The 72,089-nt window shown below is 39.7% G+C and overlaps 4 protein-coding genes and 1 long non-coding RNA gene across 8 annotated transcripts in view; 2 read left to right on the top strand and 3 right to left on the bottom strand.

Annotated features, from left to right (window-relative positions):
- Positions 1 to 51, top strand: part of pkia (cAMP-dependent protein kinase inhibitor alpha) — a 4,371-nt gene extending 4,320 nt beyond the window's left edge. The window contains exon 3 of the mRNA XM_018677588.2: positions 1 to 51. This exon is cut by the window's left edge and continues 689 nt beyond it. The gene's annotated coding sequence lies outside the window, so the exon portion shown is untranslated.
- A 2,676-nt stretch (positions 52 to 2,727) lies between these two features.
- bco1 (beta-carotene oxygenase 1) lies at positions 2,728 to 8,176 on the bottom strand. Its single transcript, XM_018677589.2, has 11 exons — positions 7,874 to 8,176; positions 7,647 to 7,775; positions 7,406 to 7,535; positions 6,808 to 6,955; positions 6,569 to 6,719; positions 5,909 to 6,129; positions 5,459 to 5,716; positions 5,259 to 5,364; positions 5,044 to 5,138; positions 3,535 to 3,646; positions 2,728 to 3,280 (listed from the first exon to the last, which is right to left on the bottom strand). The coding sequence occupies exons 1-11, from the start codon at positions 7,935 to 7,937 to the stop codon at positions 3,132 to 3,134; spliced, it is 1,563 nt and encodes a 520-aa protein (XP_018533105.1). The 5' UTR covers positions 7,938 to 8,176; the 3' UTR covers positions 2,728 to 3,131.
- Positions 8,177 to 12,693: 4,517 nt separating this feature from the next.
- On the bottom strand, positions 12,694 to 29,258 carry LOC108883999 (TLC domain-containing protein 4-B). Its single transcript, XM_018677590.2, has 7 exons — positions 28,867 to 29,258; positions 23,658 to 23,827; positions 21,995 to 22,084; positions 21,731 to 21,789; positions 21,362 to 21,456; positions 16,770 to 16,843; positions 12,694 to 16,433 (listed from the first exon to the last, which is right to left on the bottom strand). Exons 2-7 carry the CDS (start codon positions 23,816 to 23,818, stop codon positions 16,115 to 16,117), a joined length of 798 nt encoding a protein of 265 aa, XP_018533106.1. The 5' UTR covers positions 23,819 to 23,827; positions 28,867 to 29,258; the 3' UTR covers positions 12,694 to 16,114.
- LOC127139264 (uncharacterized) lies at positions 23,705 to 25,481 on the top strand. The gene is made up of 2 exons (XR_007809435.1): positions 23,705 to 23,853; positions 24,736 to 25,481. It is a non-coding gene; the product is annotated as an uncharacterized LOC127139264 (long non-coding RNA).
- Positions 29,259 to 30,919: 1,661 nt separating the features above from the next.
- phldb2b (pleckstrin homology-like domain, family B, member 2b) lies at positions 30,920 to 71,311 on the bottom strand. Of its 4 annotated transcripts, XM_018677591.2 has the most exons (25): positions 70,808 to 71,311; positions 63,227 to 63,283; positions 62,925 to 63,048; positions 60,712 to 60,810; positions 59,983 to 60,066; positions 53,191 to 53,310; positions 50,804 to 50,988; positions 49,245 to 50,456; positions 45,842 to 46,219; positions 44,423 to 44,584; positions 44,079 to 44,216; positions 42,330 to 42,458; positions 40,985 to 41,140; positions 40,570 to 40,680; positions 40,349 to 40,423; positions 39,446 to 39,598; positions 39,092 to 39,292; positions 38,564 to 38,707; positions 38,238 to 38,337; positions 36,984 to 37,134; positions 35,239 to 35,329; positions 34,877 to 35,023; positions 34,116 to 34,335; positions 33,238 to 33,323; positions 30,920 to 33,088 (listed from the first exon to the last, which is right to left on the bottom strand). In XM_018677591.2, the coding sequence occupies exons 1-25, from the start codon at positions 70,838 to 70,840 to the stop codon at positions 32,948 to 32,950; spliced, it is 4,497 nt and encodes a 1,498-aa protein (XP_018533107.1). In that variant the 5' UTR covers positions 70,841 to 71,311; the 3' UTR covers positions 30,920 to 32,947. The 4 variants fall into 4 exon arrangements, with proteins under 4 accessions (XP_018533107.1, XP_018533110.1, XP_018533111.1 ...); XM_018677594.2 differs by lacking the exon at positions 39,092 to 39,292 and having other exon boundaries at positions 70,808 to 71,308; XM_018677595.2 differs by lacking the exons at positions 39,092 to 39,292; positions 39,446 to 39,598 and having other exon boundaries at positions 70,808 to 71,306.
- Between the last annotated feature and the right edge of the window lie 778 nt (positions 71,312 to 72,089).

Here is a 72,089-nt window from a genome sequence, read left to right as displayed (position 1 = left end):
GCATCTGCTATATTTTGGAAGGCTTGTTGGATTTCTCACAACTGCACTCCAGTGTTTCAAGTTAAACTGTCAAGGGAGGCACTATATTATCTCAGACACTACTGACTACTGGGTAAATATTGTTATAGTCTGGTATTTTGTCATTACATTGATTGGTCTGACGGGACCTGTTCTAATCAGGCCATACCACAGGACATAGAGCATTTGTTACTGCGTTAGAAACAATATTGATTTCCTGTTTCAGTCATCAAAGCATAAGTCTTATCAAAAGACTGCAACACTGTTCTGACTGACTTTCCTGTTTCTTACACACTGACCCACAAGGTTTTTTGGCGTCCACTGCAAGATCTCACAAATGTAGCCAGTGTCTGCAATATTTTCCTTTCAGAGTACAGCATTTAAAAATTATATTGTTGCCAAAGCAAGTCACCTATACTATGTCTGGTTTTATATTTAATCCCCCCGTTGCCTTTCGTATTCCGTATACTTTTTTCTTCTTACTGTTATTCAAAAACTAAAGATAACCGCTTCAGAATCATGAATGCCATGCACAACAACAAATCCTGCTACTACTAATACAACACACACAGACACACACACACCCACACACATGAAGGCACATTGTCGGCCACCGGGTCACTTTGACCCAGAGGGCAACATGAGGGTTAAAGGTTTCGTGTAAAGTATAAAGGTTTTGTTTTAGGTCTTTACATATACATGGGAAGTTATTTTCTCACTGAAGATTTACCTATGATTTAAAATGTGAATATTTTGTAACTTTCTATAAGGAAGCCATTAACCTTCCATTCTCAGAGTCATTCAGATGGTTGCTAATAGTTTTGTAATTTATTTTTTCTAATGTTTTGTCATACATCTTATGTAAAACTAAGTCTTGTTTGGTTACTAAGTATGTTAAATTGTATTAATTTTCCCTCTCATTGTCGTCTGTGGCAATGGATGCAGGAGTTTGCCATTCTCCTAAGTATAAACTGTAAAGGTTACATATTCTACATACAAAAAGTAAAGTATATAATTGCTGTGTCCCAATTAATCAACATTAGATAAATACACTGCCAACCATTTAGCCTATCCAAGTGTGTGTCTGTGTGTGTGTCTGTGTTTTTTAAATATGATTTGTTTATAGTGGGTGTTAAGACATATTTGCTGCTGAAGATAAGAGAAATCGCAATACTGACTGCACTGAAGTACACTAGTGTGTAATTTCTAATTATTATTATTTTTATTATGAATCTATATATGTGCACACACGTCATGTTCTGTAGGTTATAGGGTTATAGATTGTAATGTTACAGACTACAGGCTAATTTTTTCAATTCCCATTTTTAACATTCTTTTCATTGTGAAGGAACCACCCCTCCCAATACTATAATGCTAGCTATGGTAGACCTTGTTTTGTTATACCGATCAAATATGTGGATATGCACTCTAAAAATGTCTCTTGAATTCATGCTGTACGACACTGACATGTTTTATGTATATATTTTTTAATCCAGTGACATTATCTGATCATTTAATTTGTTTAATTTGTCTTGTCAATTATAGAAAAATGTTACATCTAAATCTGAAATTAATTGTCAGAGTGGTTAGGAACATTTTACAAGATATTGAGTCAGGTATAGTGTGATTTAATGACCAGCACTGTAGGTGACCATGCGCACCCATGATCACGTTGTAGTTTTAGTATTATTATTATTTTCTGCAGTTCATTCATGAGTCATGCAACTGTGTTGTCATTGACTTACTGTATAATGCCCTCACATTTGACTTTGACAACTTTGTTAGTTTTGATGTGCAATTAAATCTCGCCGGGGAAAAATTCAAGTCTCAAAATAAATTCTCGTGTGTTGTCCCGTTCACAGACGAGAGCGCTGAGTATATGAGGTGTTTGTCTCCCTCTAGTGGCACAAGACCTATCATTACATCACGGAAAAAACTACATCACAGACCAATTGTGTTTTGTAAATGATAGAGTTCTGTGTAAAGTTCTGTGATGTAATGAACAGGATTTTACAAATACACACTGAATAAAATAAAGTACATTACACACAGTAATAGCTTATAGCTAGTAATCAGGGTGGTGGGATCTGTTCTTAATATGCCACATGTTCTTTATGACACTCATTTGTGAGTTGTGATAAAGAGCTGACAACATGAACTCAACCACAAGTGTCATCTTGATATATGATACGTGTTGTGCTCCACCCTCGCCATCATTGCAATGAAAAGATTTCAATAATTTGCATTTAACAGCTTGTAAGTAACTACAGTTTAAATATTAAAACTTCAAGGTTCTTCCTTTATGATCCTACATGTGTGCTGTATATTTTCACTAACATACAGTATATAATCTTTCATCACAAAGCCCATGAAGCTGAAAATACAATAAATCCTTTCATACAAAAAAGCTGTCTTTCACAAATAATTCCTCTGCGCTGTACCTAAAACAACCCAGGGCCACAGACTGAATGGACTTTGTCTGTGAGTTATCTTGGATTACTGGGGTTAGGTATTATTAGGTTAGATAATGGGTAGTACTGGGTGAAGACCACCTTGTTTACACAGAGGGGCTGTGTTAACAAAGGATAGTATCTTACTGTATATACAGACAACATATAACCACAATTGCACACCATGACTGTCCCAGTTTTGGAGTGTTGGTTGGATTTATTCTCATAATTTTGTTAAACTAAAGAATGGAAATACATGTCAGACATATGACATTTTTTTTCTTTTGTCAAAAGTTTAAATTCAAGTAAAATGGTACAATGACAGTCATAGCAGTACAATAGAGTAATGTAGGCTACAAAATAAACACTGATATATATATATACATGCATAAGCAACATTTTGATCCACACAAAATCAGTAAATCTGCACCTTTCTTACTAAATACATCAAACATTTTTGTTTTGATGCAATGTTTTTAAATTTACAGGGATGAGGCAGTCCATGAAACTATGTGGATCCTCATTACAATTTGGTTTAAAAAATGACACTGTTCTGCAGTGTGTTTTTCAATGCTTAAATAGATTCCTGTGCCAAATTATTTGGGAACAGTTTCCCCAAAGGGATATTATTTTATTTTTTTATAAATAAATGACTGACTTATTTTACTGCGGGATAAAAAATCCATGCATATCCTTGTGGAGCTCAGTATTCACATATGCCCGAGCCACCTCCTTGAATGTCTTGCCATCAAGAACCAGGATGAAACAAGACTGGCCTGGGTTGGAGTTGATAACTGATGCTAAAACCACACCTGCAGATGGAGAGGAGAGGGTGTAATTAGGATTCAAAGCAGAAAATCAAAAATCTATGGAATCACATCAGATGATAGCGGGCTTTCAAATTTACTTCAAAATACACTTAATATACAGTCTTGCCAATAGAGACATAATCTTATCTTTTTATACTGGTATTCCTGTTCCTTTGTACTGATACAGTATATGTTAGCATATGTAACATAGAAATGCATGTCAGGCAATGTCCATGCCCACCACACAGTATTCTCACCATCATCTTCTGACTCTCCATTTGGTCTGGGGATGAACACCGGCTCTGATGGCCAGCAGTTGTCCTCACTCCAGTAAACCATTTCCTTGGTTTCTGTGTCAAACTTGCTAATCTTCAGTAAATGAAGAGAGGAAAAAATGATTAAGACCCACTTTTACTTGATTTTTGTATATACTGATCATAGTGTGTAGTGTTATCACAGCTTGTCAGACACAGTGAAGGGCGCTAGTTTTCTCATTTAGGCACACTTTTGCTTAATCTGTACAAAACAACACATTTAGCTCATAATAAAGGATTAAAAACTAGCACTCTTAACTAAATCTGACGTGCAGTGTTAACACTCAGAAGCTGTGTATCTATAGACATGGCAGAAGACAGTGTTGACACTTAATAATTACAAAAAACCTTTCCAAGCAGTTAAAAAACATGTATATGTTATTTATATATGTATATACAATTTCTAATCATTAGTTCATCAAAATAAGTGCCAAATAATTTCCCCTCTCACCCTTTACATATCATTTTATTTTAAATAAACAGAACCTTGTATAAACAGCTTATCTTGCAGACAAGCACCATGCACACACAGTACTTTGCCCCAGCTAAAAAGCCATATACTTGAAAAAGAGCTATAAAGTTGTAAATTAGATCATCTCAGTTTTGTTGGTAGGCCGCACACATTAAGGAACTGGCACCAACTCTTTTCTTAGAATTAGCTGGACTGACTTCGGTCATAGTGACAGGTCAGATTCATTATCATTAGTGGGCCAAGTCAGTAACCATCAGCAAAATGCTAACACTTCCTAGTGCTACAGAGTAGCAAGTTGTAATCCTGGCCATCCTGTAATCCTTCAATGCTTATATGTATATTTAGATTTTGTTGATATACTTTTGTTGATGTTTTTGCCTTTTGTCTTTTTCATTAATTTTACACAGTGTAAAATCCATATCGGCAAAAGTTCTCCTGTGTCACATGTCAAGTGGGAATTAATAAAAATATCTAATTGTCTAAACCAAGATGTTTCCTTCCTCTTTACAAACATAATATCTCTGGACTGTGGATATGCAGTGAGACTCAAGGGAATCTCTTGAATGAGACCACTGTAACAATACTTTGAGGCCTCACTGAATTTATTGCTTCTTTCCATTGTTTCTGGTACCTTGATGCACAAGTATGCCCAATGGATAGGATGTGGGGATTACAGCCAGAGTCACGAAGTGGTCTAGTTTTGGTTGGCGCAACTGGCAATTCACACTTCAACAAAGTGTTTCCTACCTTCTGTTGCGCCAGCTGGTAATTCTCAGTTCTGCAATTTGTTTCCAAACTCTGTAATAACAATGCTTCCAGGAACAATCTGTTTCCCAATAGCCTTGCATCTAAAATCTTTGTACGTCAAGAGTCTGCAAGTTTCAGGTCTCTCTTGGCAAATAACATTTATGAGATGAGACCGGATGTTCTCACAAGTTCTGTTCTGTTGTAGCAAAATTAAAAACAATAGGGAACATTACCTGTTTTGAAAGTGCAGATTCCTCCACACAGTTTCCATAGACAAACCGTTGCCTCTTGCCATTGAAGTCATAATTTATTCTGGGCAATTCGAAACCTGATGGAAATAAAATGATTGTCTTCATATTTGTATGGACTTACTCTTATAGAGACAATGTAAGAAATACAACTTGAATAATAATTACTTTCTTTGCTCTAAGTGAATCACTGGTTTTACCTTCACAGAGCACCTCAGCCTGGCACTTCAGTTTGCCTTCCTTCTCCTTCACAGCACAGGCTGTCGTGTACTTCAGCTTCACCAGGTCTTCTCCAACTGCAATGCCCTGCAAAACCCAGTCAAATGGTGAGACAGAGAAACATCTTCCCTAAACTTCAGGATGAAATCCATTTAAAAAAAAAAAAAAAAGAATATCCCACCTTGTCTGAATGGATGGGGAGTGCAAATCTCCTGTAGCTTGGTTTGGAATAAGCCTCGTCATGGAACCCAGGGTTTTCCTTCAGCTTGCTCAGGTAGAACATATCATAAAGGCTGTTATCTTTGTATGCAATCACATCAAAGATCACATGACCATCATCCTCAAAAGCGTTCACGTGATGGTAGACGATCATTGCTCCAGTGTAGTACTTTGTCTCAACTTCTTTGCCAGTCTTCCTGTCTATCAGGTGGATCAGAGTCTGATGAGGACATAATCATTTGAAAAGACATGACACAGAAACGTTAAAAATTGAAATTTGGAGTAAGTCCCATCCCTTCATAACACTGGTAGACTTGTATCTAGAGCCGCCTCATACTTAGATTAGTTCAGTAGCATGAATAAAAAGAATGACATAACAATAAACAATACACAGGCAGCAACAGTCCCTTACATTTTCCTCGGGGCAGAACTTCAGACAGCTCGCCCAGTTGACTCCCCTCATGTACGCGGTGGCCATCCTGAGGATGTCCAGTTTGAGAGGCTGCTCAATGAAGATGAAGTAGTTCTCCGTCATGCCGAAGCTGTGGTAGTAGCTGGGTGTGAGCATGGAGCGGCAGGGAACCGTGCACACCACCTCCACATTTTTCAATGCAAGGGCATTCTTACCTTTGTCTGGAAGGGTAAAAAGCCATAGAAGAAAAAAAAAAAAGAGACTAATAAATTTAAAAAAGATGCCCAACATGGATGTGTGTATAATTGCATTGTTATAAAGATGCATTTAAATAATGTGCTCCTATGAGACATGTAGGAACTGGACTTTTAGACATACTAATGTTATTCATTCTGAGATTTACATCTAAAAAATAATCTGCCAAAATAGTCATTTTTAAGTAAGAAAGTTTGGATCATGCTGCTTTCATATTTGAAGAAGGGACCAATAGCAGCAGGAACATTTCATCAAGGCTGTTCTTTATCTGGTCCTCTTGCCTATGCATTTGCATAATCTTGCATTTTACCTGAACTTTTCACATCCTCTACAAAGTACAGCTGATAAGAGGAGAGAACACTGAGAAGACGGGACAAAGCAGAGCAGGTTATGGGGTTTATATACCTTTTTCTGAAGCTGCAGGGACTTTGAACAGAGTGTATTTAGTCTTGCCCTTCTCTGCTATTGAAGTTCCGAAGTTGTAGGCGTTGCCATCCTTGTCGTAGTGTGGATGGGACGAGGCCAAATTTACAGGCAGGTACTTCAAGTAGTCCACCTATGTGAAACAGTAACACTTAAGCTCTGGAACGAACTCTTCTCTTCACTGTGTGTTGACAGTAGTCATGATCAGCAGATGGTTTTACCTTGTCCTGAGTTTCCAGCGTCACAGGATCAATCTTGCGGATGTAGTTAGTTTCGGAGGTGGCAAAATAGTCGTTTCCATATTTGATGAAATTGCTTGCACCATTGTCAGTAAAATCAGGCACTGTGTGGTTGAGAAAGGTAATTGCCCTGAAGAGTAGGGGAGGAAATTAGAGAAAGAAGTAGATTATTACCCAACAACAGAGACCTAATTCCCTCATACTGTGGGTCCTGCAGAAATGAGGGGGCTATTTGCATCTCAGTGACAAATCCACAGCAGGAATGGAAACAGCAGGTAGTTTCTCCAACACAAAAGACCAATTATCATCATATTACAGACCCTTTAGAAAACCATTTTCATTCTCTGGATTACCCTAATTTCTCAAAACTGCAACATGCTGTTTCTGTGTTGCAGATGTCAAGGAAGAATTATATCACATTTTCAAGTTGTATAAATTAGTATGATGAAATAAAATAAAATATAAAATATAATATAATAAAATATATTGCAACTATTATATATTTATAACAAAATACAAATGAGACTATTATAATGACCCTATAGGGAAAGAAGAATATTGGTCTGAAGAGTATACTTACTTGACTATGAAGTTCTTGCTTGGGTCTGGATAGGCCATTGTCCCCATTTCAGACACAACTATCCTGTTTGCAGCCATGTTAGCCTTATAGGTATCACCTCGAAGGAATCTGCTTCTGTGGGTCACTTCACCTGTAAGAAAAGAAAACAGATTTGTATTTGTAGTACAAAGAGCCACAACTGTAAGTAAAGCAAACAAGGCTTTGCAGGGTTTCTGATTCAAACAAGAACTGCACGACCAACCATCTTTAAAGGCGAAGCTGTGCATGATGGCCATCCCATCAAACCAGTGGTCGTAGCTGGTCTCCCCCACACTGAAGATACCGGGGCCATTGCGGAGCAGTGTGCCTTGCAGCCAGGTGGGAACGTTCCCTATTCGAAGAATAAATAGAAAACCACAAAACCCCTCAGCGACGTAATATAAGTCAGTGCATCTGTTGATCCTTCAAAAGTGTCAAAACTCGACCTACCTTTGACTTCCGCCCTAGAAGGCTCCGGCCTCTCCACTGCGTTCTTAGAGAAGTCTGTAGTCATGTTTGCTGACAGTGCAGTGAGGAACGCTTGGAGGTGTCTGAATAAATACTCTGGTCCCACAGCTGTGGAGACCACTCCCTTTAAAGATCTTGTCTCGCTAGGGGTGTTGGCAAACGGTGTATTATCTTATCTCTGTGTAGAGACGGCCCGTCCTCCGTGAAGATTTCACCGATGCCTTGCAGCTCAGTTCGGCGAAATGCGCTTCATAGACATCGATCTACCTTGTCAGTCATCTTGAGTCACACACTGATTTTTTATTTTTTTTCTCACCTGCTGGTGGATCCCTACACACACACACACACACACACACACACATATATATATACTATATATATATATATATATATATATATATATATATATATATATATATATATATATATATATGTGTATATATATGTATATATATATATATATATATAGCGATTTTACTTTTCCTTCCACAAGATAGCTTAGTTCCTGTTAAAGTGTTTACCTCTGAACTGCACCTTGGCTTCACTGACCATGTTGTGTAATCTGCAATCCACTTTTATTGGTACTTATATTTTGAGTAAGGTTGCAGAGTTCAATACCGCATTAACTGTTATTTTGTTTGTTTGGTAGTTTTTTGGTCACCCAAACAAACAACAACAACAATCTGACCCCAGCAATTTAAACATCCAGAGAATTATTCTAACTAAAATTGTTAGCCAAGTTTATGTGTCAGGTACTTTGTGTTTGTTAACAACTTAAACAGCCCTTTAAATAACCCACTTGTCCCATACATCCCATATTGCTGCGAGTTTGTCACGCTCTCGTCGGCCTTGCTTGTTTCTCTGTCATCAAAACGTATGACAAGGACTAAGAGAAATGGCTCAGAAGGCTGCTGTGCACGCACAACATAGGGGTGGAGCAAGCATATAAAATGTTATAAAATGTTTGCTCCACCCCATGTTGTGTGAACTATCAATATCTTCGGGGGAACCATATTTTCCAGCCCCCACAGCGTGGGAAATATCAAAGTTCTCGCGATGATGATGATGTGCCCCCCTCTCCCGTCTTGGTTCTCGCACAACTACAAAGTTAGGTTAGGGCTCTAAAGTTTTTTGAAGATTATTTAGAGACGTTAAACATTGAATGGGGTCAAATTGAGCCCAAAGATAATAGGAGGGTTAAGTAACTCATTTTATCTTCCTTGGCAAGCAAGGTTATAATATTGCTTTATGGCCTTACATCACTGGATAACATATCCCTCACTATCACATACTGTGTATTTTTCTTGGAAGGTTGTTTAGCAATGTCAGACAAAGTCAGTAACAGTGAGCTTTGTAAGGGCCCCACAAGTTTAAATGGCTGCTCAAGGATTAAGACTTGGTTTTAGGGTTAGGGTTAGAATTAGGTCTAGGTTAGGAAAGTTATTGTAAGGGTTAGGAATAGGCATTCAGTTGAGGTAGTTAAGTGAAGAGTGATGGGCTTGGGAATGCACTATGTCAACAACGGGATCCCAAAAAGATGGATGTACAGGAGTAAAACTAAACAGTATCAATAGTATTTTGTAATTTGTAGATGACTAGACAAATCTCAAAAAGTGGTAATACCCCACATCTGAAACTTAAAGCTCAAATCCATATCACATTCAAAGGTGAATAACAGCTTTATCTGTTTATGACATTCATATGTTTGTTTCCTAGAATAAGCAGCAGCTGACACAGGTGTATCTGTCCTGGGATGACCAGAGGCAATCTGCAGGTGTTACTTCTTATCTACATTCTACTCTATGCTGTAGATCTTTTTTTCCCCTTCTTTTCTTAAGGGTCATGGAAAATCCACCAAATGTACTTTAAACATTGACATGAACACTAACTACGGTAATTAGGAGAGTTCCACCAACTCAATTACCAAGAAGTACAACAGATGTTCAACTGCAAGTTGTCATGTCACCCTCTGGATTAAAAAAAAAAAAAAAAAAAAAAAAAAAATATATATATATATATATATATATATATATATATATGGCCAGCCCATCCCATGCTCCACAATTAATCTTTTGGCAAGGTTATACGCTGTGTCATGTCTACTGACTTACTATCAAGAAATACTATTATTTTAATTAAAGGTTTAAGAGATTTGGTAATATTCAAATTCTAAAATAACTGTTTAGAATCAGTGGTGGAGGAAGTACTCAGATCTTTTAGTCAAATAAAATATCAATATCACAGTATAAGTTCCACATTTCCCACACAATTTTCATTTACACACAAGTACATAATTATTAGCAGCAGAATACACTCAAAATATCAAGTACTCATTATATGAAAATGGCACCATTTACAGTTTGTTTTATTTATTGTTATATATACATATATATTCAGATTTTTTTTAATTAACAACTTGTACTGTTCGTAGTTAAATCCATAAAACCCATCATGTTTTATAAGATGATCATACCACATGTAAACATATCTGTATACCTGTAAGCATACCTGTAGTTTTACATGTAACCTGTAACCAGTGACTAATAACTAATAAAGCATAACATTTCCCCTGATTGAGTGGGGTAGAAATATAAAGTAGCATGAAATAAAAGTACAAGTACCTCAACTACCTCGTGTACTCAGTTACATTCTGCCACTGCTCTAAATACTCACTCATCAGGTTTGGTTTTGCGAGTGTATGAGTGTATTTGCATGTGTGTGTGTGGAGGATATTGTCCACATGTAAATCAATCAGGAACTCTAGGTTCAATCCCTCCAGCCTACCTTGATAAAGCTCTTGCACTTTGACCACCCTGTGGAGCCAAACAGGTTAAGTCATGAATTCATCTTCAGGGAACTACACTCTTAACTGCCAACTAACCAGACACTGAATCCAAAATCTACATGTGTGCAAGTTGACTTTAAAGTCTCCACTCAGAGAAAGCTCAATTACTGTCAGCATTTATGTGAACGTTAACTTTTATGGTTTGCATGACACACACAAATGAAAATGGAGACAAGCTATTGGCTTAGCTACTTGTAGTTATCTCTGCATTAAGTAGACGTTCACAATGGTGGTCTGTGACTTATGTGAGAAGATTGAATCTTCTTTTGAGTGTTTATTTTTCTTTTTCACATTCAAGTCAAGTCAGGTAGCAGATGTTTTCCTGGCTAGCCTGAGGATCAATTTCATTTCTTTTCCCAGTTCACGTCATGAATTTTCTCCAAAAAATTAACACGAGAACGTCCTTGCAAAATCCTATAGCTTTACGCAAAATACTTTTTAAACTTTTTTTTTCTTTGAAGTTTGGCCCTTTCACATTTTTGCAATTCTTTGCATGTATATTCTAAGCCTCACTAATTGCTTGTTTTCACTGTACTGGGTTGAAAGAACAGACCAGCTGAGAAACCCAAAGAAAACTTTTGCGACATGTTTTCATGCAAATAGTTCAGAAAAGTTTGAAATTGCTAAATAATTTCTGTATTGAGAGCTTGGGAACTAAGATTAATATTTTGCTCAGACACATGGAACAAGTTGACATCATCCAGTATGCAAGAAAACAAAACATTACAAGCTGTAACTTGCAAATTTGCTGCACCCAATGACAAACAGGCACAACAGGTGTCAATCAAACAGCGATAGAAAACCTTGAGAACAACATAGTACAAATGTCTACCTATGAAATAAATATCACTATTAACTATAATATTACTACAGACATATACATCTTTGAAACTTAAATGACCCCAGATAGAAAGATATTGGTGGATTAACTGCCTCAGGGTCCAGCTAAAGTGATTTTAGCCCTATCTGCAATAAGCACAGCTCTCTCATCCTCTTTTAGAGTTTCTAAAGCAGGTCCAACAGTGGAAGCTGGTTTGTTGGTACAACAGTAAGTTGCTATGGCAACCCAACTTGACCAACATCCCCTTCCTAGTTCTTCTTCTGAAAATCTTTATTTCCTAAGAGAATATACTTATATAATCCGCCCTTTTTGTCCCATTTAGCCCAGGAATGTGGGAGGTTTAAGTGAGGAGTTCACACATTGAGGTGACACAGTTGCTGTGCGATAACAAGTAGTGTATGGTCTATTGTAGATCAGACAAACCTGAACCAGCACAGACAGTAATATTTCAGAGTATGGTAAATGCATCAGTGAGTTTACCCTTTTCACTGATGATGACTATCAGTCATAAATCTGCAAACCACGGGGTCATAGTGGCTACAGATTTATCAAGTGCGGCAGAGAGAGAATAGCAATACAGGGCAACACTGTCCTCTAGTGGCTCATGTAAGACATTACCTATAGTTGGTCCTTGCTATGATATTATGCTACTCATTATATGCATGTCACAATAAAAATAAAATAGCTGTTGACTTTAACAGTTAGCATTTGATATTTTGGGGGGCAGGAAATATGAACAGTGTGAATATGAGACGACTACTGACTTGACTGAAGCTCTTACGCAAAAACATTACAAACACATTCAGACTGAAATAAGTTTTTTTTTTTTAAAGTAGCTGATTAAGATTTGTCAAATTTGATTTTTCCTTGCTTTTATCAACAGGGGGCAGAGATGATTTGCGTGCATTGTCACAAAAAGACATTTTCTGGCCAATGCAAAGTTTATTTTTCAAAGCTTTTTGAAAAATAAAGTTTGCAATATAGATTTTAAAATGGATGGCATTAATGGTATTGGAATATTTAGAGGTGCTTTGGTGGTGTCAAGTTTGAAATATGATTCATCAAAATAAGAACCATAATGGTTGCCAGGAAAAAGTCAGTAAGAACATGACAAAATTCACTCTAAATATTTATTGACAGTGAAATGTTTCTATATATTGCTTTCTTCAAAGCAAATGGTATCACGTGAGCAAAAACAAGATGACAATGTCTTGAAATAAAAGTGTCTAAGACTTAATTAGGCTCTTATGTTAACATGTCCCACCCAGTCATGACTTTGATCATTTTCTTGGCAGAATAATAAAATTGACACATTAAGGGCTCATTAATTATGTACTCAAATGTGCCAAGAAAACCTTTTTCATGCCTGATACATCATATCAGTTAATTTGGTATTTATTGTAATGAACAAATGAAAATGCAAATGACATATTTTCTCCATCTCCAACACATTCATAGAATGTCACTAAACACTCCACCTCCTCACGTCTCTCCTCCGTACAACATTCAGAACAGAAACACCAACACCAGCCTAGCTGACAGCAGCACCACGCTCTGCTACCATGACATCTGCTTTATGTTTACTTAATAAATTAAAGACAATGGTAGGCATAGGACGCAAGATGCTCATAGTATTAATGTTTATTTGCACTGCCCAAGTTGTTATAAACTGTGCTGATTAGTATTCAAGTATTCCCTTACTGATTACTTCTGTGCTGGATATTATAGTAAATATCTGCTTCATGATGTTCTCGTCACATCATTATCATCATCTGTGGATTACATAATGTGGCACAGTACAAGAATAACGTTTAATTAAACATTATGTACATGTACTAAGGAAGAGAAAACAAGGAACAAAATTTGTCTCGAAGATGTATATGCTATTTTGCTTACAGTGCAATCCCCATGCAATAGCACATGCAGTTATAGAGGGTGCATGAAGAAGACTGTATTGACCATGCATGACCTTGCATACAGAGTCACCCCTGATTCTACCAGAAGTGGTAGTCTGCTGCTATCCTGAAACCCTAGAATGATTTCCAATTAATTCCAGTGAATTATTGACAGACATCACATCCCGACTACTTTCTAAGATGTGACAGTGATATCCACTTACAATGTAGATGACATATACCCATAATCAGTTGTCAAGTCCATTCTTTTCCAAACACACTGGCTCAATGGCATAACTGAGAGAATGTCTACCATGGTCAAACTAAACTGAGCATCATCATTACTACTGCAACGAGGCACAGCATGCACTGTGAACAGAACTGATCTGAACCATGGAATCATGGTTGCAAGTTGGCATTGTTGTATGAAAATCCTCGTGGAAGAAAAAGAAACCGACATTATCCTATAACAACACCATAAGTTTTCACCATGGAGTAGTTAATGGCTCAAGCACTGGCACATATACATACATCTTATTTTTTTCTTTGAATTTTAAAAACTGTAACAAAAGCAAAAGCACTAAAACAACCAGCCTGAAACTGATCTATTACAAAGGCAAAAACAATCACATTAGACGAGCGTCAGACATGGAAAACACGCAAGTAAATCACAGTGTTGTGAGGAGTTGGGCATAACAAAATCACTGTGCAATCATAAATCATTTGAAAAAGGCAACAAAATCAAATGCTGAACATAGCAAGGCGTACTTTAAAAACTAGCGATCCCTGTTTCTGTTTCACAAACATTTGACAGCTTTTGATGTACAGCTCATAAAAAGATACATTTACAATGAAAATTCAAGTACGTCTCATAAATCATTGATGAATTGCGGCTTTAAATTGAACAAATGATACATTTGTCTTAAATACTTTTGAGCTGAATTGTTCTGTGTTCAGTGTCGTGTAATGGTCAGTAGAATGACAGTTAAGAAAACAATAACATCAATCTTCACGATCTTCACAACTTTTCCATATGCTCATACCCACTGAAGCCAAAACACCATCCTTGTATGTAAATCATATACAACATGAAGCAGAAGCTATTATTATTACAATGCTCTCAAAACAATTACAAAATATTTTTTAACATAAACCTTTACCGTTCAAAACACTGTCTACACACAACTAAAATCTGAGGAAACAAATTACTGGATCCTGAACAGAATTTTCCGGGTTATACTCATCATTTCCTTAATGGAAAACATACATAGCAGCATGCAGCTTGTTGGCAAAATGTTGCCCAGGGGATAAAATTAACAGTTTGTGCCTAAAAGATATCATAAATAGAAAAAGTGAATATTACATAAACTGCAGAACACTTGATCATGGAAAAAGTGTGAGTGTCAGAATCCCGCTAACATCTCCCATCAATCCTCTCAGTATAAATGGAATATATCAAAGAAGTCACTCTCTTGTATTTAATTGTTTTCAGGTTTGTCTATGACACTAATTCCCAATGAGAACTCCAGGTCAATTTCACCACTTTACATGCAAAGCACAATGTGAAATAAATATAACGCAGACTCCCACGAAATAGTGTCAACTACATATTTTTGTTTATGTGATGTGAAATTCTTTTGTTTGCATTCTGTGAAAAGTTGTACACACGTTAAATGATGTGGATTTACAAATCCGATATTAACTGTGGCCTTGGTATTTCTTTCTCTAGAAAAATCACTCTTAATGTCAGAGTAAAAACACAGAATTGACATTCAGTTTCCCTTTTTAGCACGCCTGTATTGATGTACCCTGTACACCACTGTCCTTTATAGCTATTTGTCTTTTTAAAAAAACACATTTGCCTCAATCCCTGCAAGGCCAAAGAAACAGACTACACATTACACAGTGTACTGATAACCCTTCATTATTTAAATGAACCATTCAAATGTAATAGCAACCAAGAATAATGATATTCCAATAAATTTCTTAAAGGCTGGCTTTTTAAACGAAGCTTCTAATTGGCAGACAGCGGATGAAGTGATCAACTGATTTATTCATACTTACTCTTAAGAGTTTCTGTGACCCGACTGCATCTGAATCAAGTCCCTGTAAATTTATTTCAAGAATGAGGGAAAAAAAAAAGATGCTTGACTGTTTTCCCTCACAATGATTTTATGGCACTGACCGTTATTGTGGAATCACTAAATGTTTTTGTGGTTCCCTCAAATCTTTGCTTCATATCTAAGTCTTTTGTTGAGCAATAAGTGTGTAAAGAATGGTAAACTTTTTGACAATTTGTGACTGGGCTAACAGTCCGCTGTCCCAGGACGACCTCTTTTGTGGTAAATTGTTCAAGAGAAAAAAATAATTGACCATGCACACAGAGTATTGCTAAGACGTCATTTCATGGCTTAGGGATGGCCAGTTAAATGGTCCATCAGTACATCTCAGTGACTGTGCCCGCTTCTGAAAAATTTTCCTCATCTTCCTACATTCGGCCCTGAAATGTCACAAGTCCCAGGTGTGCTACTACTGGAGCAGCTTGACATACAAGGGTCCACACCACTGCTCACTGCTGCACTGAGAGTGACGTCATTTTGTCTCTACTGTGTCGCTTCCTCATCGCTGACACCCTGATTCCCTTAATCCGTTTTCCCATTCTCCTGAGGTGTGCTGGCTTTGCTCCGGTGAGCCGAGCGCAACACCTTGTAGCAGCCGCGGGCGATCTTATGCATCCACATAATGTTCATGATGTCCAAACAGATACTGGAGCAGATCCAAGCTACGCGGCCGCCCCACGGCACGAGGTAGAAGGCCTCAGTGCCATAGACTGCATACATACGACCATAGTAGAGCGGCATGACGGCAATGCGGACCATGAAAAAGACTACTGCCATGGCAACGCCATTTGCCATGTTGGGCCGCGAGGACTTGGGATAACCTAGAACCTCAAAGAACCAGCTGAAAAACAACACATAGTTAAGAAGACGGTGACTAGCAGGATAAAGATAGAAATATGAAAAGGACTGACAATCACGAGTAACTTGATATTTTACAAAAAACTGTTGCATGACTGTTAAAGGTATGTTAGGTATGACCACAGCTTTCTCCAGATAAATGGTTTAAAAAGGACTCAAACGACCAGCTGAACAAAAGAACATGCAACCAGCAGTGGATTTCTTACATATAATTAAAATTCCTAACGATTAATGCACCTTCTGACATATAATCCCCAGAAACGTTGTAAACTGAGCTCCAGCCCTGAATTTTAAGACTCATTAGTAAGCATGTACATACCGCTGGTTCACACATGGTGTAGAAAACTCAGCGAGCAGACGGAAGTTAGCAAAATAAGGCAACATTCCTTGGCCCTGGAAGAACAAGGCAAGAACAGGAAGACAACAGAAAAAAATGAAAGAGACAAAAACAAGACACTGAGTGATTTGGATCAGCAGCATGAAGCTGATGTACCATCTGCTCCTCAGGGTTACACAAACATTATTTACATTTCCTTTGACAGCAGAGATCTTGACAGAAAATTGAGGTATATCTAAAATTCCAAAACATTTCAGGACATAATATATATATTTCACATTTTACTTTGCAGTTCCAAAAATTAAGAAATACTTTTACAATATAGGGAATTCAGGTCTTAAATTAGATGATGCCCCCACCAAATTTAGTCCTATTTGGCAGATCTAACAAAAGACTCTTCTGCATCAGGGCACATAATTATTCCTTCAAGTTTTGCAGGCCAAAATTAGACTCTCGTCTCTAATTTCCCTTCATAATGATTCATTGTCTTCATTTACTGTGAGCAGAAACTCATCCCACACTATGAGAGGGGCACAAAGAACTGGTGATGTAAAAAATAATATCAGTCAGGCCAGTAATCATAGGTAAAACTAATGGGTAGACAGACTGATCAACCAACACTGGCCTCGGCTGTGGGGAGCCATTAAAGGGTTCTGTCTCATTTTAGATGTTTAAATATCCACAGAAAATTAGCAAAAAGCTTGTCATCATCATCATCATCGTCATCTACCCTTTAAAGGTACAAAAATGCCCAAATAAAATTAGGCACTACTGCTAATGCTAAGAGCAGAGGAATATCCTGTAAAGAACATACAGCAAGGCAATTTAACATTTCAACATGAAAAAGGTGTTGAGCAACTGTCAACATAGCACAGGCTTTGGTACATATACTGTACAACTATACATACATTCATTCAGCCAGCCACTATTTGAAGGAGCAATCAAAAGCCATGCAGAGTATAAAGTAATGTTTAAATGCCAAACATGTCACTGTTTAGAAGATCAGGGTCTGAATTGTACATTGTTTAGGTATGAAGCCACCTGCAGCAGGTTTTACCCACCTTGTACCTGAGCTCAAAGATTAATTCTAAATGCTAAAGACGAATGTAATGAAATCTGACTCAAACATACATAAACTGTTTATGAACTGGACAGGAAGCTGCTATGAGGCGCTGCTATAAATGATTCTACTATAATATTAACTTATGCGACTTTATTTCCATTCTGTTTTATACAACAGTACAATTTTCAGCTGCTGCTAAGTAGAATGATGAAATGAATGATGATCTTAAAAGCATGATGCTTTCAGGAGACCTGATCTTAAACACTGCTAACCTGGCATACCTTTCTATATCGAATGTAACTTTTGAACATCAAGCACAGGACTATAATGATCACGTTAACATTGTGCCATTAGCCAAATAAGTTTGAATTCTGACTGAAACAGTTCATTAATAAGTTCTGTTATTTGTATCATAATTTGAACTGCAGATAGATTGAGTTTTACTCAGGTGTTCTGAAACTGAATTTTGTGTCTAATTCTAGACCACACAAACAAATCAAACTCTAATTTAGGATAAAAATCACAATATTTAGTTTGAATAAAACACCTGCAAAACATAGAACTCAAGATTACTTGGCTTGTGGTCTGTTTTACAGAGCATGTAAAAGTAGACTTACCGTCAGGGCTGAAACAAGAGCTGGTCATTGAAACATACTTACTATATGATAAAAAAACAGGGTACATCTGCATCTACCATATGTGAACTTTCCACTTAGCATGAGCATGCTAGTACCTCTAGGAACTGGTAAGTCCATACTGTGACTGGGCATCATATCTGCTCAGTGCAACACAACAGCAATAACAGCAGACAAGACAGGAATAAAGAAGTCCCCATCTAGATCAAGACCTGCTCTGGGTTTCTAAATGATACACAACCCTTTTGGTAGTTTTTGCATGAACGGGGATGACACAACCAAACGTTTTGTTGGTAGTTTTTGCATGTAGGGTTTGAAGAGGGGCTATTTATGTTAAATTCAGCGGAGGACACAGAGACAGACAGACAGATACATTAGAAGAAAATAAAAAAACAAAACAAAGAAAGATCCACCACAACTGGAAGCAAATAAGAAGCAACACCTACAACACTGAGAAGAAAGCATGCACCTAATATTTACACAGTATGTTTCCATATATTAAGCTTTACTTAATTGTTAAAACAGACACAAAAGACATATTATACTGCTATTAAAAAAATAATAAAAATCACAAAATGACTTGAACACGGTTTTGACCAAGACATAAGTAGCTGATTAATCAATAATCAATACATAGCAACCAGGTCATGGAATCAATTTGGTTTGTATTTTTTTAATACATGTTTACTAACTCTAAGTAGATTTAATTAGGCCTTAATTTGGCTGTATGCCTCAGGGATTAATATGTATATTGAGTAGGTAGAATTTTTTTTCTGTATTTGACATGTACGCTTCCACATAAAAACACTCAACACATTAACTAATAACACTAAGACAACATATGACAAATTTGACTAAGTGCAAAACTAAATAAAATGAAAATGCCAATGTGACTCGCAATATGTTTTTTTTTTCTTTTCTATCACACTTGAATAATGCGGAGCATTCATTCTGTTATCCCACATGAATTTCAGATCTAGTCTGAGGAAACAGTCATGAGTGTCCAGTAACAGTATGGCCTACTTCATCTCATTTACCTAACTGTTTTAGATACAGGTGCTTGTTCTGTTTCTCCAAATGAAAGGCTGGATTTACAGCCAGCAATAAATCTGCATTTTGTACAGCATGTGACACCGTTTTATTATTACTGTTTAGACACGGAAATGTCTAAGGGTAATGTCATTAACAATGCAATGAAGAGTGACAAAAACAAATATGTGTCACATTAAAGAAGAAATCTGTAAATCCAGCCAATGACTGGAATGTTAAAAGAGGTAACATGAAAATCTGGACTGCAGGGTTTACACTAAACTTACCTAGATTTTATAATAATGTGCCAATGGCAGCGTAAAACCAAAAGCATACTACTATGGGGCAATGTAAAGGCATGTATTTTTTTTCCAAGAGCAGTTGAGGTATAGGGTCTAAGAAGCAGAGCAATGCACACTGTATGTCCTTGTACATTTTTCAATATGGAAAAGAGAGAATTTATTGTAGGGGAACAAACATTCTCTGCAAGTTTGCTCAACTAAAATAAAATTGGAATAAAGGAAAAGACTAACTTAAGAAAGTTAACAACAGTATTTCCATCGGGTACACCTGACAGAATACATTCACCATGGTATTAGAAAAAGGACTTGGCTATTTGGTAATGCACTTTATCATCTGGGGTCATGTGGATGACATTATTTGAGTAGCTTTGTCAGTTTTCCCTCATCAGGGAGTCTCAGAAGGAGTGTAAGGAAGAGAGAGAGGAGGAAGAACTAGGCTCTGGCACAAAAACAGACAGGCTGAAGGTACTGTAGATAGGCAGGTAAGTAATTAAGAGTGTTAAATACTATTTGTTGGCATGCACAGTAAAAAGAAAGGAACCCTGTCTGTGTAGAACGCTTCAGAACTGCCAGCATGCACACAGTGGTTACAGTTCAGCATTCAGCTGAGCTAAGCTCAGAAAAGCTCAGCTTGCGTCAGATTCACACAACATTAAAGGGGGTCAGTAAAACAAACAGAAAGCACAGAAACTGTCAGGGCAAGGTGAGGGGGAAGGAAGGGGGGGGGGGGGGGGTCATCAGCCAGTACCATTATTGAGCATTCCATGCAAAAAATACCATAGTCATTCATTTCTATAATTATACGACAGATCCTGGCGACCTAGAGGGTTTCAGACCGAACCAAGAGTGAACAGCACTGCCCATAAATGCTGAGTACACTTACCAATCTCCATATCTGGATAACAGCCAACTGTATACTAACGGTGCTGGAATAACCAATGAGTCACTAATCAGTACTTCAGACGGATTGTGAAATTATTATCAGACTAATGTCAACACCCATAGTTGATTTCGCTAAAATGTTACAGAATGACACTAATGCAGCTTAACGACCAAACAGCTGATCTGGTGTGTTATAATGGTCAACCATCATGTCCTTTGGTAAGAGGTCTTTTACAATTCGGCTCTAAAAAAAAAAGTCAAACTAACTTGAAATGTACGATTTTTAATGTTGTTATTGCAGTCCTCACAACACCATTTAACCACAAAAAGAAGCAACAAATATCTTAATACTTACGCATCCTAATGTTAAAAGGCAAACAGTGACCCGTGCTGGAACACACTCAGAAGTGGATTTTAATCATTCATACGGTTTCCTTTTCTGAGGTGTTTGCACAGTTTTAGATACATTCTTTGGACAGATTCTGCCTACGTTCCCCTTAACTAACTTATATGAGCAGCATGTCTGTGTTAGGACAGCCAGGGACACTGAATAATGGCTAAATTAGTTAAAACACCCAGCTTAACAGGACACGGCTGTTCACCTTTGGTTGTCTCCTTCCCATCTTGCCTGCACGTTCTGCTATTGGACAATAGGGCACTCACCAGTACATAGTAGTAAGCATACAACGCTGCCAGATGGTGAACTACAAAAAACTTGTCACCTATCGCCTTCCAATAGTAAAATATTAGCAGCAGATCTGGAAAACAGAAGTACAAGGAAAAGAGAGATAACATGTCATTGGTGCAATCAAAACATTTAAATTACATTCAACTGACACAAAATACATACAACAAAATTGTCTATGTCTCTGTAATTTTATTTCTGCTCAGCAGCTGACACACACAGTACAGCCCAAACTCAAAGGAATCATCTAAGCATCAAGTTTATTGCATCTCATTAACAATTACGTGCATGTTCTTTGGGTCTTACTTTTACTGACATTACCTGGATATACAGTACGTTTCTCTTACCAGATATGAGGTAGCCTGTTGTGATGGCAACATTAGTCTTCACCAGTGTAGGATCTCCCCTATTGGAAATACACATTTGGTTTGACTGGGTTTTGAGTGGTTAAATTTTAAAGTCCTCCTCCAACTCTTTGTATACCTACACCCCTATGCACACACTTGAACATGTGGACAGGACAAGACTGACAGAGCTGCCATGCCTACGGTTGTAGTATGAAGCATGGAAAGTAAAGATTGACAACAAGCGATTCACAGCCAAACCCTCACCAGACTGGATCTTCGTTGACAGCATCATCAAAGAGTAGGATGTAAAGACAGAAGATTCCCACCAACAGTGCATGAAATGTTGACACTGTCCTGAAATAAAAAGCAAAACACAAACAGCTGAGGATCTACTCCTTTCTGACACACATCAGAGATTTTCTGTTCAATAAGCCTGTCAAAGGAATTGTACATATTTATCTTTATTCATGTAAAGTGCCTCGGAGCTGCTTTGTGGTTTCGCACTGAATTTTTAGTGCTCACAACGAATCAACTGATTCCCTGTCAGGGCTGCACACAGATTCAGACCAATTAGACTAAGAGATTAAACACTGCTGAAAGGTCAGGCAGAGCGGCACACAGCCCCAGTCAATCATTCAAGCAGTGAGACAGTCCAACGGTTCTCAGCAATCAGTCAGTAAGACAGAATGACATGCATACACACTGTAAGACTGTTTTATCCCCATAGCCTGTATTCACTTATAAGAATCATTCATTTTCATTCAGTCATAAACCATCTGACCATTTCAATTTCACAAGTGCTCTCATGAGAAATAAGCTGAATATGTGAAAAGATGAAAATGAATGATTCATGCAAGTTGGACCAGACTTGTGCCATCCAAGCACTCAACCACCCTGGACATCCACTGTCCTTCAGTCGACAGTAGTACAGTTTTCATTGATCTCATGGTGCTTTAAGATCACAGCAGCCTGTCTGTCTCACCCCAGACACACACACACACACACACACACACACACACACACACACACACACACACACACACACACACACACACACACACTCCATCTCTCCATTCCAAACTAGCTGTTCTAGTCAGCATCTGCAATGTTCCCATAACAAATCAGCAGATAAAACAGCAATGTGATAACAGATGAGATGTGGTTGCACTCCTATTGTTTGTTTATCTTGACTGATGAACTGTGAAGATAAAAGTACTATTGATTAAATGCAACAAGAACGTATGAATCTGACTGTCAAGAGGAAGATTATACTTTATTTTACATCATATGCACTTTCCTTATTAAATTACTGCTCTAGTCTGGGGGATGTGGTAATGCTGCTTAATACAAGCCCACAGTGGAATCCATTAGCACATGAAACATAAGCAGTTAGATCACCAGATGAGCTTGAATTTAAAATGAAATCTGAAACCAATATTGTTTCTTTGAAAGCACAGAAATTTAAAAGAAACAGTTTTGTATGAAGAATTTTAATTGTATAAGATCCTATTCTGTACTTTACAATCTGTAAAAATTGAGCAAGATTTTCTTATGTCACTCAGCAACAGGTAGATAGGTATATAGGCCTATGAAATGTTCAAATGATGATGTTCAATTGTCAAAATGCACAGCAAAAGACCGAAAAGGCTGAAAAGACACTGAAACACCATTCCATTGAGTTTCCACTATGCTGCTAGCACCTTGAAGCAGTGCCATGTAGAGCAAACATTGCAAAACACAATGCATCCTACTAGTGAGTCAGATACTTGTGTCACAGGAAATATGTGGGTTGACTGTCAGTGCTTATCTTTGGACCAGCTGAAACAAATCCCCTCCAGTCAACATCGGAACTGAGCTCACACTCCCCTGCCATACAAAGCATGTGAATAATCAGACTCATCACAATCCTAAGTTCATATCGGGTCACCTTGAGTTCCATTCCACCTTCTGTTTGTCACTGAGGCCAAGGAAGCCGGGACTGATGCGCATGGACATCCAGGGGCTGACTTTGTGGAAGAGCCACTGGAAGGTGAGGAAGCTGGTCACCGAGATGGTGAGGATAAGCTGGCTGAATGGGTCCATGGCCATCCAACCCCTCTGTGGGAGGAGGGACAGAAAAGCAGGTAAAGGTTAGAAAGAAGACATGGAAAGTTAACATTCTGAAAACTTTCCAAAGCTATCCAACAAAAATCATTAGTAGACACATACAGCCAAACCAAAGCTGGTGCATTTGGTGACAACAAGTACAATGTAACAGGAAAAAAAACAAAAAAAAGAGTTCAATTTTTAACTCAGTGCCTGTAGGAGAGCTGCCACTGGTTTTTAACAGAAAAAATAGATCAAACCTCAAAGAAAAAGAGTGTGAAATGACCAGCTACCAAACATAGTTTGACAATAATTAGTCATCAACTCTTCCACATTCCATCAGCTTCTTTAAGCCCTCAGAGCCTCTACCAAACACTGACAAACTGACGGAAAAAATATTACATTGAGAATTTTTGACAATGACCAAGTGAACTGCAACATAAAAATGTGCTTCAGTGTACCCATCCTGGACTTTGCTTTATTTGCTTTGCTTAAAACACACACACAAATGTTAGTCATCTATGTAAATTATATGCTATGGCCTTGGCAGTCATGAGATTTCAATCCAGTTGAGCACCTATGGGAGATTTTGGACCAAAGTGTTAGATCTCTCAACAACCACCACCATCATGGCAGCACATGGTGAACCAACACCTTACTAACCCACTTTATGTTGCTTTTTCCCTATCATCTGTCTGTATATGTATACTGTATATATAGACCATTCTGATAAGTGTAAAGAGTCAATGAATAACTAATATTGCCATAATAATCACAGTTACGATACCATTTTTTGCATTATAACAAATTCCTCTCTACCAGTATCCACAAGACCAGCACTATTTCTGCACTTGTGTCCACTTGAATTCATGAATTAGTTTAAGATTTCATAACAGAATTTTTGTCATTTAATTCTGCAGTAGCTGTGACAAAACCGTAGCAGTGGCTACAGATGACCTGATGTAGTGGAAAGGACTGCGTACTGCACTGAAAAGCCACCAGATACAGCCTGTCAAGACTGCACGCAACACATAACCCAACTGTTCTGAGAGCTACAGTTGGAGCGGCTGTGAATGTCACTGAGTCACTGTCAGCGACTCACATCATGAATAATCACCTCAACACACAGAAAAAGCAGGACATGTCTGGAGGCGAGGGCTCAAGTGTTTGTAGGTTTCAAAAGCAGTTTCAAACACAGTCGATCATGTTCTTTGACCTCTCACTTTGTTATGGTATGTTATGAAATAATATTACACAACTTATCACTGTTGCATGAAAAGGTAAATCAGTTTCACTTTAGTAATGAATCATTGTGCTCTAACCAAGTTCATATAGATATAGATCATCAGAAGCAACAAGCAAAAATCAGATGTAGGACACTTTAATTGTTTTTTCATGCATTGCACAGACAGTCAGTATCACAGTAACTGACTGTGAAGAAGACTGGAGGGTGGTTTTAAAACATGTGGCAGTCGATCTCCTTAAAACTAAGTGTGGAAAAAAAACATCTAATAAAGTGATTTTGTCTACGCTGTAATTAAACGTGACCTCAACGGATTTTTTGGATTCACATAAACTAAAAAATGTACAAGTGTGTTAATATCTCCTCCACAAATACATATCACCAATTCAATATACTTAAAATAAATATATTGTTACAAATGTATTCAAACTCAGATTTACCTATAAAAAGGTTTGCATAACTAATCAATCAGTTAATGATCCAATGCCTGAAACAATAATATTACTTAACTTCTTACTGAAGATGCTGATCATGTGATCTGGCTGTCTGCATTTGGGCTTTTCCTTCTGTCTCCTGTTTTTTTCCCCCCATGTTTGATAATGATCTCAGTGTTGTTATTTTTCTTGGCCGTAAAAAGGCTCAGTGCAAGTCTTGGTGTCGGGGCTAACGTACTCCTACAATGCACTTGTGGATGATTGGTAAATGTGCAGCAGACCTGGTGGTCTTTCAGACACTGTGAGTGAAGTAGCTGGGGTGTTACCATGTTATACAAAATACATAAGTACAGCTGAGGCTGATAGGAATCTCTGATTTGACTGCATTAGGTCATAAACCAACCAGTTAGACGAACTACACGGCTAGACTAGGCCCTAGATGAAAAGAAAAGATCATCAAAGTGATTACAACTCTCCCTAAGGGAGATGTGAATATTTGTCACTAATTTTATTGCAATCTATGCACCAGTTTAAACATTTTACTGAAAACCATAAAAATCAACTTCATGGTGGTGCTATGAGGAGAGTCAGGGGTATTGCCAAAGACAATGGGATACATTATCTGCAAATAATGAATGTCTGTGCAAAATTTTGTGCCAATCCATCTTGAAGATGTTGAGATATTTCAGTCTGGACCAAAGTGGTAGACCAACCAGCAGACAGACAGACAGATACTGCCATCCCAACAGCCATGTCGTGCTTGCATGGCAAAAGACCCAGATAGCCTGCGTTAATCAATGTGCCCCTACCCTTAATTGCATGGAGATAAAGCATAAGTCCATGTCTTCATGTATCCTTATGTAAAAAGACAGGAATAAATGAATATGTATTCTAACTTTGACACAAGAAGCATGTTAGAATACTTTGTATGAGTGAAGATGATGATCCAGCTGCTATTCTGATTAGCATGTTGGCTACTACTTCTAATAAACTTAAGCTACTGATCAGGTTTTGCACTGTTACAGTCTAAGAGATGTTAAAATCAGAACTGTTTTACATCAGCTTCTGTTGTGTAAAAGGGTTGTCCCTTGTCTTGCTGCTTAATGATCCATCTCCAGGTCAAGGTCATGTGTAAAACAGGTCTCTGAAGGCACCACCATGCCACACTAGTCAGCAACTGGCTGACCTTTCCAGCATGCTGACCTGTCACAAGCGCCACTCAAGAAGTGTTCTAGCATTCTCTTGTAATTCAAGTCTCTGTACTTGGTTTAATAATCATTTACTAACCTGTACAGCACATGTTGCAATGTGACCAAATTGACCAACAAAACTTGACATACAAGTATAATCACATCACAATACCGATATTAAATTAATATATCTCCACTAGTAGCTCTACTACAGGCTAATAGTTCAGCTATTTTTTCTATTTTAGGGGCTTCTGTGAGACTGATGTTGTGCCTTTGCTGTAAGAGGCCAGCCTTGTGGTGGAAAATGAGAGTGGGACATGGGTACTGTATAAATGCTGATCAGCACGAGATGGTTCAAGAAAATCCATTTCCTATTTATACATAACTCACTCCGAAATCTAGGCCTTGGATTAAAATGGTCTGCAGTAAAACCATGCACCATGGCCTAAAGCCATTGTTAAACCCCAAAAAATCTATCTATATGTCTATATTGGGATCACAAGTGAGTGTCCTCTATAAGACAACAAAGATCCAAAATTAGCAGCTCGACACACGCTGGCTTGTAGCCAGTAAATGTATGTCAGTGACAGAGGTCCACACCAGCCACTAGTCCAGATCACTGAGCTGTTTTATGAGTGTTGCATTGGGCTATTTGCATATTGGCTAATTTGACTGTTCCAGCCCTTGGTAAGAGGCCAAATCTGTTAACTTTAAAGACATATTTATATCTCCAAAGTAATAGAACAGACTATCTCCTAGCACAGGCACACACACAAAGAAAACAAACATCTCACTCCCTGGAGCTCTGGCCTTGGTGATTTTATACCTGCCTTTGTTCCTGCGTTATGCCAAAGAACCACTTGAGGACTGACTGTGTGCCTCACTAAAACACTGTAACCAAGAAAAAGCCACCAGGGAACTGAAAGGCCAATTCCACAGAGTCCTCTCCTTTTGCCTGCCTGTAATGCATTAGTGGGTAGTGAGTACTGGTACTTTAATGCTGCATGCTGCAAGGCAGAAAGACTTTTTGTTATTATAGGGACACTTTGAATAACCATAAGGTGATTTTCCACTGAGGAGATATCTGGATATCTCACTAAGGCTACCATGTGCCCAACTGTTTTAGGTACACACATGCATACATGTCTCATACAGGAAGCTGTTGACAAGGGCAAATGAGTACAGAGGTCGACTTAAGGATAAGCTACAGAAAGGAAACGCTTTAATGCTTTAAACAAACACATTTGTGGAGTCAAACCCCCACGCAAAAAACTGTTAATTGATAGCTAAACAGGAAACCGTGCTCATGTCACAAGAAATTGCAAAACAAGGGTTTGAGATATAAGAAAGCAACCTGCTCACACACTTCCTGGCACATCTGTAAGCTGCAACAGGGCTGGCTTTTATTGCCTCTAATTCAAGATAGACACACGGTGACAAATAAAAATGTGGCTGAAACTAACCACTGATCAAGAGCCAAGCATTACAAGACAGTCTCCCTTTTGCTCTTATAACATATTGTACTCATAAAGCATACAAGCAGGTGTGCATATGTCAGCCCAAACATGTATCCAGCAATTAACAAGGTGGAATAAATGAATTTAAAAGAATTAAAGCCAGAGTACCTCCATAACTGACTTATATATTACTGTCTCAACCATTAGGACATATTTGGGCCCGCCTTTTAAAGATGGGCCTGGTCTAAATGTTTCTGGGAAGTAATGTATATTTCTACTGAACAGGAAAGGAACAGGTTACTTCCTGGAAGACTGTTTTGCCTGCTTCATATGTCCCCCTATAACGACTGGTACGTACGGTTAAAATGCGCTTGCGTAAGACGGGTGGACCGTTTTCTTTTTTTTTTTTAAACGAGGAAACATAGCATTTGATAGCCTCACGAAAATAACTTAGCTATATGCATCCCCGGTTCGCATTTCAGAGATGATGGCACGGTCAGAATCGATTGCCCAAAGCACACGTTATCAACCAAGGCGTAGGGCTATTCTCGTTCTATTTAAAGCGAGGGATGCCGTATAGAACAGCGTACCCAAGGCCAATTCACGCCGCATTGCTTGGCCAGCTGCTGTAATGTGTTGAGGAATAACAACACTGGCCTGGTGGTGTTTCTGTGTACCAGCCATAGCCGTGAAAACAGAGGAAATAAAAGCTCCCACGCGGACTTACCTGATGACTTTCATTAAGATGATTTGCGCCTCACTCTCTCAACTGCTTGTGGTTTCCAGGGGTCGCTCGCAAAGCCGCGTATGTTGATTCAAAGCCACAGCCATGTCGAGTCATTTTTGATAAACAAGACAGCCCGCCTCCAGCTCCATACACACACACACACACACACACACACACACACGCACGCACGCGCGCTAACAACTTGCGGGGGGTGTGCAGGGGCCGATGCTCCGTGGCCGTGCCACCTTTGCAGTGTTTACCGAGAATCCTGTCCCACACGAAACGTGCATACTTGCAGCGGTGCGGATCGTGAAGCTCGACGCTCGATTACGGGAACGACAGGGGGGTGTTGGTGTTGGTGTGTGAGGTAACCCCCCTTCCGGCCCCCCACCTCCGTAGGGATCAAATTTCAGCTGAATTCTTAAAGATACACACACACACGCACACAAACACACATGCACACTATACCACAGTGGTCTGCCCAAGAACACTCACTGAGTCTATTTATAGCCAAGGCTTGTTGAACTGATCCAGGGTAAATCAAACAAGATCGCCAGTAAAGCAAACTGCAGCCATGGCCTGCTGGTCTTAATATCAGTGAATCCGTTAAGAGTTTAAAATCCATCCCCTAACAAAACCTTTAAAGCCTTTACATTAATCTCATTTTGTGATATCTAATGCTTAGTAGCCTAATGAGTGGCCCACAGGGAAATGTACAAGGGGGACTACTATGTGAGAACTGGTGACAAAACATCAGAGGCTGCAAACATGGTCTGCAAACTCTTGCTGGATTCTAACACATTCACAGCCCACCCACTCAACTAAAAAGAAACAAAAGGAAAGAATAAATCAGGACACAGCCTATACAAGGAGGGGTGCTAGAGAACTGCAGCAGTTTCAACTCCCAATGTCTTATTAAGCCACTGATGTTACATTCCATGTCCTTACCCAGATGTTGGCAATAGTGCAGAGTCCTGCCATAGTCTGTACAAATGACTATGGCAGGACAGATGACAGATTAAATGACCAGTGGGTGCAATATAACATGACATCTCCTACAAACTGAATGAGCAAAGCCAATTAATTTACAGCACAGAGATGTGGTTAGGCCTACGTCATTGTGACCTGATTTGCAGTTGTGCAGACTAATAGTTTAAGGTGTCACTGATACATACATAATATGATTCCATCAGGCCCTTGTTATTGGTCTCTGTCAGACATTATCAGCAGAGAATTCACCAGTGAAAACAGATGTGAAAATTGTCCTTAGCCTCCTTGTCTCCTTGCCTTGTCTGTTGACAGCAAGTGTTTGCATTGGAAATCTGATGGATCTGAAATTGCCTCGTAGCCGGAATCATCCTTTATCCCAGAGAGGCTTTTAGGTTTTCACATTTATCAGCCTATCAGCCAGCCAGAATTCATAGAGCCATAGTTACACTAGCAACTTCTTCAATCTTAACTGATTATAATATTCCTTTGAAATTCCCAGCGCCCTCTAAGCAAATCACTGGATATAAATAGGACCCTGTCGAAATACAAAGTTATTTATAGGTGTTCATAAATATTATCATCCCTGGCGTTCTGAGTGGCTGGCTCGAACAACGCATGTGTGTACTAAGTCCTCTGAGAAAAGCTGCAACGTATATCACTTGCTTGCCAATTTAATGGCCTCTCTGATTTATTTTGCCATCGGAATGCATTATGGGTAAAACATAATCTACTGAGTATGACTAGAAGGGGCTTAAGTAGCTGCTACAAATGACACACATGAATTTCCATATCAGGTCGGTAACACAAGCGGCAGCAGTAGCTTGTTATTTGTTAGTTAATGTATAAAGATGACTGTCATCTGGTGTTGAAGAGATGGTTACACATTTGACCCATTAGTTAAGATGTAACAGCCACCTCACATGGTACCACCTGAGATTTGTATCTGATACAGTGTTGTAAAAGCCATAGTTTCATCCCAGCAGAGGTGACATTATACTTCATTTTGGGACATAGGGAGGCAGCGTGCACTTATAGAAACTGACTTCTTGTAACATGGACAAAATGAAAAGAAAAACATATATATTTTTTATTATTCATATGGAAATACAAAAGATACATGCACTGGTCTTGACATAAATATAGTAAGATCACCATTTTAAAAAATATTTTTAAAAAAAGTAAAATGTAAGCTCATGAGAACCTCCATCGTAACAGCTCCTTTAGTTGGTGGAAAATACCCATGTGCTCAGTAAGTCATGTAAAAACATCATTTTGATCTTATTGTACTTAACAAAGAGAAGTCAAAGCAAAGAAACCACATATATATCACACCACATGAACATGTACTTTGGTCAGTAAAACAAAACAGATAGCATTGCCATGAGGCAAAATGATGCACTCATCACTGATTTTTTGCAGTTGTAGTATGGAGTATGATATATAATATCAAAGCAGCTTTAGTGATCAATGTGGAATAGTCAGTTTAATCAATATATTAAATTGATGGTAGTAAAAGCAATACAATGAAAGCTAGTGGACCAAAGCTGCACAATAATCAGACTGTTTTTATTACTAAATGCCTATTAATTGGGCGTGTGTACCATAGAGTCTGCTTGTCATCTTAAAAGACAGCTTAATCCTACGAGATAAAACCATTCAGGACCACGTTTCCACATTTGCATATTTTCTTACCACAGACAAATTAGCATTTAGTATATAGATACATGTAGCTCTTAAAAATATAATAAAATAACAGGCATGTCAAAATATTGTCACACAAAATATGATAATGAAAAGGCACATATGGGAGTCTTTAGTCGATAATGCATCATTAACTGTAATAACTAAATGAACTACAGCTTAGAAACAAAATGTACAAATATCACAACTCTGCGCCTTATTAAAATTCATTATTCCTCTTGCTTATTCAACTCCTTATACTGAAAAATAAAAAGTCACCTGACGCTAATGATAATTTAACAGTTATTTAAGTTTCAATTCTGAGTCTGGGGTGACACAATAAACTATTTTAAAAATTAGTGTTAATCATAAAAGTGTATAATTATACCCCAATTTAAATTTGATGTGGCTGGGATTATTAGTGTCATTCACCAAGTAAGAATAGCACCTTGGGGCTTCATAAGAAGCTCAAAGTAAATGTATGTACATAAAGTATGCACATAAAACAGGCACCTCTTCAGCACATATGTGTAAAAAATTCACACAATCATATGCATGCACTTCCATGCAAACAGTTAAGATCTGAGAATGCCACAGTGATGATGCATGAAATTAAATCAAGATGAAAAAAAGTTTAAATTTAAAATACATTTTCTCAACTACCTTTACTAAATTAATATGCATTACTTATTCTGTACACATGAAATGGAATAAAAATGATTACGACACACGATGATCTAACATTGATTAAACCCCATCGCAAAATTTACCACAAGTTCTTCCATGACTGATTAAAGTTATTTAAGGTTTGTTTGACAATGAGCATTTCTAAACACAGATATTGAATCACTGTTATGTAACTCTGATTGATGTTAATAACGAGATGTTGATAAGGACATAATACAGAACTCAAACTAGCTGGCTAAAAAAAGAGCCAATAAGTCATAGTCTGCTCTTCTTTGAAGAAAATGGGTTATGGCTCATATAATCATAAAGTCAGGTCAACATTTTTTAACATTAGTCACACTTGAGCAAATCCTTGAGATATACCTGAGCCCACTGCAAGGCACTGTCGTATATCATAGCACCACTGCAGATCTCCTGAACTTCATTACTTCTTTTGGACCGAACCTGACTGCCTAAAATGTTACAATTATTATTTTATATCTGCACACAGTTTCACATGAATACTCCACATACAACTGTAAACCCTGCCCATCTTCCAAATGATGCAGATAAAATGTTGAAAATTTTTTTGAACGTTCATTCTTCAGCAGAGATGCCAACAACATCCATCCAGACACTACGTCCAAGGATTTAAAAAAAAAAAAAAAAAGAAATGGAAAACTTAATCTTTAAAAGCACAAAGAGCCATGACATGTTGGCATTTCCTACAGCCGTAACCCCTTCACTACACCATGAACTGGGTGTATCCCTCAGCGCCTGTGACGATTACATCCATCCAGATCCTCATGGCCTCTGGAGAGGGAGCAACCATGTAGTAGACCCTATCATGAGTCTTAACACTGAAGGTCAGGGAGGGGTTGGGACTCTGAAGGAGAGAAAGAGGAGACAAGGACGAAAAAAGAAGGGAAGGGAGAGGACATAAGTATAGTAGGATGAAACAAAATGCACTGGTCAGATAAATCATACTTTAAGGCTTGACAACATACAGGGTATACAAAGGATGCAAACACATACCTTATGTGCATTCTTCAAGTGATCGTAATACACTTCTTCAATAGCTTGAAAGTAGATGACTCCTTTCAGCTTGACTTCATGCTTGTCTGCAGTAGATATAACAAATAAAAATGAAATGGATAAATATATGTAATGTAATGTAAATATTAGACTCCTTCACTTTATTGTGTTGTAGGCTTAATTTTAAATGAATAAAAAGGCCAAAAGGCCATAGGTCAGGGAGATGACCAACAACCCGACAGTCAGACTAACAAAGTCCTCTGCTGAGATAAAAAAAAGGTCCTTAAAGAATGCCTGCTCCAGAGCACAAGTGACCTGAGACTGAGGCAATGTTTCACCTTTCAGCACAACAACAACCTATAGCAGACAGCCAAGACAACACTGGAGTATTATGGGACAAGTCTCGGACTGTCCTCAATTGGCCCAGCCAAAAACCTAAACTTAAACTCCATAGAAGATCTGTGGAGAGACCTGAAGATGGCAGTTGGCAGATGGCACGGATGCTTCAATTCCAATCTAATGGAGCTTGAGAGGATGTGCCCGGATGAATGGTATGACATGCCAGGTGTGCAAAGCTTGCAGAGACACTCTGAATAACACTCAAGGCTGTAATTGCTGTCAAAGGGGCCTCTACAAAGTACTAAATTAAAGGTATGAATATATTTGTAAATGAGAGATTTCAGTTTCAGATTTTTAATAAATTTGCAGACATTTCTATAAACATGTTTTCACTAAAAAATGGCAGTTTGATCCATTTAATCATGTATATGCCTCTATGTACATGGATGTTCTGTACACATACACTGTGGTCTATGTATCTGTAGCAGTATAATTGTGTCTATGTGTGGCTGCAAGTGTGCGTGCACCTTCTGTCTTACCTGCATAGTAGGAGAGTGTGCGTCGGTTGCGGTCAAAGACAAACCAGCGTTTCTTCCAGGTTTTGATTTTGCCTCCCATCTTGACCAAGTAGCCTCGACAGGTCTTTTCAGAGATGGACAAGTGGAAGCACGTGTCTACGCTGTGGCCCGCTGACTCAATGTGAGCCCGCAAGTCAAAGTCGTCCTTTCTCACTGGCAGATACCGCGTTAATGGCCGGGACTGGATGGAAGAGTAATATGGGTCATTAAAAAGGAGAGAATTGGTTCCAGTAATGATGATGATGTATTTGGAATTTCTTTTGAGTCTATATAATTCATACATGTCATGCAGATGCATACAATATGGTTCTAAGATTCTTTCTTCTACTGCCAACAGTTGTTGGCCCTGGCAAAAGATGATGGACAAGGCTGATACTACGAACCACCAGCATGGTCATGATTGAAACCGTACAGAAAGAGGGAAGTGTACAAGGAATATACAAATTACAGAAACAAGATGAAATGTTTTATCAAAACAGCAAAGGTCATCTCCCTAAAAAGGTAACAACAAGTTGCAAATTTGAGTAAAAGTACAGCATGACACATTTCTTGCTACTGAGACAGTTAACATTTCACTGGTTGAAATAAGGGTCATACAAGTTGAGATGTGTGTTATAGGTGATTAAAACACATGTTGTACCAAAGAATAATCACAGATGGACAAACAATGCTGATACTTTCCAGTCATAACTTTATGCTCCCGTCCTGTTTGTCTCTCTTACCTGTGCCCTTTGTTTCTCTCGCAGTTTCACCTCACGGTCAATGAGTTTTTGGCGCCTGCTCGTCTCCTCCTGTAGCCTTTTCTCCAGTTCCTCCCTTCTTTTCCTCTCCTCCTCCAGTGCCTGCTTTCGCATTTCCATCTCTCGCTCCTTAAGAATAATTACATTGTATGCCAATTTAGGAATTTCTGATGAATTTTACCAGTTAAATAGTGTTCCTGCATCTTTAGGTTTGAGATTAATCACAAAGGAATATTAAAGGACATCATTTTGTGAGCAAACTCATACTGGCTTTTACATATTTGGTCTATCTCTACCATTACTGAACTGTAAAAGGATGGAATCACTGAATTTATGATTTTAACCTTGTGTTCGAGAAGGCGGCTCTTCTCTGCCTGAGCCTCTCGCAGCAGACGCTCCATCTCTTCAAGTTTGGCCACATTTGATGTGCTGGCACTGCAACACACAAACACAGACAACACACATCAGAAAAGAAAAAAGGGGGAAACAACTTTTCTGTACAATCAACAACTTGGCGGACAGTCACGGAAAAACAAACACTCTGATTCTCTGCTGTATCACATTCTATCCTCAGTTTAGACCAGTGTGCCTGCACTAGCTTCAGGTCTCCCAGACTGCAGGTGGTCTACACATGACATGAATTCTTGACTGACATCACAGGGAAGGTATTAGCGTGTTTTTTCTCTCTCTCTCTCTCTCTGAAAGTGAAATTCAAAAATCCCCAGCAACATCATGACTCTTGTCACAGTTGCAATATCTGTCAATGCGACTTTGTCACTGATGGTGTAATATGATTTTTTTGCATTCTACTCAGACCTAATCTGAAGTAACAGAAAGGAGGGAAAAAAAGATTTGGAGGGAGATCATGAAAAGATGAAGAAAAGACTTGAGCAAGCGGAGAAAAGACAGTGTCTCCCTGCTCTCTATTACTTTATCTTTCAGCAGTTTCCTGTTTGATTCTGGATGTGAATATTACCTTAGGTCTGTTGTTTGTTAAGACACTTTATCAGATAGTGAACATGTTCATTATTATTCACTTTCATTATAGAAAAACTACTTAGAGGTGAACATCAGCATGCCGTCCAACTGTCTTACCTCCGTCGATGAGAGGGAACTGCACTCATAGTCATTGTAGACTGGCCCAGTTCAAATCTATTTATTCAATTACTTGATGTATTTTAATTATCTTGCTCCAACATTTGTAACTCCGGAAAGTGGGATGCATTATGGACAAAATGACAAAAAAAAATCCAGTTCTATCATAAAACTACTTTTTAGTCCAGCATTGATCCAAGTTCCAGCACACGTCCTCCAATCCAATCTAAGCCAGTACAACACAATCCAAATGGAGTCACAGAGAGGACCTCAGAGGCAGCCTGTTCCAGGAAAACTTAAAATGCAGAGATCAATCTGCAAATGGTTTGGGTCTGTGCAAAATCTATCTGCAGAAACAAGACCATACCATTCAGAAAAAAAGAGAAGGGGAGACAAAAGACAGATGAAACCACTGTAAAAAAGGAGAGAAGGAAAGCAAGCACACATGGTTTTAGTCCAGATGGGGGGCTGGACCCCCAAATGTACCTCCATACACTCTTACTGGTTTGCACAGTTCATCTGAACCTGAGGGGCTTGACTGTGAACACACACACACACTCTCTCTCTCTCAAACTCAAACACACACACACATACACACACACACACAGCTCCATGTTTTCTGTCTTCCGTAACCTGACCCCAAGAACACTAATCAAGAGTTCCCCTTAACTCATAACACACAAATCCTAGAAGGGACCATGAAAGGCGGGAAACTTCTCCGCACACTTTTTACATTAACTCACTTTCTACTCTTTCCTGTTCTCTGTTGCCGCCCATCCCCTTTCCAGAGTCAGTGTTTCATATTATGTACACAAAGGGACATTTTTGTGTTTTCAATTTTCTGTCTGTCTCTGGTCAGAGTTATGTCTAGCAGCATATACTTGACATAGACATATTCATTTTACATTTAAATCAGATATACAGTCGTTGGATGTGCTACTTTTTTTATGTCTCTGTTACTTCCACACAGCAATACATGTATGAGCACACGTACCTGGAGACGTTATCAGGAGAGCAAGCAGAGATGCTGGTTTCAATGGAGTCGGCACTATCCACACTCATTGTGTCAAAGGCCTGGTTGTCACGGTATCCAAAGGCATCGAGGTAGACGTTGGTCTGAGAAGCTGCTCGAGAGCCAGCCTGACCTGGAAACACAAAGACAAACACACAGAGAGACGAACAACAACTTTAGCAGCAACTAACGTTAGTTACTCTTCTTATTTAAGTATGCACATCTGTGTTGTACCTGTTTGTGTCACGTCCTCTGAGGCAACAGTTTGCCCAGACACCTTTAATTTTGGATCACAATGCCCCGCCACTGTGAGGCACACTCTTATCCATTCAGTGAAAAATATATCCACACCTTAAAGGTTGTAACAACTCCTGTGTCCAAATAGTAGCGCTAACAAGTATGTGCGAAAGAATCCTACTGTAATTTCAACAGTCTAAAGATGTCTGGAAAGAAAAGGAGACATCCTCAGAACTAGAAGCAAGAATGGTGATAACATTACAGTGTAGATACTTTGAAAAGAGACTAACTCAGCCTCTGGGTACAGGAAGAAACACTCAAAAAAATCCTGATACCATCTGCCCCATGCAGTAGACCCACCCATCTGATGAGCCAGATCAAGCGACCAAAGGGACTGAGGGACCACATATATGTGCCAGTATCAGGAAAAAACAGTAGCATGATTACAAGACAAAGCACACAATACTCTGTTTTGTAGAAGTCAGATGATTAAACTGTTGTCAATAGAAGAGTAAAAGTGGTTGATGCTTGTTGCTAATCAACAAATAAGTAAATACACAAGTGAACAGCTGATTTTTTTTTATGATGGGAAATGGCTGGTTGACATTTGTGGTAGGGAGATGACTTATATTAACTTCTAAGTGTCTCTGTTTGACTATAATTTTTGGCTTATGTAGGAATCCAGTGAATAATCACACACACAAACACAATACTCTACATCACTTGATGGAGCAGCCCTCCTCCACTTGCATTCCTCCACTATCTTCACCAACAGATAACACATTTGTTTATCATGCAAAACACAATGAGGTGCACACCCACACACAAAACCTCTAACAGGGATGATGTTACCATATAAGGCATATTTTCATGTACAACCAAGAGATGAGTTTGCTCGTCTACCAACATGCACCAAGTAAATGCGTTTGTGAATGTGTGAGCTAATGGGTGTTGTACAAGTATTGTGGTGTGTGTGTGTGTGTGTGTATGTGCATGCACCTTTTTGCAAGCGTCGAGATTCTGTTTCCTTGCTGGATAACGAGAGAATTCTTGGTAGAATGCTGCCACAACTTGTGCTCTGTACCAGGGGCTGATGGGACTATGAGGAACCAAGAAGAGTCAAACACACTACTATACATGTAGTATATAAATGTTACATATAATTTTAATGTTACTACTTAGTGTAAATTCATATAATATATGATAAAAAGATCCAATTATGTGTCGGATTTGAGAAAACTAGCCTCACATAGACCAAAAAGTATGGCAAGAAATTATTTCTACTGATTTGTGTCAATTATGTATCTAAGTCTGTGTGTGTGTACCTTTGTAGGGAAACTGCGTCCCAGTGTTGCACACATGAAGTGGCGAGTCGTGGTGGGTGTGGCTTTCTTCCTGGGTAATGTGTCACTTAGATGAGATCCACCTTCTTTCTCCGACCTCCTCCTCTCCTCCAGAAAACGGAAATGCTGATCAAACACACACGCACACACCAGAACACAGTTTATTCATTATTGATTATTCATCTTTAACATTCACTCAATCAAAATTAACTAATTAAAATTAAAATTAATCTCCATGATCCAGTTCCATTTTGGGTGATTTATTACTGTCCCACTTTCTTCAAATGTAATGACTTAAAGTCCCTATGAGTGGGTTGCAAAATTTCTAAATTTGGTGCCATCTGGTGGTAGTATTAAGAACCACTGAGGCAAACAAAATTCTTAAAGCAAAATTCCTAAAGCCATATCAAATAATATGCCTATTCATTTAGATTGATTAAGCATGTGAATAAATACAAATTTATTCACGAGGAATAATTCACATTAATTCATATTTACAATTCACATTACCTGCCTGTGTCGGTGATGGTGTTTTTTGACAGGAAGGGGAGGCGGGGGAGAGTCAGGGAGGGGAGAGGGGTCTCGATATGACACCATGTTCTCTGGCCAATGCACAGAGGGTGTTTTGGGGAGGGGGCGGGGATTTAGATGGGAAGAGGAAGAAGAGGAGGAAGAGGAGTGACAGTCGGCAGGAGAGGAGGAATAATAGAGCTTTGGAAAGAAGAAAGGAACATGTCATAAAACTGAAATAGCGCAAAAGAGGAAGGGAAATTAGGAAATATAACACCGGTATTCACACATACACACGTCTCATCATCATCTGCGTCTGTGTGCTAGACTACACATGCAAGCCCTCTAACACACCTCGTCATCCGGTGGTTTGGGGGTGTCGTCGTCGGGGGAGGGGTTTGCCTCGGACTCAGGAGAGGCATTGGCCAGAGCAGGGGCAGGGGCGGGTTTAGGGTCCCCTCTAAGCTGCGAGTAAAGCTCATTGATTTCACTGACTGTGACATAGCCCTGGAAAGTATTGTGGAGAAATGGGGGAGAGAGAAGGGGTGAGGCATAGCATGATGCGAGTCAGCCATATTAAGATGTTATGGAAAATTAGTCGTTAGATTTATGCAGGCTTTGGCAGCAAATTTAGCAGTTTCAAAGCAACAAGTTACTTAGACACAGTACTGTTAACAATGATTAAGTGGTGTGCACAAGACAATCTAAGTATTATCTAAGTCTATCTAAGTATTAATATATGTGAGTACAAGGTGTGCATAGAATTAATGAAGTAAGTCTGCTTCCTAAAATGTGTAACTTTTTTCTCTTCCTGCATTGCAGGTACTGGCAGTCACAACAAGAAACCAAAAGGGGACAAAAAAGCAACCAGAAGGAGAGGAGGAACAAAGGCTAGGAAGAGAGGATTTAAGACAGGTTTAAACAGACTGGACAACCTCTTAACAAGGAACAGACAGGGATAAATTAGTAAAAGAGGACAAAAGTACCTCAGCATTCTTGAGAAAAATAGAGGAAAGGAGGGATGAGAGGTTTCGCAAGTTGATTGAAGGAGAAAAAGTTGTGGCAGAGGTGGTGTCACAGCAATGATCGCTAAAAGACTGACACACATCAGCCAGAGAGGCTGTATCCTAGCAAGCAGAGAAGGAAACCCCAGCCATTAAAAATAATGGAAGGTCCTGTCCACTGTAGGAGTCGTAAGAAGTTCATACAGGAGGATAGTTGCCATTTTCTTGTGTGACAGCTGTCAGTTAAACCTACCTCTCTTAGTGTGAAGCCCCGGCCACCAGTGAGGTCGGCGTGTTTTCCTTCCAGTGTGGCAAGGTTTTCTCTCTCCTAACAGACAGAAAAAAGGAGCAAAGGAAATTAAAAACATTGTTAAAAACAAAAACAACCTTTCATTCATGGGTTTTTATGATCTTTCACATACAGAAGTAAAGAAGGTGACATGCATATGCATGCAAAGATGGATATCCTCCTACCCTTTGCAGCATTGATTCAAGGTTGCTCCTCTCACTCAAGAAGCTCTCCTTCTCGCGCTGAGCCTGCTGGGTAATCTGTGCTGTCTGCTTCTTCAGAGTTAACAGTCGCTCCTGAAGGAAAAGGAAACAAGCTTATTACATACTTCTAGCTTCTCTTTGAAAATTAACCATAGAATTTCTGATTTGCAAATATGTATAAACATTTTACTTGGCAAGATGTAGTTGATATGGCCTTAAAAGAATCAGCATCCACACAAAATATAGTCCACTTTATTTGGTTTAAATTGAGGCCCCCATCCCATTTCTCTGAGATAAAACAAATTTGTTTCCAGCTATATAAAGCTATATAAATGATTCAACTTCAGTAGTAATGCAGATATGGATTGTTTCACCACAAACCAGTGCCTCTTGTTACCTTGCGCGTGACTGTGCTGCGCTGGTAATCTGCAATCTCTCGCAGGAGCTGCTGTGTATGGGTCTCCTTCTCCTCATCCTGCCTGCTCTCTCTCTCCAGCTGCTGAAACTCCAGGTCCTCGAAACGCTTTGTCTCTGCCTCGAGCACCTCACAGTCCTGATGGGGACACACACACAAAAAAATAATGCACAGCGCAAAGGAGTAAATCTATACATTACTAACATAGCCACATATACCTATATAATACAGTGTGCATACAAGTGTTCATAAACACACCTCACATTTATTTTTTTCTTCTTAAAAAAATGCTTAAAAGGTAGTAATGATGATAATTTTGTGATATATGAATCGCTTTTAGGGCTGAATGATGTACAGAAATATCACACTGTGATTATTTGGATTTGTGCAATTGTGATGAATCACAGTTTTAAAGGGGATTTTTAATTTAATTTCACAGAAGAAAAAGGATAAAAATGATGATGTATGAATCATATGAAAATCATTACTTTTGAAATGATTTTGAGAATATTTTAATTATTTGTTCAGCCATAAATGGTGTTTATATATATTTTACAATAAATAAAGTTTTCCAACTGCTCGAAATAAACAAGCAATCATGCATCAACAAGCACCTTCTCATCCCTTCATACACTGACACCAGACTCACAGATCCCTGATGTTTTGTCACAACAGTCATGCAGACTACTACACCGGTGCATAACCAGTGTCTATGTAACAGTGTATGCAACATGTTACATAGTGTAAGCATTTCCCCAAAATATGCATAATTTCAAAGTGCTGTCTCTTTGAATAATCTAAACCATTACATGTCAAAAAGGGGTGAAACCTCAGACCCTGTGTCCAAATGTCAGTTTCTTTTTGCAAAAGCCTATGCCTTGCCATACTTTATACTCTTACAGGCTTAACCTCTCTGAAATAAAGAGATGTGTAGATGTGAAAAACTTAAGAGTTAGACAGTGAGAAAAGAGAGCATGAACCAGGCAAAGATCAAAGCTGGATCTGGGGTGAAGAGCAAGTTAGCTTAAAAAAGAAAATGTGTGCATGTTCACATGCAAGTTCAAGTATGCGAGCATCGCGTCTCTTTCTATTCATGTGTGAGTCTGTTCATGTGAACACCTGTTCATCTATATTGTGTGTTTGGTTGTCATTATACATATGTGCACATATCTGCTTTTGTTCTGGTTTTTTGCTATCAGTGTATGCATGCACATCTGCTGCATTTCCCAGTTATGTTGAGTATTCTTGCTTGTACGCTCGCTGGGTTTACACACTCAAGTACATATCTTCCTGTGCATGTGTGCGTGAGGTGTGAGTGTTTACTGACCCTGGCTAGCTGCTCCTGCAGGGGCTCCTTGGTGGCCTCAGGGCAGCTGTCCAGCTGGGAGCGCTGCTCACACACAATCTGAGCCAACCTCTCTACTCTGCCCCTTTCTGCCTGCAGCAACTCACACGCCTGACATACACACATGAACATACACACCAACGCACACAGATGCCCACACAAGGACATGTATACCATGTACACATTTTGTTCATGTGTACATATAAATACCAAGACACGTGCACACACACAGGACAGAGAGAGGATGGCAGCGTTAGTTGGACTAGGGAGCCACAGTTAATTACTACGGTGACCAAGTAAGCAACATGAGCCTAGAGGGAGGGGAGGGAGGGAAAGCTGGAGAAAATAAAAATCTACCAAGGGGATAAAGAAGTGAAGATGAATTGTGTAAAACATGAAGGCAGGATGATGGCATGAATAGTGACATGAGCTCTGTCTTCTGCCTTTTTTTCTTTGTTTGTTTGAATGGAAATGACTGAGGGGTGAGAAAGGAGAGGAGGGATATAAGAAATGGCAGGGGGTTAACACATTAATGGTCTTCTCTGTAAATACTATACATACATACATACACAGGCGCCCAAAATCTGTACAAGCACTCAACTTCACCTATTCCTCAACAGAGGTTTTGAACTCTTAAGAAAACACATATTGTCTCTCTTTCCCTCTGTCACAACGGGGTTTTACTATGGACACTATTGACTGTAGGGTAAATGAAAAGGGAGGAAAATGATGTGTATAGACCAAAGCTTAGGCACACAAACATACACGGACATACAGTAGCTTCAGACCGTATTTGGTATTCAGACCCCAAGTCAAACATGTTCTTATAAATTTCTGCAATTTAAAATCAAACACTGAAATATCTCATTTACATAATTATTTAAACCCTTAAATCTGATGTAAATTGTTTAGAAATGAATTTTGTTACGGTTATGTTCATTTACTTCCATGATAAAAAAGACTGATCTATATTTAACCTGAGATATTCATTTCAATGTAAATTTTTAAAAGTAATGGCTTTATAAAGTATTCAAACCCCTTCACTTTTTTCACACTTTATTGTGCTGTAGATTTAATTGTAAATTGGTTTACAATTACATCTACAACACAAAAAAATTGTGCAAAAAGTTAAGGGGTCTGAATACTTTCTGAAACCACAGTAAATGCAGACAGACATACACACATGTGCATGTCCCCGACATCAGTGTGTGTAAGATGGGATCACTTGGTGACCGCTATACCCTGGGTAGTATTAGCAGATATATATTTGGACCTGAGACAGCATGAGAAGGATTAACACCTATCAGTTAGACACATGACCCCTAAATATATGAGAGTCTCTGACTGGCTTGTGTATTTTCAATATCACAAACACACACACATTGGGCAGGGAAATACATGCTGCTGGCTAAAAGCCAAGTTTAGTGTACATGATGATATGGCAAAAAGGATTTTAAAACACTTTTTTTTCATTAGTAACAGTGTGTTTCTCCCTGTTGGCAAATACTAATATCACTTACCAGCGTGTCAGAAAAGAAATTCAAGAAAGAGAAGATGCATCATCAAATGGATTAGTCTGTGGATAAAGACTATCTGTATTTCAAGTGTCCTCTTATCTTTTGACCCTTCAGTGTGTCAACAGGCTCTTGGTCTCTGTCAGTCATTATGAATCTCTGAGAAGTATTCCACTCACTCTCACTGTTTTACAATGAAGCGTAGCCTGTTAAATACCTTTTCTTTTTCCTGTTGGGACTTTGTCTCTAGCTCAGCCATCTTGTTGTGAAGCGCTTCCAGAGCATCTTTTTCGTGCTGGAGAGCAGCTAACTCCGACTCCTGCTCAGCCTCCACCAGAGCCCGTTCAACCTCCACCTTGGATTACACACACCAATATGTTAGCCATTTGGATTGATTCTGATTCTCATTTATAAATTCTTTTTTACAAACAGAGCTGATTTCAAAGTCCTGGTTTATCCTTACTTTAACCTCTAATGACACCACTTAGTAATGTGAGCTGTCACTGAATTGAAAACAAATAGAAATCTAGAAAATGAATGATCCTTCTGTCCTCTCTCTACCTCTCGTGCAGATTCCTCCATTTGGTTGTCCAGCTCTTTGATCTTTTTTTCCAGCTCCTCCATGTTGTTTAGCACCTGGATCCTCTCCTCCTCCACATGCCTCACTTCCTCCTCCGAAGGCCTCACATCCGGTCTGCGGCGACGAGCTGCATCATCTAAAGCCTGGTGACGTTATATGTATTTGAAACTTAATCAGAACCAATATTGGGGACTCATGGTAATTAGCTGTGATAATAACCACTGGCATCACAAATTCAATAATGTGGTGACATGAAGTGGAATGAATGCACCAACAGTATTCATAATTAAATCATAGTTAATGAAAGTCTGCTTTTGCCACTTGTTTCCTATTAGACATGTCTGTAAAAAAAAAAAAAATCGAAATGTTTTGCAGTGCTGAAAACTGTTTTTGTTGTGGTGAAGCAGAGCTTCCTTTGGGCAATGAAAATTTCTGTGGTTTTATAGCAAACAAATATGGATGGACACTAGCACACAAACACCCCCCACCACCACACACACACACACACAGACATCAGCTGTCAGTTCTAAATGGTAACACTTGCTCTTCTCTAATCTAATAAATAGGCTGTAAATATCTCACATCTGTGTATGTGAAGGATATGTATGTTGAGACTTTCCATGTATTAAGAGGAGTGATCCTTGTGACTCTCGTGTTTTCCAGAAAGAACAGGGTGCATAAACACTCCCCACAATTAATCCTGTTTAATCTTTAAAGTAGCTGACTTAAATCAAAGGAGCTACACTCGTAGTCTTGTACTTCTTTCATACAGGAGATGCTTGTGATGCTGGATATACATTTATTATGAATTTGATTAGAGAATAATCTCTTGTCATCAGTGTTCAGAGACTCAAGACTGCAACTATGGTTCCAGATACATTACTGCTTAACTACAGAATGACATAGAATATATATAAATACAAAAATAACAACAACAACAACAACAAAAGTTTCAGTTATATTCACTAACTTGTGCGGTCTCTTTCTTGTTTTAATGAGTAATTTAGTCCCCCACTTATCACCAGTGACATCTAATTATAACCTATCCCTAAAAGAAATGCCTGTTCACCAATGCTGAGCAGCATCCAACCCATGTTCAGCCATGTTCAGGCAGAGGGTCATGAGGTTAGACGACACTGGTCAAAGGGATTTTGTTGATGGTAGGTGATGAACTGACTGTTCGGCACTCTACACTTTACATTCTCATTAAATAAATGGAATGCTATTTTTTAAACATGTCTGTATGTTTAAAAGCAGCAAAGTAACTCAACAATAACAAACCTATCTGTGATTATGTGAGTACTTGTGATTATGTGAGTACTCCACGTGTACAAGTGTGTTCACACAAAGTAGACATCTGCATTCTAATTAGCATCCAAATAGATGTCCTATTTTCATACCTCATTGGTCCTCTGTGTACGTGGAGAAGGTGAGGGGGCGAAGCTTCGCAGACTGATGGTGGGGGATTCTGCCCTGTTGTCTCGGTGACCGCTTCTGCGCCTCTGTCGTGACTGTAGATCATCATCATAGTAACCATTCTCCGATCCAGGAGAGGTCATGTGTCCATTCCCTGTTGTTTCAAAAACAGCTGAAAAGTCTGAAAAGACAGATGGCGTGTCGTCATCATCATCGTTCACTTGGAGCTTCTCAAGCTCCTGGTTGATCTTTTGGAGATCTGCCACAGCTGAAGTGGGACTTGTAGCCGTGTCACCGCCATCCCTCTCAGCCTGGCCCAGCTCAGAACACAGAGACAATATAGTCTCTAACCGTTGCCGCTCCTGAGATAAACACACACAAACAAACACATGCATGAGATATAGTAGCAAATGCGTGAGAAAGCCTGAATTTAAGTTTTGTGGTCATTTTTGTTACCAACCCAGTTTTCATGTCTTCACATACATGCATATATGTTTTTAAAATGGTGAAAATGAAATTTAACATTCTGTCACATTCCATACTAGAGAGGGTCACAACAACTCAGCTAAAGCATTATTTACTTCCATCATAAAATCTAATTTCCAGTGCTCAGGTTACCTGAGGAAGCATTGCAGAAATTAGTCCCTCTCGTATCCTTGTTCAGTCCAAAATATACTCAGCATTTTTGTTTCTTGCATGTAACATCCATACACTAGTCTGATATAGCATTTGTATACCCTAAAGAATATTTCCTCACAGTGGGAATTCCTGGAGCAAGAGTTGCCTTTTCCACAGTTTTGCCTGCCCAAACACAACTATATGGGGAGCTACGGAGGCTGCAGAGAGTCAAAATAGTCTCTGGGGGGAGAAGTATGTAAGCCACACAGGAAGCCTGTGTAAGTAATATTAGAAAGGGAAAGAGGGAGGTTATAAAGTAGCATGTGGGACAGAGGTGTGTGTATGTGAGTGACAGAGTGAGAAGAGAGAACGAGTGAGCTAATGAGAAGGTGGACAGCTGTCAACTATGATCGGAAGTGTACACAAGAACAAGCCATGACTCCAAACATAGGAATGTGTCTGTGTGTACTGCCACTAAGGAAACAAGACACTTTCCAGGGAATTGTACTGTAGGAAGGAATCTGAACCAGGTGAAGTTTGGACTGTGAAAGTCTCCAGACAGTCATCTGCCTACTCAGAATCCAGGAAAGAGATATCATACTTATAGCCCCACAAATACAGTATATGATTTATTGTTTAACCCATTATTTTAGAAATTAGACATAAAAAATAGTAATTTAGTCAAATCAACGTTAATAATTCATCACAATGTAATGTGCTCAATAATGTAATCATCATTCATATGTATGTGTTCATGTACACAAACAAACATACACAGTCCATTTAAAGTGTGTAATGTGATCCAAGAGCTGAGACAAAACAAGCTAGTGTCAGTTTGACACCTTGTTCTATTCTAATAGCCACAAGCCTCTGTGGAGCCCTTATAGTAATCAGCTGTCAACTAGAAAGAGGCAGATAAAGAGGGAGACAGAAGACAAGGACAGTGAGTGGTAAAAAAAAAAAAAAAAAAAAAGGAAGAAGATGAAGGGAAGGACAGAGTGTGAGGAAAGGGAGCAAGTTGGGAAATACAAGGGTTGATGTTTTGGCCAAACACATAGTGGACAAAAAAGACAATTAAATATTTTTTGTTTTTTCTGTCCTGCTGTGTTTTTCAGAAGTAAATACAGCAGGATAAGGAAATAAGAGCTACTGAGTCTTTTCTAATGGTAATGGATTTAGTCCTTATACCTTGAGTTTATCTCACTGTCTCTTAGTCTCTTCTTCTCACACTTTTCCTTTATTCCTCATGTTTACTTGTTGCTGCTCCCCTATTAGTAGCAACTATAGGTCTGTTGTCTTAGTTCTGTAAATTTCAAATGACTTACACTACCATTATTTGTACTGGTTGAATGGCCACTTATAGATATGGACTGATGAATGCAATATCCTCAACAAATACTATTTGTGTTTCTCTGCAATTATCCCTATACTACCACAAGAGGGCAGACAAAATTAAGACATTGAGAGATGCTTTCCTGAGCTTGAGCAAATGACTTGCTTGTTTACAATGTTCAACCCATATGTCATCTGAAACTAAAAGTTGTTTATCGTTTTATTATCAGTTATTTAGAACCTATTATTATAAAACACATTCAAAAGTAATAATAATTTTTGGCAATTAATTATAGAACTCAAATCACTGTTTGAATTTAAATGCATTATTTAAGGTGCCTAACAGGAGGTAAAAATAACTGGTTGTAAATCAAACCAAATTAAATGCAACACTGGGTTTTAAATAAATGTTCCTTCTTGATATTGGGTGAAGTGCAAATGGTTCTCTGATCAGAGCAGGCAAGGCAGGTCCACAATATTCTATCTTGCTATCATAACTAGGATTCATTATTTAGAGGCTAGGCGAAAGCCACTGTGAAGCTTGTGAAACACAGTTTGGTTTGTACAGCAGCCAGAAAACTATTTCTCACAGTTAAAGAGACACCAGTTCCCTGAGTAGAATATGTCTGTGTGAGAGAGTTGGGCCTATAAAGAGAGGAGGATAGCCAGATTATGAGTCCAGATGTCATTATATGTTGAGCATCTGTATGTTTATCCACCTGGTACACAATAACTCGGCTCTCTAATCTTCTTTAGTTTCTTTAACCAACATCTGATTGATGTGTTCTGTGGCTCTTCAGTGGACGGAACCACACTGGGCGGTTCTCGAGATGACTGACATAAACATGCACTACACATACACAGTCCAAGCACAGGGTTAAGAATAGTCCTGTTAGAATCAGTTAACTACCAGAGGCATCTGTGTGAGTGGTAAACCTCACTCTGTGGGTGTGTGTGTGTTTGTCTTACTCTATTTGAGGGCTTGAGGGGTCCAACAGATTTGCTGGGACCAAACAAATTATATGGCTGTTGGGCTAAGACTTGGTTTTGGGGTTAGGGGTAGAATTAGGTTAGGGTTAGAGTTAGGCTAAGGGCTCTGTGTTAGGTATTCAGTCGTGACGGTTAAGGTTAGGGTAAGGGGGCTAGGGAATGCAATGTCAATGACTGATCCCCACAGAGACAGCTATACAAGCATAGGGTCAGGGTACGCAAATCTTCCACTGCAAATTAAAATGTAAATCCCCATCTCCTTCCAGTAATCTTAACAAACTGCTCACCTGTCAACAGTCTATCCATCTGTAGGCATAACTGATTTACACTTTACACCACAGTCTGCAGTCTGTATCACAGTTTATATCTAAATTGACAAATGCTGGAGGACATGAGAAAAATGTGGTGTTCCTTGTAAAAATGGAGCAAACACACACTCCAACTTACCAGTCTCTCCACCTCCTGCTCACGTAATCTCTCCTCTTTTTGGCGCTGATGGTAGTCAGTTAGTTCCTCCTTCCCACTCAGGGAGCTGATACTCCCCCTTCTTTCCCTGAACCCCCCTGGTGGAGTCACTCCTGCCTTTCCGAATGATAGTCTCCTCTCTCCCAAACCCATCCCAGATTCCAGTCCTGCCTTCCCAAAGGACGACCTCCTCTCTTCAAGACCAAGCCCTGGTGCACCAGTGAGTTCTAGATCTACACCTCGCCTCTCCTTGTCCCCAAAAGATACCTCTATTCCTTGGGAGACTCCCTGGCTCACCAGCCGTTCCAGGTCTGGAGGGCTGGAACTTGTAGAACTGATGGAGGCCACAGAACTAGAAGAAGTTAGGCTGAGTTTTTTGGCCACACGAGGGGAAGAGGAGCTCCCTGTTCTAGATGGGATGGTTACATCAGGTGGGCTTGTTGTGGGGGGGGTGGTAGAGGACAAGTTCTTAGTAGAGGAGAGGGAGATAGACACAACACCCTCTCCCTGAGCTGTAGTCTGGATTTGATTCCTGTAGGAGGCATGCTGGGTAGAGATAGGAGAGTTGTGGTTGAGGTCAGGGCTGGCATTCTGGCTGTTGTTGTTGTAATGGTCTCTACTAAATTTGTAACTCCCAGTAATATCAGATCGGCGTGGGGGCAGCGTCGACAAGGTCAGCATTCTGTTGTTGTTGTCATGAGGAGATGGGGAGGGGCATAGGCGTGGCAGCGAGCGGCTGTGCCCTCCTCCCATCATCCCACTCAGCGAGCCTGCTGAGTATTTCCTGGTTCGACTGCTGGGTGATGGCTCCTGGTTTCCACAGCTACGACGTCCTAGACGGGGGCTTGAGGGCATGCTGGCTGCACCTCCTGCTGATGGAGTATGGGTTGAGGAGGAGGGAGGAAGAGAGAGGAGGGTGCTATCGCTGCCAGCAACAGAAGTTGACGAGCCTCCACCATTCCATGTGGACAGTAAAGGAGAGGAGCCCTGGTTGTGTGGCCGCCGGCTATCACTAACGCCAGCTGAGGTCCGGGAGGCCAGGAAAGAAGTAGGATCAGATCGACGTCCGGGGGAAGGAGGGGGGGCAGATTTCAAAGACAAGGGTGGACGATCTGAGCCGTAGAATCGCCTTGCCTGTTCCTGATAGGCTGATGAGGATGTGGCAGGACTCGTGATGGGTGTGGTGGGAGGAGACTGAGAGACAGAAAGTGGAAAAGCATACAATATTAGAAATACTAAAAATGCTGGCTTAATATGTAATGCACATAAAATAGTCTTAATGACAGATGTAGATGAACAGACAGAAATACACAGAGAAGACAATGGCATAGCTTTAGTAGATTTATGCTAATGACAATCTTGTGTTGCCAGATGAATACTGTAGTAGAGCCCAAGATAATGGCCTGGTTGGCCATGTTTGGTCTCACCCTGGTAAGTCTAATTTAGCCCAAGACAAACCACACAACCTTCACAAACCCTGCAAAAGTGTGCTATAGAAAGCAGGATAATAAACCCTGCAGTGGAGCTAAATGATGGCTGACCTGTGTCACGCTGAAGTAGGAGGGGTTAGCATTCCCATTGGCTCTCAGGCTGTTCTCCAGGGCAATCTTCTTGCGCTGCAGGGTGTCCATCAAGTCCCGGAGCTCAGAGGCTGATCGCATGCCCCTAGCACTGCTGGTGCCGCCCGCCACCGCATAGCTATAGTCACTGCTAAACTTAAGGTAGTCTGGATGGGAAGAGAGATAAAATACAAAAGAATAAATAAATGGATAACATGGTAAAATGTAGATACACAAATACAATTGAAAATTCATGGGTAAGAGAAAGGATGATGAAACAAAGTAGAACAATGAGAGAAACTGTGTGTAAAGACAAAACAAAATGATAGGGCAAATACAAAACAGACCCTATTCATACAAAACACTGGAATACTGGAATAAGCCTTCAGATGTATAAAGAGATGGATGGACATTACATGTTTTCTGGCCAGTCTGAAGAAAAAACAATCAGCAACAGAAAAAGAAGAAGGGAGAAGAAGTAAAAGTAGGAGGGTCAAAGAAACCACAAATACACAATAGAGGAAATGGAAGAGAAGAAGAGAGAAGTTGTATGTGTACCTGAAGCTCCAGCTATTCACAAATGGGGCCTTTGGCAGAACAAACCCAACCCAAACAATCTACAATTGGCAGCATATCCCCCAGAATAGGAGTCACCACACACACACACACACACACACACACACACACACACACACACTGTATGCAAATACACACTTGCACAAAACCATCCATCTCATCCAAGACAAACAGTTTAACTCCAACTCAAGTTCAGTTCCTTAGTATAGGATTTGGGGGAAATGAAAAAGACCACAAAAATATTCTGGAACACCCTCAAGAGGCCCCCCCACCCCCGCCCTTCCAAAAGCCTTTTATTTAAAGCAGTTTCAACAGTGAGGGGGTCTTTTTCCAAGCCTCAACTAAGTTTTTACTTCCTCCCTGCTAAATTTAACTAGATCGAGATATCAGCCAATTTTTTTTTTTACTAAATAAAATACTGCTAAGATCAGTATAGGTTATTCTGATTGATAGCTCTAGTTGAATTTTGCTATAAAGAATTCCAAAAAAACCCAATTCCTAAATATTATCCTGCCATCACAAATGCAGGTAAAAACACTTGGGTGGGGGAAAGCAATGTGTGAGAAACCTGTACCCATTTTTTTTAATAATCTGTGGTATTATGTGGAAAAGGAGCTACTACAATGTTCAAGCTTAGACCACCCAGCGTTTAACTGCCACACACGCCCACACACAAAATCTATAGCCCTGCCTGGGAGAAACACACAAAATGTGTATGCTGCATGCGTACATATGCCAAGAGTGCACCTATGTGTTAAAGAATTTAAGCATGTGTGAATATTTAACTACTCCTGCTTAGATGAGTTGTATTGTGAGAGAAACTAGAGCACCTAAAAGAGCACGTCATAGCCGAATATAAGCCTGAGAAAATGTCAAACCTTACATGGTGGAGAGAAATGGGGCAGAAAATGAAAGACATCATAAGATCTAGAAACACACACACAGACACAGACACACACACACACGCAGGGTGTTTGTGTCCATACATGGGCAGATTTATACTGGAGGCCTGGCGTGCATCAGCTCTCCTCTATCGTGACTATTTTTTTCTATGCCCAGCCACTCTTTCTTTGTTTGAGTCTTCACTTTAGGTGCACATGTCAAAGTGTGAGTCTTGGCAATCTGAAGGGTAGTGGTAAAAATTTGGCTGTGTGTGTGTGTGTGTGTGTGTAGAAGATGTTAGTTATTTCTATGAAAACATCATAGAAGCTGGGGGTGGGGCTCTTTTAAAGAGCGAGGATTCCACTGATTATGGGACACACACACACACACACACACACACACCTTGCTCACAGCCCGATCAATCACTGAGGAGAAAACAGTCCAGCTGAATCACCATGGCAATGGAGGGGCACCAGATGACAAAAACATTCCATTATGCTGTGAATTTAAGTTTTAACATGTGTATGACACTGACAGCATGTATTTAGGAAAACATATGAGGGGGTTGAGAGAAATACCTGCCCCCACCCCAACCCATTTCTCTTTCTGACACATACAGACACACACTCAAGACTAACATCCAAACCTCACATGCCTGTCAGGGTCATGTCCTGCTGTAACTTTAAGATTTTTGCAGGGGAAGATGCTATATCAGGAGAAGAAGCTGATGAGGTGACTAAAGGTGGAGAAGAGGTGAAGACCAGTTGAGCAAGAATGAAAGCAGAGAAGGTGGGAAAAAAAGACGGCGACATGGCACAACAAAGGCAGAGTGGAGGAACAAGGAGAAAAGAAGTGCATTTCAGGGGTCAGGGAAGAGTTTTACTAAACTCTCTGTATGTGTGTGTGTTTACCTGTGTTGTAGGCTAAAGCGGACACAGGGCTCTTTTGTGGAAGCATGCTCTTCATTCTGCTTGCCTCCTCGGGATGGTTGAACCGGAAGAAGTAGGATTTACCCAGACACAGGGAATAACCTGGAAAGACAACATACAGAAAATAAGATGAAACTAGAATTCCCTAAGACAAAGGATGAGGAATCTACAATTCAGCAGAGTGGAGTAAAAAGAGTAGGACGTAGACTCAGTGCTGGGTCAAAAAAAGTCAATGTAATCAAGTAAATCTTGGCATTTGAGACAGTATGGCACAGACAGAAAAAAACATAATCATGAAGAACACAAAACAAAGTACACCCTGGTTATAAAAGTATTAGGAAAACACCATACACTATGTATGAAGAGATAGTCATAAGTATAGCTTTAAATTAGTATGAGCCTGGAATATTTATTCACAGCCAGACACACACTTGCACATGCTTGCACACAGCCGGCAATTCCAGACCACAGTGTTTACTCTGGCCATCAATTAAGCTGAGAGAGCCAGGTATTAAACAAGATGTCAGGGTCACAACCTCTGTAATACACACAGCCAGCCACAGCTGTCCAAATACTTCTTCAGAAGGGAAGGGAGAGAGACAGCAGTGCTGACACACGCACACACACACACATCAGAAAAGTGAAAATGTAGAGAGATGGCAAGAAAGAAATGAAAGAACGACACTGATGTAGATTTTGAGGACACTGGAGATCACAAGACTGACAAAGAGACAAAGAGCCCCCCCCCTCATCTTTGTCTGTTTGCTCTCTTTATTCTGTCCACCTCCATCCAATCAGATAAGCATTAAAGTAAACCCCCACAACGTTAGCATGTGTGTAAAAGGCTTAAAAAAAAAAAAACACCCCCTTAGTAGCTCCATTACAGTTACATCAGATTCCTTGGACCTGGAGTGAGACACAACCACTGAAGCAAGAGGGGGATAGCGAAAGGGTGAATGGAAAAAGACTGAATGGAAAAATGTCAAGACTGTTTTTCTTTCGTTTCCCTTCTCTCACTCTCATCCCTACTTTCTCATTTTCTTTCTCACACTCCACTTAATGTAGTTTCACGAACACCTCCACTCAAAACACTTTTAACACCCTGATTTGAGATTATAGTTTAGCTAAAAAAGAGGTCATACCTGTCTCGACATTGCCTTAGAGCGTCTAGGGAGCTGATTTCTTTTTTTGCCTTCAAAAGCTGAAATCTCTCAGAATGGGGGGGTGGGGGACCTGAGTGCAGCAGTGAGGTGGAGCTAACACCACACACATATAAAAACAGTGTAAAAAATGTTTAGTCTACACAGCTGAACTGTAAACCTCTCAAATGTACTCATATAAACACGATCTTGCAGGTTTGGCCGCAGACTGTGAGGAAGTGGCATCGTGACAGAGAGATCAAAAGATTTGCCTCACACATGGACGCACAAGTCACTTTGTCAGCTACAGTACAGTGAGCAAAAACTAATAATATGTGTCTCTCAATGCCAGACATGAGTAATGTGACTTCAAACTGCGGTGTATCTGTGTGTGTGGGAACACGTCTTCTAACAGCGTCTGCCTAATGACTCCCAGTAACACTCAGTATTTAGCATAACAGCAAACAAGCATCAACAAAGGCATGCGTGTGCACAAACACACACTTCACTAGCTCTTGTAAAAATCTAATTTCCTTCCCTTGCCATGTGCAACCTTTAAAGTGGAGGGTAAAGTGTGTCACACTGATTTGTTCACAGCCCCCACCCCTACCCTCTTTCTATTTCCACAGCTAACAAATAACTACTAGCTAATCCTCTCCTCCTGTCTATCCCCACATAAGCAAATACTAGCCATATGTTTCTATGTAACAGAGAGAGAGAAAACAAATATGAAGGAATTCAGAAACAGTGTAAAAGTCCACTGTTTCTTTCAGGTACACACACCTGAGGTATTATAGTTGTCCTAACCTTGTCTTGAGCCTTACTCCTTAAATCCATCCGTGATATAAGTACAAGGAAAAACACAGCATCCCATCACAAAACTCTAATCTTAACTTCTTTCACACAGACTTAAATTAAAGCCTGCTGTCCTAAATAACTTTTTTGTGCAAGTTATTTGTGACACACACATGCCCTATCCCCTTTTACACACAGACACCCACACTCACACAAAGACATACCGTCCACAACAATACACATTTAATCTCATTCACGTGTGGACTTGTTTACCAGCAAATTGAGTTTGCCTCCCACGTGGAAGCATGCGACCCACCCCACGCCAATAAATACACGTGCACAGACCCTCTTCAATAACACTAAAACTAGATTTTGGTCTGTATATACATTTATAGGATAATTGAAAGTTTGTGATCTACAAAGTCAGACCTCAGAGTCTTTGAGGACACAGATGTAGGAGCTATATCATGTCTGGAGTCAATTTCAGTCTCTATGTAGATCCGAACAAACCAAACTACGCTCTCACCACAATGTTATGGGAGGGGGAAACTCAAAACTGTTTCTCTGTTTGGTTAACATAAGTGGAGGAACTGCCAAATTGAGACCACTAGGTTAGAATGAAAAATAAACCAATTAGTGAGATCCGACGTTGAATTAGTCAAGTTTGACGTGCTAAGTGGTCACAGTCAGAAAAATTATCCCCCCATTTATTATATCAAAATCTACATATTATTTGAGAAACTGGTCGTCTTCATAATGTTGCTTTGATCCAGAAACTCTGCATGGTACTGAAATAAAGCAGAATTTACTCAGTCGTGAAAAGATGCATACACACACACACAGGTCCCAGTGGGAGTGTAAATTGGCCTCAAAGCCACAAATGAACTCTCTCTGGGGCACAAGGGTCCAGTAGCAACATCGTTTAAAAAACAGACTGGTCTTTCTCAAGGGAGTTGGTGTAGATCAGCTCGGTCACTCATTCGCACTTTTTCACTCACACATTCACACGCATGAACTGGCTCCTCACCGGCTCAGTAGCTATCTTCTCCCTGCTCTATCTCAAATCCTTTTTGCAAAGCATCAATCAATCCACCCACCCAGATTTTCTCAACCATGAGGTGCAAGCTATCAACAAATTCTTATCTGTCAGAAAGGTAAACACAAACTGCCAGCAAAAGATAAATTGCTCATCTATCGTTATTTTTAAAAAGCCCAAATATGCAAAGGGAAAGCAGAAGAAAGAGTTATGAACACAATACATCCAAAACAATGAAGCAGGTTTTGTTTTTCAGGTGTCAGGTAACCTGACCACTCGGCTTGTCTTCATGGCCTTAGGCTAGTTCTCTTTGTCACATGCACTCACACCAGTCTGTGAACCTACCAGCTAATTTGTGACTCCAAGGCATGCACACCAAGGTTATTACCATCAAAGGGTGCAGGCTATATGCAACAATCGACAGGTAGTGATGGAACGCTTCCAGGACTTGGCTACAAATAAGAAATTTAACGTCCAATGCTCCGCGGGCTGGATTGCATTGAGTAGCTGCACTGATTCACTCAAACAATATGCCATGTGAAGCTGTGCTTTGTATTTTCACTGATCTGTAGTGACAGATGGGACTTCATTTGTATTTCTGGCAGCTTCCATTGAAGCTGATGGGATTTTGATTATTTTTTTAGAGGGAAGTCAATAATATCAGCTGTTAAACAAATGCTGTTAATCCTGGCTGGTAAAAGCAGCTTACTCTGCTCATTTAAGTGTCAACTAAGACCATCCTCTAAACAAATGTATTGACTGATGATGATAAGTAGAAAATTCAAGACAGACAACATTGCCAAAGCCGATTAAAGAGCATGTGATGGTGGTTTGAAAACAAAAATCACGAAAGACCTAAGAGTGGTCAGTAATACTGCTATGAAGGTTAATCAGTCATAATAAGAGTGAAAGTGCGACAGGGTGAATTTGGGGGCGTATCAAACACACTCGCATCATGGACAGACTTCCCTTAGCACTTACACAAAGAGGCAAGAAACCAATGTCTACATGATGTAAAGACTTGCTGCCAGTTAGTTAATTAAGTATGAAATGAGCGAGAGACATGCAGACTATTTTATTTATTTATTTATTTTAATTTGTAGGGTACAAGAGTAACGTAGCACAAAATGCAATCAGTACATTGACACAGCAAAATCGTACCAGGATAAACGTAACGCTACTTTGTTACTTTTGTTAAGAGGGTATAACAGAAAGACGTCACATACCTTTTCATTCCCATTCAGTAAACACTCTCTTCAAATCTCCTCCTTTAAAGTCAGATAAATTAATGTAACAAGCCCTCCAGAGAACTTCTAGAGCGAAAAGGGAAAAACAATAACTATAATAGCTACACTCCCGCTGGGCACTGTGTTGCTGTCTGCCTCCCTCCTCAACGATGAAGCGCCTCTTCACCCGTCTTGACTCCGAGTGGAAGAAAGTTCATGGATTTACCATCCACGAGCCTGAGACTGGGACTGTACCACCTTTTGGTAGAAAGGGGTGTCAGGCTCAGAATTTACGGGAACAAACAATTTTAAATACCCTCGAGAAACCCAGTATCACAGTTGCAGTGTATGTACTCAAAATAGCAAGTAAACGAAAAAAGAATCATGAGTGTAAAATATTAAAAACCAAATGTAAACTAAGAGCATAACACGTGATCACCCCTATCTCCAGTTGGTAGATTTAAAGACTATTAGATAGTGAGGTATTTGGTGGACGCCCCCTCTGCTTTTCTTTGTCTACCTACCTATTTTCCTTCTCTTTCTTTGAAATAGTTTGGACCAGTGTAACCCCAAACCAGCTGGATTATAGAAACTGACGAAAAAACCTTGTAAAAACCTGTCGGTTTGATTCTATCTAGACCACAACCTGATTCGTTTAAGAGGTGATTAATCTGACTTCTAAAACAAAACAATAGAGAAGAGGTAGTTAGAGATTTGGGGGTATGTCAGACAGATTGACTGGTTAAAGACAAAGTGAAAGAATTTGGAAAAGAAAGATAACCCTGAAAAGCAAATAAGAAAAAACATTTTTTAGGGAGCGCTTTGCCCCCTAGCCTAAGTCAGGGGTCTGTCCCACTGTTTCTTGTTTCACTCTTTGTTAATTGCAACCATTCAAAACACAATATGGACCCATTGACAGTGTGCCGACTGTGTATGCGCATAGAGAAAGAGAGGAGAAGAGCGGCTATTAGAGCAGCTGTGTTTTGCTCAGTAGCTGCATGGATGTGATTTCTGGGAGATTGACTTTTACACCCAAACTCTACCAACATGTACTGAAAAAAGCATCATGTAAAAATGAATACAAGATGCAATGGATACAACATGCAGAAGCAGACATTATCCTGTTAATAGCTTTTGTAAAAACTGCATTAGAGAGAAAAGATCTGTAGTAGTTAAGACTGCTTGTTTGTCAGTGCTGTTATTGGCACACAATGGTTTTCATTGTCATCATTTCTGTTACTACGCTGTATGAACGTGTTATTATTCTATTCAACGAGTGACGTCTAGCTGTTCCAGTGATTCCAGGTCAAGTCCCAAATACAGAACAGATCACTTCCTAAACATAGCTAATCATCTCCAGACTGCCCTAAAGTGCGTGTGTGTGTGTTTGTGTGTGTGGTTAGACGAACTCAACCCAAAGCATCTGAGACTAGTATATATTCATAAAAGATGTTTACTCTCTCTCTCTCTCTCTCTCTCTCTCTCTCTCTCTCTCGCTTTCTTCATCTCCACACAGTTTTCCAAACCATGCCCTTTTGACTTTTTTTAACCCCTTTATCCTCTCTTTCAGTCCTGGCCGTGTGTGTAGACACACCAAGATGATGTCAATATTTGAATCAGCCAGGCACAGCGGGAAGATAAATAGACTTGTCAATGTTTAACTGAAATGGTCAGGCCACACAGGACACAATGAAAAGGGGAAAAGTGTACACAGAAAGGATGGACACATGGATAAGGAAATGTCAGCGTACTGCATGTTCTATAAAATAAGGGAGAGAATGGAAAAGGAAGGAACGCAGAGTGGAAAAGTGTCACAGAAGGCAAAAACTGTGAAACAGAAGGAGCTGTGCAGATGTGAAAATCCAGGGAAATTGGGAGAAGAGAAAAGAAGAGAGAAGACAGAGATAAACAGATCAAGATACTGGCAGAGAAAAAACAGACATAGGCACGTGGTCAGGTGTGGACAGTCAGATAAGAAAAGAGATACATGCGTGTGCGTGTGTGTGTGTGTGTTTTGCCAGTTTGCTGCAGTCTAATAAAACACAATATGGAGATTACTGTATCCTCTGCAGTTTCTGGAAGCTGTGACTCATTGAAGCAGCTAGCTGTTCCAAACCATGACAAGTTAAACCAAACCAGAGCAGCACACACATGCACTACATCATTCAAAACATATACAAAAAAAAGGAAATACACACACACATATAGACACGCACACACATAGACATATACATCTATGTGAAAATACATGCACACACAAATATACTTCTTGTTTCCATGCTGACTGTTATGACTCATACACACTCTGAAAGGAATGCAGGTTACCACAAACTAACCACTCTCTCTCTTTCACACACACACACACACACACACACACACACACACACACACACACACACACATACACATCCACACACACATACACACCCACCCACCAACCCACCCACACACACTAGTTGTGAAATACTGTAAGTATGAACTAACTGCTCCATGCAATGAAATCAACTTTATTCCACATCTATTCAACTATTGACCAGTAGGTGGCAATATCTCAAAACTTGCATACTGTAGCACTTACCCTGTGTGAGTGGTGTTGGCACAGTGACCTGGACTCCATCCAAACTGCAGAGGTGACCGCAGGGGTCCAGAGTCACCACCCCTCCTGTTATATTGGTAATTAAAAGAGGGCAAGGTTTAAGTATATTTTCAGTTCTTTCTATCCACTTTTAAAACTGTGAGCCACAAGTGAAAGATGACTCCTAACACACTACCAATTTTAATTATGACATACACATGAAGCCTGCTTCATTAAAAAGCGTTTAGTCTGAAAGCTTAGCGTAATAATTATAGAGAATGTGTGGCAAAAGAACATCAACTGTATTAAGAGTGCCATTAATCACTCAGCTTCTCCCAGCTTCTCTTTCAACCACTCAAAACACTGGGCAGAATATATACAGACGGATATCCAGCTAAATAGGTCAATCCCACATTCATCTTGAAACATTATTATTCTTAAAAGATTAGACTTTAAGGATTTATACCAGTGCATTATGGTAATTTCATCTGAGTATGTTGCAATTTTATTATAATAATTCATCTTCTTAAAACAAGATAAAAGACTCTTGAGTTTGTAAGATTATACACTTAAATTCACTAAGATTAAAAGGAGTCATTGGCCCCTTGGCACACTTAGCGGTGTAAAGATGTAAACTGGGTAGCAGTTCTATTACACACTTGCCAGTTCAGAAAAGATACTAGAATTGTGTTATTTCAGAAGCAATTTCGGAGAAAGTTAAATAACACTAACCTTCATTGATGATGAGACAGTGCTCTGCCTCGATGCCAGGCCCCTGGATAGTGATATCTTGAGGAACTGGAGCATCTTCCCGGCCTATGCGGGTCACCCCTGGATCATCAAGAAACACACATGATCAGTAAAATAAAAATATAGACAATATGTAACATTAAAACCAGGCATTTTTATAAGTGAAACTTGAGCTGATACCCAAGTGCAAGTATGTCTTTTTGAACTATATGGGTGGCCTGGGATTAAAGGGGTAGTGCAGTACTATGAATTTTAACTGGTTATCCCTCTTCAGTAGGCACACTGTGGAGAAAAATAGACGCCCAGTTCTCCTAAAATGGCTTGATCACATTGTTGGCATTCCTCTCTGAAATTGAAGGGCACACCAAGATGAGAGATTGCGAAATTGTGTGGCAAGGATTACACAACAAACAATGATAAAATAAAATTTGAAATGTCACAATGCTGACTCTGTGATTACAATCGGCCTTTGTACTGTATTTGTAAGCTTTACCCATCATTTTAATGCCATTTAAACAGTTAATAAAATTACACTTATAGAGAAAGACTTTTAGACAACAGTTAATATTTTGTCATCCTTACTACAGCTGTACTGTTTCAAAAATGTATAAATCCATCCATTTAAAAGGCTAGTACTGACATAATTTTGTCAATGCACTGATCTCATGGCCAAGAGGAGACAAAACAAACTCTGTCTCTCTGCATTAGAAACATAATGAGAGCTTTGTAATCCATGCAAGACACTTTGACTCTACAAGTACATGCAAGTCTCCACTCTAATCCAGCTAAAGACAGACACTTTAATGCTTTTAATTTACTGTCAGTCAATTTGTATTATTATTCCATGTTCTGCAGGCTATTGAATAATAATCAGCTTTACAAGCATATCTGTCAGTTTAATATTTTGTAGATGCTTGTATCTCTGCTCCCATCTCTTCAATATCACGCTTTTGGCCTGCGAACTAGAATAGTAATGAAGCTATGGCACCTGTGGCATGCTGAGCTGATGAATGTATGTGTGTGTTAATGTGTGTGTGCTGTAGGAGGGAGAGGGCGAGTGATACAGGGAGAAAGTGTGAAAGACACCTGTGGATGGCTGATGATAGAGAAAGTATAAACAACTATAAATACACCACCATTATGTCACCAACAGGAAACTTAAATTATATTTTGTGTGTGTGTGTGTGTGTGTGTGTGTGTTTGCATATATATAGTATATCATGTGTGCCAATACTTGCAGGATGCAATTTGTTAAAGGATTATGCAGGGATTTTTAAACCTGGGCCTTATTTTCTGATGTATTTGGGTGTAAATGATAGATCGATCAGTCCATGCAGTAATGGGTAAGAATGGTATACCTGGGAAAAAAATCACGCTGCAATCCAACTGGGCATTTGTCTGGGTCAGAGTACATCCACTAAAAGTGTTTTTGACAGGCTGAAAGTGCCTGAAGACTTAGAAGTGCCTGATTCTCACAGAGACCTTTTAGTTATAGAGTAAGATCTTTTTTGTTTAACAAGAAACTTTGCTACACATTGCTTGCTTAAGTAAAAGTACCACAACAATAACAGAAACAAACTAACATATTAGAAAACAATATATCAATAGTGGACTGATTACAAAGATTTTTGTCCCTATCAATCATTTACATGCAAATACATGGGAAAATACGGCTAAGGTTAAACTTAGCTTGAACTTATTTGAGTACTATAGTCAAATGGAAATATGTGGATTTCAGTCTTTCAGTATATGTTGGAGTGGGTGCTTTCATTCTGTGTAGGTAAGTGGGACAATTCTCATTCCCAAGGAAAATAAAGAGAAATAAGCAGGGATTCAGATGTAGCAATTTAAATATGGATTTTCCTCTGTGGGAGGAAATAGTGTTGGCTCTATTGTGACCCAGCACAGTGTATCGCTTTCCCCTGTCACACCCTGTGCAGTAACCATGGAAATGAAGTGATGGGAGGATAGAGAGAGGGGAAAAGGAGAAAAGAAGTAGAGCATAAAAGGCAGGTAAACAAAGCAATGAGGGAGGGATAAAGAAGGGACTGGTAGTTTTGCATGACTGGTGAGAAATTACATTTAAAGATTCTGTGATCCATGACACTGGTGAGGTACATGAAGATGGATGGCTGCTGAATGACCTGCTAATCCTACTCCAAGGAGTATGTATTCCTATACAGCATGTGTGTTACCTTCCTTCAGGGGCAGCAGAGTGATTGCCACGCTCAGCCTCCCGCTGCCCAGGCTAACCAGATGAGGCGTAGCTGTCTGGACCTTCAACCCCTTCCCTGTGTCGATCAGATCCAGAGGTGGAGACTACAAGCATCAGTCAGAGTGGAAAGGTCACTTTAGCACACAGTTTATTCATTCAGCACATTAACACTTTAAAGGATTCTGCAGAATAATTCACCTTTAAATTAAGGGTTTCGAAATATTGTGCTATAATTTCTTGATGAATGACATAGCATGCGATTGTGTGGGCATATTTTCTCACCTTGGGTTCAACTGGGGACATCTGGTCTGACTCTGGTTGGAACAGCATCTCAGAGTCCTGCAGTAAGGATGCAGAAAAAAAGCAAATCATGTTAAGTGGCCATGCTTAAAGTGGTAGCGTACACATGCAGGAACACAAATACTGTATACATGTAAGCAAGCGCAATGTAGGCATGCAAGAGTAGAGTCACACAAGTACACAAAAGCTCCACAGATGCACAGATGATCATGCACATATGCAGTTGCACTCAGTTACACACAAAGAAAAAAAAAAAACAACTGTGCATGGCATGCTCAGTTGCCACATGAGAGGAACTCTCCATGTGAAAGTGTTCCAAGGGGAAAATACCACACACACACACACACACACACACACACACACACACACACACACACACAAAAGTTGGTTTGCAGTGGGAAGAACGGGCAGAAATGTTCCATGAAAACACCGTTCCCACGACTTGCTGGCTAATGCCTGGCATCACAGAGCCTGGCACTTTGAATGCGCATGTGTTTGTATGTATGCGTAAGAGAGAGAGAGCAACATGTGAGGTGTATGAGGTAAGCAGGTTTGCATACACATGTAAGTCACTGTGTGTGTGTGTGTGTGTGTGTGTGTGTGTGTGTGTGTGTGAGAGACAGAGACAGGAAGAGAGCACATGAGATACAAGACCATCAAACAACAACTTAAGATCATAATACCTGATCATACCATCTCAGTATGATTATGGTTTTGCAAATTCAGAGTCACAAAACCTTTGATTTTGGCATTTTTTCACACACCCACCTCTAGGGTGATGACTAGTTTCATTCTGTATTAACTGACAGTGAAGTCCTTCATAAAGATAACTTCAAGGGGTGGGAATATTAAAGAAGCAGTGAGAAAACTCTGAAGTAGCAGGGCAAAATTAAACTGGAATAAAAGGGAATGAATGCTGAACTAGAAATAGGAATTAAAACAGAATGAAAAATGAAATAAAATCAAAAAATGCCTCAGTGTGTGTGTTTGAGTAAACACGCTCAGATCCGGTGCCAAGGACAACCCCTGCCTTACCCTACAATTCGAAAAAGCCAAAAACAGTCTTGCTAGCTTCTTTTAGTGTGTGCATAAACACAGATTCCCAGGCAAAAACACATGCACACACGTCCAGATGGATGAGTGAAATCCTTCTCACCACAACGCAGATGATTACAGCATATGGGAAACCACCCCAACCACATCTCCTTTTTGCACCTTCTGTCACCTCTTTCATTATTTTCTTTTCTTTCTCCTTGTTATCCTCCCCACAGTTTTTACAGTTAATACCTTTTTTTCAAATTTCCTTTATTTTCCTTACTGTATTTCTTCAACAGTTTTTCCACCAACCCCCCTTGTCTTCTTTTCTCTCTTCTCCTACTTCTGTACTTTCTCCTTGTTGTAACTCTCCTTATGTTACTATCCTCCCTTTTCCTTTCTTTCCTCCAATCACCAGCAGAGGAAGCGCAAATCAAAGTCAGCGCCATACCACTTCCTGTAATTCAGTGCCAGCTTCCTTTCTGTGGTCACTTCCTTTGCTTTGCTTTGACACCCTTATTGCCTCTAAAAACACTTACACAATACCCTTATAACCCCTACACACACAGACACACAAATATCCACAAATAAAGTCACACATCACCTCTTTTTGTTATCACTTGAAGATATGAGGCCCCGCATTCCACTGATTTTTTTTTTTTTTTTTACATTACTGGTGTAGACAAAGCAAACACACCATGTATGATGGCAACATCAGCTAGACCAGTGTTAGGTAGACAAGATGAGAAATGGAGGTCAAAGTCAAATTTCAAAGTTCAGGAGAGACTGTTTTGACCATAGTGACAAGGCTTTTCTCTCCTCTTTTTCTCCTCCCCTTTCCTTCCTGTATCTCCTTTCCGGCCTCCTTGACTCTCCTCTTCCCTCACAAATAGCCTCTGCCTTCTTTACTCCATTGTTCCTTCTCTTTGTGTCTGTGTTGTTCTCTTTCTTTCTATACCCCAGGTGAGCTCCAGGCTGGGCAGGTCGAGACAAGTCTTTGGCCTTGTGCTCCAGTTAAAGCAGAGCGGTGAGGCGTGTCAAGCCCCCTTCTAGATTTCCAGATTCCAGCTTTGGCATCCTAAAGTTCTCCTCAGTCTTAGACCTAAACTCAAAACCCGATGCTATCAGGCCCTGGATGGTGTAGGTACTTGTGGGTATATGAAGGTTAACACATGATGCACATGTAAAGACCTCTGCTTTTATTTCCCCTGATCTTTAAAGCTGCTCTAATAAATATTTTAATATTGATAACAGATTAAATGACATGACCCACATAAAATTATGAATAATTCCTAATAATCATTCAACTCTGCTGTTCCTCCTGCTAAAACCATTCTATAAATTCCACGAGTCATGTGCAGAGTTCCAGATCTCAATAGATCAAAACGAACTCCCCTTGGACTATAACATAGACGAAACAGCAGAATATGAGTGTTTTGCTAGTGGAGGCTTCTCAGATAGTAGCTGAAACTGGAATGGAGTCCATGGAGCGGACAAGAGGCCTTGTTCCCTATTCCTGACTACTTGAATGACATGGACAACGAGTCAGGGGGACGTGAGGAACAGGTGGTTGTTTAGGTAAAGATGGCGAAGCCTCAAGTTTAAAATCCATCGCAATAAGGAGGATTTGACCGAAATCACCATACATTGTTTGTTCTAGAACCTCTCCATGGTGATGGGTCAAAAGGTAAGTCGGCTGTGAATGTGAGAACAGGAATGAAAGACACAACTAGAGAGATGAGGAAAGAATGTAGGGAGGATGGCTGTAATAGACATAGCCAACAGACATATCTACCCAGTCTCTGGGAAAAGGGCTGAGTGAAACTATTATCCAAAGATGATGGTAGATAGTAAAAACGCAAATAAACTCTGGAATCTACAAGTCGGTTTCGGTGTCCTCTGTTAAGACCTTTGTAGCATCTTGCAGCTCACTGTTCTGGTCTGTTTCAGTCCAAAGATATACAAGCTGGGTTACTTGTTGATTCTAAATTGTCTAAAGTTGTGAATGGTTGGTACATTTTTCCAGTTATAGGAAAGTTGCCCTGACTTTCTGACTTTATCTGCCCTGACAGGCAGCCCCGACCTACTTTCAATACCTGTAAATCCTAAATCTGGTGTACACCAAAACTAGCCCTTTAAATAATTGGAGACTCATTAAAACAACTTTGTAAATAAACAATGGTTTTAAATCCACGAGCATTCAAGTAGAGACGGAGCAATCTGTCTCTGCTCTTTGATCCCATCTGTAGAACAGCTGAGTCTCCCCAAAAATTCTTTGTTTACCCACATCTGGAGACAGAGATGGAGGGCAGAGACAAGGCGAGAGATATATGGACTGATGGAAAAAGGGAAAGTGATGGAAAATCGAGACAGGGCTCATAAAACAAGACGGAGGATCCTACATTCTCGGACCGTTTCATCTTATTCTTTCATTTTCTTCATCCTCTGCTTTCATCCCCCTGTCTGTTCCCTCTTTCTCTTCTGTATTTCCTCTCCATCTGTTTTGTCTTTTCCTCTGTTTCAGTTATCTTCTGTATCATTTTTGCTGTTTGTTTGTGCTGCATTCTCATGTCTCATCTCCCATTGTTGTTAATGTCACTGATTTGGAACATATTTTTTACGTGTTGGAATCTAGTTGGAATCATTGGGCCACTTGTGTGTGAGTGTGTCTGGTTTTATACACTTTGTTTCATCTGTTAGTTCTTGAGTTAAGTCTTCAGTTTGACAGTTGAGATGAAAGATGCTAGGCTTGGCTATTAAGACAGGGGAACCAACAATCATCAGTATTGTTCTTTACTTTTAACACAGGTATTCGATGTTGGCCACCTGCTTCCTGAGTGCACGCGGCTGCTTTATTGAAGAAGCTTACACTGGGCCTGAGGCTAAGGGATGTTTTGAAGCAGGGAGCCCCTCAGGATGATGGCCATGAGCTGGGGTATGAACTTGACCGACTAATGAACCGAGGATGGGAATAATGATGGAGAGGCTGTTTTTGCAAGCAGCTTATTACATTGTTACATTTTATGGTTCTATGACCTCTTGACAACATAAGTTTCCATTCAAGTGACAAAGCCCTCTAGTAGCCATAGTTATTATGACAGGAGCAAAGGAGGAAGTCTGGCGAATTTGTTATGTAATGACAAAGTCCATATGGTGAGGAGGTGGGGGTGGATGGATGGTTTGACGGAACACTGGACTGAAAACAAGTGATTTCTGTGAATTGCCGTTTTCAACCACCAGTCAACCTTTTTTAAACCATGACCGCTCCATGACCTTAACCATTACTGTAAGCATGACAATACTTATTTTAACCCAAACCACAATCTTTCCCAAAACCTAACCAAGTTGTGTTTATGTCTAGACCTAACCAAACCTTTACTACAGCTCTTTCACATTATAAAAGGGTTAGTTATTTATTTTTGTACAGTTTTCAACCGTGGCATAAGTCCTGCTGCTGCAGGGGTGCTATGCACATGGTCATTCAGGTTGTTGGTTAAGTTGGCTGCCAACCTGCTACAGAAATAAAATTTGGCTGGTTTCATTTGCAAAAGATATTTTTTGCAAAGACAACAAAACATCAGGGGTCCCTTACATTATTGGTCAGCATGGAGAAACGTGTCATAGGAGGCAAGGAAACTCATGCTACACATGCTAGACTTTTCATCGAGGTGTTGCGGAGCTTCCTAGACACCACATCGCTGCTCTTCAGTTGTGTCACACTACAGGCTCTGTTGTTATGTTGTGTTCATTTTCGGGCCTGCAGCTGGAAATTTGCGAGCCACGACAACGCCATGTCACGATCAAGCTGAATCAGACCTTAGAGAACCAATGATTTCCAAAATGCTGGTGTTGCGAGCAAATGTTTGTGATGCAATACTAAATAGTTTATATGTGCTTGTGGAATATCAGTGAAGTTGATCTGTATTGTACAGTGTTCATATTCATGTTTGGGTGTCATCATACATGTCTGCTCCATGGTTTATCAGTATCCCCATTCCCCAGACTGTTGAAATGTGAGTAAAGAGTCTCCAGGTTATCACAGGATCTCCTTTCCCTTTGCCTTCATCTCTTTCTTTTCGTTGATACCAAGCAAAATCAAGTCTTCTCTTCTCCTCTTATTTGATCTCACTCTCACCTTTGTTCATTTATTTTCAAATATTACCTGTGTTTCATCTCTTCTTTAAGTTTTGCTATGTCTTGCTCCTTTCCTATCCTTGCTTAGTTGCACTCTTCTTTCTGACTTTATCTCTCTTTTCCCCCATCCCTCGTCTCTCACTAACATCCCCTCCCCTTACATTCCAGCATTACGTTCTTCTCCTCCCACCTGACAAAGCCAGTATTGTATCACAGATGCTGTTTAATATGGAGTCCTCCACTCAATGGCCTGCATATGGAGCAACTCATAGGGCTAAATCTCTTCTCTTCACTACACACTCTGTTTTGTCTGCAATAATGTCTTCAACAGGACTTTAATTAGTTTAATACATGCCTTAGACATGCACACACACACACACACACACACACACACAACATAGATGATAACACACACACAACATGGACATTAACAACAATACACACACACACATGCACACACACAAATGTAGGCTATAAAACACAGCACTTCTGAGTCACTGAAACCATGAGAAATGCTGTTTCTCTAAACTCTGTAAGCTGATTAACACAACTTGACCTTGAACCCTCGATAACGCACAACAAAACATCCACCAGCATTGTTCTCCAAATCAAACTCTCTCACACTTTTCTATGATTTACCAAATGCAAGGTCTTCACAGGAAAGAAAGTCCATTGTTTTTGCAGCTGACTCAGAGTTTGAGGAAATCTAACTCAAATTTCTATTGAGGGTGTGTGAGCGTGTGCGTCTCTGAAAAAACCCAGATTACCTTAACTGCCATGCAAGGGATCAACGGATGTTTGGGTTTCCTCTGGGCCAGATATGACAGAGAGACAAGGAGGGACAGTGAGATGGAAGAGGGATACGTAACCAGCATTAGTCACATGGCTCACACGGTGAAATGAACTGTGACTGATAGAAAAGAAACGAGGAAAGCAGAAAGATGGAATTTGAGATAACAAGAGAAGCAAACTGAGCCTGTGGGGGAGACTGGGAGACAAAAGAAAAAGAAAGAAAAGAAATTAATGGAGGACCAAAAAAAAAAAAAAAAAGTTTCCCCAAGTTGCACCACTGGACTTCAAATAAAAAGCGATCCTAAACTGCAACAATGACACCCTGAACCATGCATTTACCCTCATAAATCAACATTAAACTTAATATCCAAAGATCTATTAATACTCTTACTCTCTCTGTGCAAACCAAGCTGTTTTCTCCCACCTTTTGCAACTGACACATGCATGGTGAACACATGCTGGAGGATTTCCAGTTTGCACAATGCTACATCAAAGTAAATACCACTTCTAAATATAACTTATAAGATGAATTTAATGTGTTGCAGCTATCAAACTAACAGTGAATAGTGAATAGAGTATTCATGTCCGAAAAGATGAAAGTGCTGTTGCATCTGGGTAAATTCTGTATATGCACACACACCACATAGCAGATGTTTTCACTCTGGTATCAGTCCAGTAGTCAATAACAACATATGTAAGTTGAGTCCTCATGACGGAACAGTCGCATCCTCCTGCTTTCCTCATCATGGCCAGAGCCAGCTTGACAGGTATCATGGTTTTAACATTAGCTGAGCATTCAGATGCATTTCAACCCCCCCCCCATAAATGAATCCTTGAACATACAGCAAGTTTGAATTTGACTAAAATCTCTGATGTTACATCCTCTGTGGCAAGTTTTTTTTTTTTTTTTTAAACGTTTCACTGTTCTAAAGATACACACGAGACAGATGTGTTGCTATCTGTAAAGTGCTGTGGTCGGACCCACCAAAGACTAATCCACAATCTAATAATATTCTATCCAAAATAGATATCAAAGATACACACTTGACCACTCGGCCACAAACATACCACAGAATACATATTTTTTCATCTATACTTACAGATATGAGTATGGTAATGGTAAGACTAAAATCTCTGATGTTCCTTGGTCTGAGTTCTTAAATTTGTTGGTTGGTTTCCAAGTACTTCACTGAACTTACAGGATCAATGGAACAAGTGTAAATTCAACATCTCAGTCATGGAATAATTCAAGTGTGGCCAAAGCTTGCGCCATGGACCGATGGCATCAAAGCCTGATTTGTTTGTGTCAAATGTGGCATGAGGATTGCTCCTATTCACCCATCAACATTAAACATCCTGGTTCTCTTGCGAGTCCTAAAATAAGCCTGTGGTATTCACTACTGACTATGACGGTATTTTTGCAATCGTGGGCGCCTTTATTTCTATACTGGGAACGCTTCATCGGTTGCGCAGAGAGAAATGAAACTTTCTCTGTATTTCATTGGCTGAGCGCAAACTCTATAATTGAAGATTTACCTTACACAAGAGCACAAGAACCAAATGGTGTCAAGCTGAGCTGTGAACTTATATAGACGCGCTTACCATTATTGAAGCGAGATTGACCACTTCTGCCATAGTGCAGAAAATGACGCAAAGTATGTAGCTGCTCCAAGATCCAGGATTATGTCGCCTGAAAAAAAAAAAAAAAACTAAAACAAAACAAACAAAAAAAATAAATAAATAAACTCCTGTCACTTCTTCCGTTTTTGTGGTTAAAGTCTCCTTCTTGACAGCAGATACATTCCCTGTGCCGCATGAGCAACCTCTGGATGTTTAGGAAAGAGTTCTACTCCGATGTCACATCTGACACACACACACACACACACACACACACACTTCAAACATAGCACATGCAAACGTAAAAAGCCGACGGCCCCAGCCAATTGCGACGTGTAGAGGAATGCAACAACAGCTGGAAGTTGAGCTGGACAGGGAGAGAGGGGAGGGAGTCTCTCTCTCTCTCCCTCTCTCTCTCTCTCTCTCACTAACTCACTCACTCACTCACTCAGAGAGCATAGAGTGCAGGTGTTAACAGACCACCTACACTTGACCTCTCATTCTCACTGGCTCAAAGAAAGAAGCCTTCAGGCTGGCAGGGAGAGGAGGACAAAATGAGAGAGGGAGAAGGAGAAAAAAAACAGAGAGAGAGCATTCTTTCAGACCTACTTGGCAGCAATGATAAGAGACCATGATAAGAGGCATGTTTAGCTAATGATATTACAACAGGAATGCAGTCTAGACTCCTTTCACAGAACACAAGCCAGCTGTAATACTGTGGGTTTTGATTCATTCTACATGGAGAGAGATCCAGACTGGTGAGCAAACAGAGTGGGAAAACGCATATCACGCAGCGGGCGGTGATAATGTCGAAAAAGACTCACTTACCCACTACAACAGATGAAGTCATAAACTGTAGTAACATGACAGGCAGGGAAGAACCAACAGTACCTGTCACTACAAAATACACCTTTTAGAACCATGCTTTTCAGCTGATTAGGTTTGTTATGTTCTCTTATGCTCTGCAGACATATGCACTTCATAATTACTTTGAAGTGAAGTTGAGTACATTACTCCCCTTTCATTAATCTAGAAAGAATATAGGACATTTTTGGTATTTTAGTGAGAATAAACATATTCTACAGCCAATTGAAAACCGATGTGGCTTTCCATTTCATCACACATAGCCTTTATATTGGTACGGGAGGAGCTATTTATATAATTGTATCCCACAGCATACCTCAGGGGCACAGGTGCAACACAGACCCAGCGTGACCTCTGACAAGAATGCACTTTTTCTCGAGAGAACATGCAGTTGATGAGCCAA

The sequence above is a fragment of the Lates calcarifer genome, linkage group LG24 (genome assembly GCF_001640805.2).
Source record: "Lates calcarifer isolate ASB-BC8 linkage group LG24, TLL_Latcal_v3, whole genome shotgun sequence".
Taxonomy (NCBI): Eukaryota; Metazoa; Chordata; class Actinopteri; family Centropomidae; genus Lates; species Lates calcarifer.
Note: the sequence above shows the minus strand (reverse complement) of the source record. Positions and strands in the feature narration are given on the sequence as shown.

What these genes read in the sequence shown, in the direction of transcription:
- LOC108883999 (XM_018677590.2), bottom strand. Translation starts at nt 23,818, where the DNA reads ATGGCCATGGACCCATTCAGCCAGCTTATCCTCACCATCTCGGTGACC. An exon ending in GTCAACGAAGATCCAGTCTG is followed by an intron (nt 21,790 to 21,994) that starts GTGAGGGTTTGG and finishes TATTTCCAATAG; the next exon opens with GGGAGATCCTACACTGGTGA. An exon ending in AACAGGCTACCTCATATCTG is followed by an intron (nt 21,457 to 21,730) that starts GTAAGAGAAACG and finishes TCTGTTTTCCAG; the next exon opens with ATCTGCTGCTAATATTTTAC.
- phldb2b (XM_018677591.2), bottom strand. Translation starts at nt 70,840, where the DNA reads ATGGCAGAAGTGGTCAATCTCGCTTCAATAATG. An exon ending in ACCATCACCGACACAGGCAG is followed by an intron (nt 38,708 to 39,091) that starts GTAATGTGAATT and finishes GTGTTTGATCAG; the next exon opens with CATTTCCGTTTTCTGGAGGA. An exon ending in GACGCAGTTTCCCTACAAAG is followed by an intron (nt 38,338 to 38,563) that starts GTACACACACAC and finishes GGTTCCTCATAG; the next exon opens with TCCCATCAGCCCCTGGTACA.
- bco1 (XM_018677589.2), bottom strand. Translation starts at nt 7,937, where the DNA reads ATGACTACAGACTTCTCTAAGAACGCAGTGGAGAGGCCGGAGCCTTCT. An exon ending in CGCTGGAAACTCAGGACAAG is followed by an intron (nt 6,720 to 6,807) that starts GTAAAACCATCT and finishes TGTTTCACATAG; the next exon opens with GTGGACTACTTGAAGTACCT. An exon ending in AATCTGCACTTTCAAAACAG is followed by an intron (nt 3,647 to 5,043) that starts GTAATGTTCCCT and finishes CATTTACTGAAG; the next exon opens with ATTAGCAAGTTTGACACAGA.